This window comes from Thamnophis elegans, chromosome 11 (assembly GCF_009769535.1).
Source record: "Thamnophis elegans isolate rThaEle1 chromosome 11, rThaEle1.pri, whole genome shotgun sequence".
Classification (NCBI taxonomy): domain Eukaryota; kingdom Metazoa; phylum Chordata; class Lepidosauria; order Squamata; family Colubridae; genus Thamnophis; species Thamnophis elegans.
In genome coordinates, this window is record NC_045551.1 from 34,416,227 (window position 1) to 34,478,630 (window position 62,404).

The 62,404-nt window shown below is 38.7% G+C and overlaps 4 protein-coding genes, 1 long non-coding RNA gene and 1 other non-coding gene across 9 annotated transcripts; 2 read left to right on the forward strand and 4 right to left on the reverse strand.

The window, feature by feature from the left end:
* Nucleotides 1-287: 287 nt before the first annotated feature.
* Nucleotides 288-27,572, forward strand: CNOT11 (CCR4-NOT transcription complex subunit 11). Of its 3 annotated transcripts, XM_032226905.1 has the most exons (8): nucleotides 288-902; nucleotides 2,558-2,722; nucleotides 6,703-6,855; nucleotides 7,561-7,763; nucleotides 9,140-9,342; nucleotides 11,097-11,193; nucleotides 23,120-23,326; nucleotides 27,487-27,572. In XM_032226905.1, the coding sequence occupies exons 1-7, from the start codon at nucleotides 341-343 to the stop codon at nucleotides 23,324-23,326; spliced, it is 1,590 nt and encodes a 529-aa protein (XP_032082796.1). In that variant the 5' UTR covers nucleotides 288-340; the 3' UTR covers nucleotides 27,487-27,572. The 3 variants fall into 3 exon arrangements, with proteins under 3 accessions (XP_032082796.1, XP_032082798.1, XP_032082799.1); XM_032226907.1 differs by lacking the exons at nucleotides 23,120-23,326; nucleotides 27,487-27,572 and adding an exon at nucleotides 13,713-17,225; XM_032226908.1 differs by lacking the exons at nucleotides 23,120-23,326; nucleotides 27,487-27,572 and adding an exon at nucleotides 11,887-12,582.
* Nucleotides 16,525-16,631, reverse strand: LOC116515155. The gene has a single exon (XR_004256208.1). It is a non-coding gene; the product is annotated as a small nucleolar RNA SNORD89 (small nucleolar RNA).
* Nucleotides 17,963-30,458, reverse strand: RNF149 (ring finger protein 149). Of its 2 annotated transcripts, none has more exons than XM_032226909.1 (7): nucleotides 29,496-30,458; nucleotides 27,301-27,551; nucleotides 25,903-25,971; nucleotides 22,429-22,511; nucleotides 20,473-20,569; nucleotides 19,712-19,889; nucleotides 17,963-18,569 (listed from the first exon to the last, which is right to left on the reverse strand). In XM_032226909.1, exons 1-7 carry the CDS (start codon nucleotides 29,971-29,973, stop codon nucleotides 18,511-18,513), a joined length of 1,215 nt encoding a protein of 404 aa, XP_032082800.1. In that variant the 5' UTR covers nucleotides 29,974-30,458; the 3' UTR covers nucleotides 17,963-18,510. The 2 variants fall into 2 exon arrangements, with proteins under 2 accessions (XP_032082800.1, XP_032082801.1); XM_032226910.1 differs by having other exon boundaries at nucleotides 27,454-27,551; nucleotides 29,496-30,452.
* A 91-nt stretch (nucleotides 30,459-30,549) lies between these two features.
* On the forward strand, nucleotides 30,550-47,367 carry LOC116515028. Its single transcript, XR_004256178.1, has 3 exons — nucleotides 30,550-30,636; nucleotides 40,818-40,936; nucleotides 46,445-47,367. It is a non-coding gene; the product is annotated as an uncharacterized LOC116515028 (long non-coding RNA).
* On the reverse strand, nucleotides 35,056-48,903 carry CREG2 (cellular repressor of E1A stimulated genes 2). The gene is made up of 4 exons (XM_032226911.1): nucleotides 47,361-48,903; nucleotides 43,411-43,580; nucleotides 37,465-37,578; nucleotides 35,056-36,353 (listed from the first exon to the last, which is right to left on the reverse strand). Exons 1-4 carry the CDS (start codon nucleotides 47,799-47,801, stop codon nucleotides 36,206-36,208), a joined length of 873 nt encoding a protein of 290 aa, XP_032082802.1. The 5' UTR covers nucleotides 47,802-48,903; the 3' UTR covers nucleotides 35,056-36,205.
* Nucleotides 48,904-48,949: 46 nt separating this feature from the next.
* Nucleotides 48,950-53,130, reverse strand: LOC116514616 (the record flags this gene model as incomplete). Its single annotated transcript, XM_032226233.1, is given in 5 exon segments — nucleotides 48,950-49,968; nucleotides 49,971-50,528; nucleotides 50,531-50,624; nucleotides 50,627-51,166; nucleotides 52,189-53,130. Coding segments are annotated over 5 exon segments (3,153 nt in total), but the record flags the coding sequence as incomplete, so codon positions are not given.
* Nucleotides 53,131-62,404: the final 9,274 nt, after the last annotated feature.

The window sequence follows — 62,404 nt, forward strand, 5'->3', positions numbered from 1 at the left end:
GAGTTGAAGTCCATACATCTTAAATTTGCCAAGCTTGAGAAACACCGTTCTATCGATATCCCCCTCCTCCTCCTCCTCCCCTGACTTTCCGGCAGTACTGAAAAAGGGCGATCATTTCAAATGCCACAAGTCGCTTTACGGTAGCAGCGGCAGGGGGAAAAATCCGGAGGACGCGGAAGGAAGGGTGAAAAAAGAGAGAATCGGGTTGGTGGGGGAGAGTAGCGGCTCGTTAAGGCACACGCGCGGGGAAGGGAAAACAAAATGAGGGGAGGAGTCGCTAGGTAGGTCGACTGCACGGGCGCGCGCAGAAGGCCGCTGAGAGCGGGAAGGGTGGAGCTGGATGCTAGCGAGCGGGGTCCGCCTCAGTCCCGAGCCTGGCCGTGCTGTGGAAGCGGCGGCAGGTTCGATTCCCGGTGGTGGGGCCGTCGCTGCTTCCGTCGCCGGTTTTAGTACCAACAGCGGCAGCGGCGGCGGCAGCAGTAGCAGCAGCAACAACAACAGTGAGACCATCGCCTCGCTGCCGGGAAAGATGAGCCTTTCTCCGAAGGAGCTGACGAGCCTGCTGAGCATCGTGTCTGAGGAGGCCGGAGGCAGCACCTTCGAGGGCCTCTCCACCGCCTTCCACCACTACTTCGGAAAGGCCGAGCATTTCCGCGTAGGCTCTGTCTTGGTGTTGCTGCTGCAGCAGCCGGATCTGCTGCCCACGCCGCCGCAGCGCCTGACTGCCCTCTACCTACTCTGGGAGATGTACCGCACCGAGCCGCTCGCTGCCAACCCTTTCGCCGCCATTTTCGCCCACCTCTTGAATCCGGCGCCCCCTGAGCGCGCCCCCGCCGGCTCGGGCCCTGGAGCGGCAGGGAGCGGCGGCGTCGGGGACGACAACGAAAGGCCGCCGCTCTCAGGTAGCTCCTTCACCTGGCCTCCGGTTGGGCCTGGGCGAATAACCGGCGGCGGCCTTTTGCCATTTCGGTAAAAGCCTGGACCTCCCAGGGTGTACTTGAAAAAAGATGAAACTTATTTTGAATTTGGGTAGGTGGGGGGAGTAGGAGGCAACATGGATTCTTTGAAGGCTGACCCAAAGGTGCTTTTTCTGGAGGCAACTGAAACGTTCTTGTTTTTTTTCTTTGAGGAGTTTTCGCTTCTCATCCAAGAAGCTTCTTCAGCTCTGAGAAGCGAAATGTCTTCAAAGAAAAAAGCAAAGTTTCAGTTGCCTCCAGAAAAAGCACCTTTGGGACAACCATGAGTACCTGGATGATTGACAATCTCTATAGACTCTGAAGGCTGGGTTGTAATGTTTGAGCATTTTGCAACTGGGGGTTTCTTCCTCCCCTCTTTTAAACTGAGGGGGCAACCCTAGTTCAGTTGCTTCAACCAGATTGAGAGGAATAGTTTCAATATATCCCTCTTGCCTTTTGTTGTGTGATATAATCTTAAATCTAATTGCAATAACTGCTTCTCCTGTAATCCTTCATATCTTTTCAGATATCTCAGTTCCCAACCTTTGATTGTTGTTGAGACTGGTATCCCCAATTTAATGCTAAATGTTATCCTGATGAAAGATTGGAAAACATTCCTATTCTGTTCTAATTTAACCATCTATGCCTTAACATAGTTTATTAACCTGCAGGTTTTGGTATAAAAATGTCCACACAAAATGAAAGTAGATAGTTAATGAATAGATAGCATGTATTCTGTGTTTATCAGCATGCTCTTTGTTAACAAGTATTTGTGCAGCAACCTCAGTATATACATAAATATCAAACATGACTTTCAACTATGTAAGTCTCATACTGGAAGTAATGTTTCTTCTGTCCTTTCTATGTAATTGTTGACTAGAAAGTGATTAATAACAGCTAATGATTTGTTTAGATAAATAACAAACTGCCAGTATTTGATTTGGTTTTATCTATGGATAAGATCAATGAATTGTGGCAATAAATGAAGATAGTGTTTTGAATTTGTTTATATGGAAGTCTTAAACGTGGAATGTATGAAAATAGCCAATGATATATGCATTATTATGGTCATGTGAGCAGCATTCCCTTCAAATTGGGAAGGATGGTGGCGGACTTTTTCCTGCCTTATTTACATTTTGTCATCCATTATTTCTATTGCTTCTCTATGCTTCTGGTTCTCTTAGCTGAACAGAAGTTTTGTATTTCATTTTATTGTATGATTTAGCATACAAAAAAAGGAGATGTCACTTTGGGAAAAGCTAACTTAGTATTTTCTTAATGGGCACTTCTACTCTGCTTACTTGGTAGTCTTGAAGACAGAAGGAAAAATGTATTTTCACAATTCCCTCAGTCCAGAACCTCACTTTTAGCACTGCTAGAGTCTCTTCCCCCAAATTTTCCCGAATGGATTTTGGACAGCCTAGGAAGCCTGGACTATCAGATGGGTGGTTGCATGGTGAGAATCCCCTTCCCCTGCTTTTGCTTGCAAGAATACTAATTTCACTGAATTCATACATTTCTGGATTGAGCACATAATAATAGAAATGCTATAACTTCTTTGAAAATTGCTGGTACTATAAAATAACTTATTTTTTTTAAAGGCTTTTTGCCCGCAATTACTCCACCAGAAAGATTCTTTCTTTCCCAGCTGATGTTGGCCCCTCCCAGAGAACTCTTCAAAAAGACTCCAAGACAGATTGTATCGATGGATGTAGGAAATATGGGGCAATCTGTAGATATAAGCGGTCTTCAGTTAGCATTAGCAGGTAACAAACAAATCATTCCTACAGTCCTCTATTTTAATGAAATATAAAATGTGTTTAAACTTGCATGTGAATATTTTTCTTTTTCCTCATAACTCCATAGCACATTTTTAGTTTTGCCGGAAAATTTATAAAATGAGTTTCTGCAGTGTTAATTACCGGTATGTATAGTTTTGGAGAAATAATTTATGACATATTAGAAGGTAAAACAAAAATGTCAAATTTGCTGAGGAATCACTGCGTGTTTTTATTCAGAAATCAACAAAGCACATAAGCAATACTTCATTGTTTTGTCATTATTTGAAAATCAACATCCTACACTTAAAAAAAATCCCTATAAAATAAAATATCCTTTTATAGAAATATTGAATCTATGTATGACGTGACATTTGTGCATAATGAGAATTGCAAATCCAGTCAAAGTTCTAAGCCTTTGCTATGTTAATATCTATTACTGAAGAGATAAATACTCTGAAATGCAATGTGCTTCTATAAGAGCTATGATAGTAATTCAAAACATTGCCTTTTTGTACGGTTCATTGTGTGTGTGTGAACAAGCTTTTAAAGAAAATGAATATATATATGTGTGTGTGTGTGTGGTGTGTGTGTGTGTGTGTATGTATATGTATCTATCTAACTCTATCTAACTCTATATCTATCTATCCATCCATCCATCCATCCATCCATCCATCCATCCATCCATCCATCCATCCATCTTTTCGTAGATTTTCATGCGTGTAGGTATGCTGGCCTTGTTGTATTTGGGTCTTTTCCCGTGTAAGATTGAGATTGTCTTGGCAACGTTTCAGCGAGGTCTCACTCGCCATCTTCAGGCTGGGTTTTGGGCTTAAAGTGTGATCGAAGCTGCCGTCTTTCTATAAATCTTGGTGTGTGTGTGTGGAGTGCTGGCTTTGTTTCAGTAAGTGGAATAATTGATTGTGTGGTTGTATCATGATTGGTAGATAGGTGCTGATTGGTGCTGGCTGTGTGTCTTGTTGTTTCCGCCTGGGTGGTGGGTGGGACTCGTTTGTTGACTAGGGCAGGTTTCCAGATGTCTGGTAGGCGGGAGGTATTGTCACGTTTATTCATGTTGTAGAGATGTTTCTCTATTTCGATAGCTTCCATAATTATTCTCTTGTTGAAGTGTTCTGTTTTGGAGATTAAGCTGGTTCCTTCAAAATTAATTTCATGTTCTGTAGCTTTAAGGTGCTGGAAAAGGGAGGAAGTTTTTTCTTTTTTTCTTACTGCGTTCTTGTGTTCTGCGATGCGTTCATTTATTCTCCTGTTCGTTTGTCCTATGTATGTTGCAGGGCAGATTTTGCATGATATTTCATAGACTCCTTGGTTTTCTAACTGGATTTTGTCTTTGGGGTTTCTTAAGATGTTGGATGTTTTGATCATTGTTGAAGGCTGTCTTGATATTGTGTTTGTGGAGAATTTTGCTGATTTTATCTGTAGTGCCTTTGATGTGAGGGAGGAGGGCAATGCCGTTACCCTGTTCTGTGTCTTGGTTTTTGGGGGGTGTCTCCCTTTGGATTAGGTTGGCTATTGTTTTTCTTTACAATCCGTTGGAGATCAATACGTTTGTGAGAGTATGTAATTCAGTTTTCAGGTGGTCTTTGTCGGCTAGGCGTTTGGTTCTGGAGATGAGGATCTTGGCTACAGAGTTGATCTGTGCAGGGTGGTGATGGGATTGTGCGTTTGAATAGCGGTTGGTGTCTCCCCTCCCCCAGTAGATGGTGTGTCCTAGGGAGCCATTGGGTTTTTTGTAGATTAGGACATCCAGAAAGGGAAGTTGGTTGTTTGCTTCTATTTCCATGGTGAATTGTATTTTGGGGTGTAGGCTGTTGAGATGTGTGAGGAAGCTGTCCAGTTTTTCTTTCCCTTGTGGCCAAATCACAAAAGTATCAAGATGACACTTGTTCCCACTCCCCCAGAACTCATATATGGAATTTTATGCTAATATTGTTGACTATAGAGATATTTCATGGGTGCAAAGTGAGATTCACTTCATTTTCCCTGCTTAGAGAAGAATTATAATTGAGCTGGTTCTGAGGTTGCATCCTTAGATTAAAAAAAACAGAAATAGCTTTTGACCCTTGCTATCAACTTGAAATTTTCAAACTCTTCCTTGTAGCAAGCTGACTTGAAACTTATTTCAATCAATACTATGGGCATACTGCTGAGATTAGAATCTATTCTGATAATATTTTTATAAAGGTGAATGAAACTATGAACAACTTTAATTTTTAATCTGATTCTTATATTATTAGTTAGATATTTTAGTAGACCTGGTCATTTGAAAATCTGACACTTTATTTGTTCTATTTACCTTTTTGCTCTCAAAGAGCTGTAGAGAACTTGAAAATTTCCATGCTTCTTTTGTGGCTTTAAGGACCTAGTAAAATAAATTGCTCTGATGATTATTTTCCCTGAAGGCTAACTTGGTTACTTGCCTTTCACCTAAAGAAAATATAGTGTAAGTAATTGGGCTTAATTTTTTCTAATCTTTATCAGAAGTGTGAGAAAGGCATGGATAATAGTGTCACACTATTTATATCAATAAGCATAGCTCACACATTATAATAGTAAATTAGATTTGATGGACCATTCTATAAGCAGTTATTTGCAATATACATTATAGGATGCAGGCTAAATTCATTCTCTTTCTTTTGAGGTTTAAAAAAGTAACTGGTCACTGTATCTTGGGATGAGTAATCTAAGCTTAATATTTAGAACTTAATTCCATAGGAATTAACTTAAAAATAATATATTGAATGTTAGAATGAAACTGACACGATCAAAACCCTTCTTAAAAATTAACCCTGAACATGGACACTACAGAAATTACATGCTTGCATTTTATTTTTTATATTTAAGTCTGTCCTTTTAAAAGTAAATGTTGTTATAAACAGTAGTGGTATATAAGTCTGTCTCCAGACAGTAAAGATTAGATTTTTTTCTATATCTAGCTGTCAGCAAATTGGTTACCATTTAACTGCTACAGTGGTACCTCAGCACTCATAATTAATTGGTTCTCAGAGGTGCGATGATTACTAAAAACGATGAATACCAAACAATTTTTCCCCATAAGGAATAATGTAGAGAGTCACAAGACAACTTGACATTAAAGTTCTAGCTTGTGCACAGTACAAAGAGTACTGTGATAAATCTTTTGCATCAAAATGTCTTGAGTACCAAATTCAATTAATTTCAAAGGGTACCAAGGTACCGCTTTATTCAGAAACTTTGGCTCTGGGACTGACTGATTCTCAGATGCCAAGTTTACAGTTTAAAAAGTATAGTGGAATGATTTGATGTTTTATAAATATAATAGGTGGAGACAAAATGTTTCCTTTTCAGCTATGAAGAATGCTGTATGAAGGCTAAGAATAACATTGTTACTTAATAGGAACCACAGGGTTTTCAGGTCTTAAGAGGTATAAACAATAGAACAATAGAACCTGCAGAATACTAATAGTGATGTGATAATGAATCATCTTGTTAATCCAAGAAACTGAGTATTTATGGAATAATTTGTATAAACTATTTTGTCCACCAATAATTGCTTGTTGGAAACTCAGCTTTATCTTTAAAAATAATATAGTATGGCCAAAGAGCTGCTAGAGTTTAAGAGTTTTGTATTTTAAAAGAAGGAATAATTTGTTTATTTGTATTTGTAGTTATTTTACAAATATCTGAAGGTGGTAAACAGACTTGCCTCCTTCTAATTTCCCCACAACAACAATCCTGTGAGGTGATGTGGATTGAGAGTGACTGGCACAAGTCCCCCAGCTGGCTTTCTTGGCTAAGGTGGGACTAGAATTCATGGTCTCCTACTTTCTAGCCTGGTGTCTAATTTTTACAGATAATCCCAATTTCTCATTAACAGAAATAGTGTAGATTTGTCAACAAGTTTCTTCTTGTTCTTGTGATTCAAGATTTTGGATGCTGAAATTGAATTAATCTAATTTTTCTTTCAGAACGTCAGTCTGAGCTACCAACACAAAGTAAAGCTAGCTTTCCTAGCATTCTCAGTGATCCTGATCCAGATTCTTCAAATTCTGGTTTTGACAGCTCTGTTGCATCCCAGATTATTGAAGCCTTAGTGAGTGGACCAAAACCACCTATTGAAAGTATGCATGATTTTAGGTTATCCTTTACAGAGTTACAACATAAGAATTAAATAATCATATTATTTTCCATTCTTTATTTCTGTTCATTTCTATATTTGAAATTGGTATTTATAGTTAGTGTTGTTCATATGAATGTAATCCTTCAGTTTGAAAAGCAGGGTGTAAGAAAAAGATGGTTGCATGGTTTCCATTATGGCTTTTAAGGTTGAACGTGGAACAGTGTCTTAGCTACTATATTGACTTTGCATGAATCTTCACTATATTCTACCGTTCAAATTTTATATTGTATAATATTTTGTTTAGAATCATGTTGTTTTTTTAATGGTCTTAAATTCTGTTCCTTATGCTTTACTTTTCCAAAATATAGCTTTGTTAGACACAATGGCATGGTGACATATTACTATTTCATTACTATCCCAATTGGCATTGGAGAGTACTGTAAAACATACCTTTGCAAAAAATATGCCGTTTTATATAAAATTAGGTTCAATAGATATGCTGGTCTAGATGCTTGATATTGTCAATTTATAGAATAGATAAGTACGCTATACTATATATTACAATGTAAACTATAAAGAATAATATAATGTATTATATACAATATAACATAGAAACAGATAATATATTTGGGAATATTTTGATTGTTGGATAAATATTTTGACTTTTAAGAGATATTTTTTTAAAAGAATGTAATATATTTTTCAGGTCATTTTCGACCAGAATTTATCCGCCCACCACCACCTCTCCATATTTGTGAAGATGAGTTAGCTTGGTTAAATCCAATAGAGCCAGATCATACAATTCAGTGGGATAAGTCAATGTGTGTTAAAAATAGTGCCGGAGTGGAAATCAAACGAATCATGGCCAAAGCATTCAAAAGTCCTTTGTCATCACAGCAACAAACACAGGTATGAAGTCAACTGCTGACTTGTTTAATTCTATTATTAAAATAATATCTTAATTTTAACTAAATTAAAGCTAGCTCAAGTTTACTAGGACCCCAAAATTATGATATAAGATTAACAGTTCAGTAACCACATCAAAAAGTAAAAACATTTCCTACACAGATCCTCTCTGCAAGATCATTCATATATTTCATCACAGTGACTCATGACTTCTGCTCAAACAGCAGGTGGTACTTGAGTAAAGACCTTTACTCAAGTTTGTATTGGGTGCCAATTGTACCCATTCCTAGGTTGAGAGGTTCTACTCAGTCACTTAAGACAACCTAGTCACCATCTAGTTCAGGGGTGTCAAACCAGCTTGCATCGCGGGCCGTATCATGATGTATCACAATGTTTTTTGCCATTGCGGAGTTGGGGTGGGTATGGTCTCTGTGGGCCATATCTGGGCCCACAGTTGGGGGCTGCCAGTTTGACAGGCCAGATCTGGTTGGATTACTTTAATGCAATCTACATGCAGCTAAATTTGATGAATGAAAGAATAAACAATTGCAGAAAAGGCCATTTTCTTTGTATCCTGTAAACAGACTCTAAACACACGGGCATCTTCAAGAACAGCTTTTCTACAGTCCTTCATATCCAGATAGGTTTATAATTGAGAGGTTGTATCTCAGGTTACCAAGCTGTACTGGTTTATGGCTTAATGTCAACATAAAATGTGCCAAAAAAGAGATCCATAGTTGAGATCATGAATCCAGAGCAGCACTATCTTACACTAATTTCTAGTCTAGCAGCCACTTTGTGAAGCAATTGCAGTTTCCTAAACTTTTCACAGTGCTTCTTGCCATAGCTACAACCTGCAAAGCTAGGAGTATAATCTGGCTATAGTGAGCACAATCATCCAGATAAGACTAAAACCCAGTTAATAACTTGAAATGTTTTATTTATTGAAATAAAAAAATGTTTTTTATTTAATTTCATATTGACTGAGTTTAAATTCAAAATATCTATAGCACATCTCTAAAGCTTCATATGACTTTTATTGGCTTCAGATGGGGGATAGAGTCCCGAGAGACTCTATTTAAATTGCTGACTTGTAGATTTTTGTACTTGTTTAATGTTTGGACCTTGGGTTAATTTTATCAAATAGAATATGAATGCTTAAATTATTAGCTCAACAGAAATCACTTTTACAAGCAATAGAATTAAAAACCTTTACTGGCAATCTCCCTCATTTTCGTACATCATGCCATATTGGCTGTCAATAATTACTGTGATATTTCTATAATTTTATTTTAACTAGCAATTTAGATAAATAAACTAAGTTGAAAGTAATCTCTTAATTGTTAATAGTTAAACTGTTTTACATTTTTAAAATGCAGCTTCTTGGAGAATTGGAGAAAGATCCTAAGCTTGTTTACCATATTGGTCTCACTCCTGCCAAATTGCCTGATCTGGTGGAAAACAATCCTTTAGTAGCTATAGAAATGCTGCTTAAATTAATGCAATCAAGTCAGATAACTGAGTACTTTTCAGTATTAGTCAACATGGACATGTCTCTACATTCAATGGAAGTTGTAAATCGGTAAGTAAAATGCTTTTTTACTATATATATATTTAGTTAAACAAGCTTGATTTTTCCACATCTACATGAACATTTACAAAATTCCATCACAGTTTTCTTCCATTAAAAAATTATACTTTGAATGATTGTATTAATGGAGTACAGGTAGTCCTCAACTTACCACTGGAACCATAATTTCAGTTGCTAAGCAAGTCAGTTGGTAAGTTAATTTCACCCAATTTTATGACTGGTGATTCAGTTGTTAAGTGAATCACATGGTTGTTAAGTGAATATGTTGCTTATTGGAAGCTGGCTGGGAAAGTCGCAGATGTTGGTATGACCTTGAGACGCTGCAACTATCGTAAAAACATACTGGTTGCTAAGCATCTGAATTTTGATCATGTGACCATGGGGACGCTGCATAAGTGTAAGGACCAGTTAAAAGTCATATTTTTTAGTGTCAGTTTAACTTAAAACGGTCAGTAAATGAATGGTTTTAAGCCGAAGACTACCTATAATTTGATTTTCACAGGTTGTGTGGAAAAATAAGTTGCAGTTTAGAATATAATCTAAAATCCTAAGACCTTGACCCTTTGAGATATTAGGACAACTATAGTTTACTATCCACTCTAGTAATGTCATTGTTTTCCTATATTCATGGCTAATTCATGGCGATTATGGGAGGTACTTTATAATTAAGCTTACATTGGTGTTCTGATTTCAGTTTTAGATACTATAATATGATAGAGCAGATCTTGTATATATGCATGGGAGGAGGAATATTGGGGGAATGAGAATTTATAAGAAAGAGTCTTGCCTCAAAGTGATATCCTAATAAGGCACATGCAGTTATTTAATTGGACTCAGAGACAGTTAACTCAGTGTATTTTTTATAATATCAAGACAATTTGTATTGGTGATTCTTTGAGATAAATTTCAGGGATATTTACTCTTTTTGGTACCATGATTAACATAGTAACTATTCATATGTAATATTTGACTACATTCAGTTTATAAAATGCCAATACTCAAACATTCAGTTTATAAAATGCCAATACTCAAACATACTGCATTGTATGGTGTGTCTGAAAACAATTGTTCATTCTTTTAAAGATTGCAAAGTTTCCTTTCCCTTGATGAAGGGAAAGATAACATTCTAAATAGAATATTTTGATGTGAACTATATTCATATATCCATAATCTAACCAATAATTATTATTTAGTTGCATTCTGAGGAAGGATGGATGTATAGATATTATATTTACTCCATGTCCTCTAGCACAGCATATTATTTTGGTACATTTAACTATTTAACATTTTATGTATAGTAACATTTAATAATAATATTGCTAGTTATGCTAGATACTTTAACACAAAAGAGATATAGCAAGTATTTTGAAAGAAATATGACAACAGTCACATATAATCATTCAGAATTTCTTTTCTAGTTGAAAATGATTAGCTCTTCACTTGTTAGGACCTATAATCCTGTGAGTTGTTATGGGTAAAATAGGAGAAGGAATGAATATTAGAAATGTTCATCATCTTGTGTTATTTATAAAACTAATAAAGGCATGGTGAGGTGAGTTAGGTTGAGAGAGACTAAACTAGCTCTAAGTCACGTGAGGAACTAGAACTCATAGTCTTATGATTTCTAGGCTGATGCCTTAATCATTATGCAAACTGGTTATCTGTTATGATAGAACTGAAGTGACAGATGAGATATTAGCAAAGATGGCCAATTGGAAAATAATTAACTTTTAAATATTCAACAGGCTCACTACAGCAGTTGATCTTCCTCCAGAATTTATTCATCTTTATATATCCAATTGTATTTCTACTTGTGAACAAATTAAGGATAAGTATATGCAGGTAAGAGTCCAAAAAGAAACTATAGTCTTTTAGAATAAAGTAATTGAAAATTCAGTAAAATACTTGGAGAACCAAAACAATATTGTTGCAGAGTTTTAAGAATTGCAAAACCCTCTTGACTAAAAAAAGTTGGTTGCTTATGTTTTTAGTATATTTCACATACAGCATATTACGCATAACATACATACTGTTGCATACATAGAAGACCAAGGGCATAAACAAAAATCACAGAAATAGTCATCAGTTTTTTCAAAATGTAAACATGATAGCAAAATTCTGTTCATCACTATACTTTAAATACTTGTCTACAATGAATAGAACAGAGTATTTCATCATCTCTATATAAATTTGTTTATTTGTATGCTTGAATATGTTGTTTATTGACAGCTTAAATACAAAGTCATTGCTGCAAAGAACTTTCTGGTTGGATGGGAATGTTGCTTTGATGGATGAATGTAGCCCTGTAGTTTCTGAATATTTTTAACAACACAAGGGCCCATAACTGTTGGTTCTACATTTGAAGGAGGATTTTAACCTTTTGAAATATTTATATTTGTATTGATATTTATCTCTTCCCGTTTGAAGATTTCTCCACAGACTTTTTCCCTTTTAAAGGGTGAGCTGTTGAGCCTATGTTCCACTTGCATGTCAGATTTTATTAATATGCCATTTTCCTGACTTTGATGAATGCAGACATTCCTTAACTGAAGGGAAAAAGGAAGAGGACTTTGATGGAAATATGCAAAATCCATTGCCTACAGAAAACAGGGTGAAATATTTGTTAAAATCCACAATGAGACAACATTCAGAAGTAGTTCAGGCAGATGCCTCCCTATTTCAGAATTTGTTGCAAGATTTTATTATAACCTATCTCAATAAAACCAGCCTACCTGTGGAGTTGATTTCTACCTAGTGGACTGACATCAGGTGACCAACCAGTTGGTATCTATTACCATGACAGTGCTCTCAAGGTGAATCTAAATTGGAAATTCGATGAAAAAACAACTTAATCTATTCCTGCTTTTTCCCAATCTTAAAACTTCAGATAATGGTGCAATTGGTGCATTTCATTGTGGTGATAAATGAGTCATTTGCTGCTTTCACCATCCTTATAGGAGTCACTATGTAGATAATTAGTAGCTTTTTGAAATTTCACATAAGAAACTAGTAGTTCTATTAAGAGACTTCGCTATTAGCTACTCTGCTTATCATGGAAGAAACTTGTTTCTGATAATTCCTATATTACACTAATTCCCTGCTCCAGAGATAACATTTCTGACTAAAAGCACATATTCTTGTACAAATCTTCCATTTTGTTAAATAACTTCACTGGGATATAATTATGGGTCTAAGTACTCTGGAATGACTTCTTTGATTTGTAAACTCTTAGAAAAAAAATAGGGCAAATTTGGGAAAAGGCCATTAGAAAAAGCACCCTTTAGTCATACTTTGAGATCATTGGGTCCTAGAGGAGCCCTAATGGTGCAGTGGTTAGAATGCAGTAATGCAGGCTACTTCTGCTGACTGCCGGCTGCCAGCAGTTTGACAGTTTGATGCTGAATGGCTCAAGGTTGAATCAGCCTTCCAAGGTGGGTAAAATGAGGACCAAAATTATTGGGGGCAATATGCTGACCCTGTAAACCGCTTAGAGAGGGCTGTAAAGCACTGTGAAGTGGTATATAAATCTAAATGCGATGGCTATCTTATCAGTTTCTTTTTTCTTGTCACTTGAGGAAGAGAAGAAACAAAGTGGGAGATGTAATGCTTTGCTGTCGGAATCTAGGCAGGAGCACAATTTGTTTTCTTTTATAAAAATAGATTTATTAGCCTGTTTACCATAGTCTGGATTATTAAAGAGTAGAAAAAACAATCCACCATTAAATTGTGAGAAAGCTACTAATGTAGCATTTGCATATATTTAATTATAGTATTTTGTGGTTGTACATAGTAGATATAAAAAGGGAAATATAAAGGCTTATTTTCAGAACAGTACAACAAAAGAATTCTAATTCACTTTTACAATCCCAATTGAGACCAAAACTCTGTTACACAAGGTGATTGAGCCTTACCATTTATTTTTTTGCCATGGTTGTTAAGTGAATCATTGCTATTAAGTGAATCATGGTATCATTAAGCAAATATAGCTTTCCACATTGACTTGGCTTGTTGGAAGCCAGCTAGGAAGACTGCAAATGGTGACATATAGACTTCAAGATGCAGTTGTCCTAAAATACATGCTGTTTACCAAATGCCTAAATTTTAATCATGTGACTGTGGAGATGCCAAAATGATTGTAAATATGGGGACTGGCTATCACTTTTCAGTGGCATAACTTTGGAATAATGACGTTTCAGTAAATACTTATGTGCTATTAGGAGTTTCAGTTAATTGCAGAATTTAAAATTAGCAAATTTGGATAAATTATGAGATGACTTGGCTTCTTTAAAGATTTTTTTTGCCATAATATCAAGATTATTCAAACCTATTTCTTAAAAAAATCCATTATTTGTTTGCTTTAGAATCGGCTGGTACGTCTTGTTTGTGTATTCCTGCAATCCTTGATTCGAAACAAAATAATTAATGTACAGGACTTATTTATAGAGGTACAAGCCTTTTGTATTGAATTCAGCCGGATAAGAGAAGCAGCTGGACTTTTTCGATTGCTGAAGACACTCGACACTGGTGAAAATCCTTCAGAAACAAAGACATCCAAATAAGACTGATTTGGAACTTTTTTTTTTTTTACTTGATTAGTGTGAAAAAAAATTCTGTATAGTTTTTTTGTTGCTTGCAATTAAAATGTTTGTGCTTTATTAAATAATGCCTTTATGTTGAAGCTTTTGTTGATGATGGAACAATTTGAATTTCAAGTAAATTAACCTGATGTTAAACCTGGAACTAAATGGGTGCCAACCTACCTAGCAAAATATTTTTTTCTTATCTGCGCCCCAGATAATTTTTATTTTTAATCCATAGATTAAAAAAATTTTTTTTTTGAAAAACTTGGGAGCTTACATATTGCCAATTAATAGATCACCCACTAAAAATGATAAATTGTGGACCCAAGTCATTCTTGTAAAGGGCTGCTATTGAGTTTTAGAACTTGCCAATATCACCCTTTGAAGATGCTTCTTTTTCAAAGTGTTACTTAAATGCTCTGAGTGACCACTTTGCTTATTGGAAGTTTTGTAGAGGTATGTTTTATTTAATCAAGTGCTTGAACTAGGATTGTTTTAAGCAAGTTTAAGATCAATGGCATTAAACTCCAAGGAATTTCCAGTCAATATGAAATTTGCTGAGAATACTGGGAATTTAACTTTATGCATTAGGAAATAGTGGGTGTCAGTAATAGATCATGGCAGTGATCTTGCTAATGTGAAATACTGTATTTGCTTCTGATAATTAAGGACTGGCATTTTGAAAGTGATTTCTTAAGTCTTATTTCACTGTCTAAAATAATTAAACCTTTTAGTTTTTGAGGAATCTCCTGAATTACTATAGTCCATAATAAAGCTTCACAAAAAATAAAGGTATCTGTAAACATAATGGGAGAAATTAATGCTATTTGGGGGCAAAACATTTATTTTTAAGGCACTCCTTGGATAACTTAGAATAAAAGATTGTTTTAAAGCAGTAATAGGTTCTAATAGTATAAACCATCAGATTAATAATTAAGCTTTACATGTCACAGATTAGAATAAGATTAAATCAGTTTTGTATCACAAAAACAGATGTTTTGGTATCTAATAAATATTCAGTTTAAAATATTTTGACACTTCAAATCTTGTCAGAAAAAACAAATGTAATTTAGAATACTTCTGTTTCATCTCCCAGGTATTTTTGTAGCCAATTGTCTTCTGAAAATTCAATTCTATTTCCAGAAGACACTTTCAATGTGTCATCAAATGGTAATCATTTTGACTTAATTACTATGTTTTCCCCCAAATAAGACCATCTTTTTTTTTCCTTCAAGAGACTTTAGGTCTTATTTTCAGGCGAAGTCTTCTATTGTGTTTCTTCACGACAGTGGTATCACCAGCCCCACCCAGCAGGAGCCCGTGTGGCCTCTGTTGACCCACATCTGCGGGTGTTTGCTGTTGCCCACACACGGTACCCCTGCCCCGTTTCACCATCAGAGGCATTCAGGAAGAACCTCTGCAGCCAAGAAACTGAGCTCTGACAGCGCCTGATGGTGAAATGGAGGTCAGGGACACGGCGTGTCCCAACGTGGAACTTGTTTCTCTGCTGCAGAGACTTCCTGAAGGTGTGACAGCGAAATGAAGGCCTTTTTTTTTGGGGGGGGGGGGGGGTAGAATCTGTGTCAATTTCTCAACTGAAAAAGCCTTCAGGAAAGGCCTGTCAGTGAAACAGAGGTTGGGGCAATATGTGCAAGTGGCTGCAGAAGTGTGCTGGTGAAGCAGGTGGCAGGGTGTGCAAGGCCTGGCTGCAACTGTCCTAAGTTAAGTGGGTGCGGGGCAAATGGGGCAGCTCACCACCCCATCCCCACACTAGCTTTTTACCCATGGGCCTCATCCCACCTCATGCAACTGGGTGCAACGGAGTGGTGGGGGTCTTAACTAGGACTTATTTTTGGGGGGGTTGGGACTCAATGGGTATACGTGTAAAAATCAAGCTAGGTTTTGGGGGAACAGTCCCCTCCCCGGGTTGATCAATGCTGGGCCTGCATACAATAACGGTGCCTAAATTTGTGATTTACCTATAGTATTCTAGAACAGATTAAGGAACATCTTAATGAGAATCCCCTTCATGTAATATAAAATGTAGCAGAAATATAAGTTTTGAAAAAATAAGTTTTTTATAGAAAGGCAAAAATGGCATATTTCTACCAATATTCTCTCTAGATCCCTGAAAAACTAAGGGTGGTAAACAAGAGGTGGCTAATACACTGAAAAATCATAAAGTAGTTAAAATAATTTTCTTGGAAAAAAACAATCTTTAACATTTGATTCCTAATCCTTTATAGTACCTAGGAGTGCAATCAAAAGAATCTTAAAAATGGCCCAATGGTAAATATAGCAAAAAACCCGAGAAATTTGCAAATACCAGAATCTGCTCCTAGGGAGTTTATTCTAAAACTGTAAGTAGACAAAAGCATTTAGCAATATAGATAGAATTTATTTGAATAGTAGTATTAGTCCACTTATTAACAGTGATTCTATTGAGATCTCTCTATTCTGGGCAGTGGAGGGGGGGGGGGAGTATCAAGGCTTCATGGTTTATCTTGTGCCTAAATGCAACAGATGTTTACTTTGTAAACATTTAGAAAAGGACTAGCTGCAGAAAGCATAACTTTTGTCTTTTTATGGTGCTGCCAAGGTCAGATAAAAAGGTCGCTTCGGGAACTTTGTCATCATGCCTCGAGAGTAAACTGTTAAGAGGCACTGCAATTCGGCCTTTCATTGTCATCACTCCTCAACAGCACCCAGGGTATAATTTTTTATAGACAAAATTTTCAGTTTATCCAAGATAAATTTCAGTTCCAACTTGTAATCAAATATATTGTAAAAAAATATATTCTTAAAATTCTACCTAAATCCTCAATTAAGAACACAAGCTTTTATCTATTTTGCTGAAGCATATTTAGTTTAGTTTAGCAACTAAAAAACAACTTAACGTTTCATAGTTTTTCCCAGAACCTATTTTCCCAGAATACAATTTCACCATGTTTTCTTACGTTACTTTCAAAATTCTTAAAAGGATAAACCCAGATATAAATATGCAAAATAGTTGTTGCAGGACAAAATGGGTGATATTTAAGGCATTGCAAATGCTCCACTTTAAAACAGAATTTTAAGATTGGCTTAAGAATTTATGGCTTTGGTCCAGTTAAAAGAACTGACAAGTAACATACCATTTTGTGCATGGGCAATCTCAAACTACACACACTGAAGATGTGAGAAGTTGTTTCAACCCTGGCATCAACATTTCTTGGAAAACAGCTGCAGGCTTAGATATTAACATTGATAAGGTGGCATATATCTAGCTTGTTTTTACCCTAGGTGAAGTTTTCAGAACACATATTTTTCAGAATTCTTTACTAAATAAAACATCACTGGAGGCTTTTAAGAAGAGTCTAGACAGTCACTTATCTGAAATGGTGTAGGCTCTCCTGCTTGAGCAAGGGGTGGACTAGAAGACCTCCAAGGTCCTGTCCTATTCTATTTATAACTAATGCAATGGTCTGAATTTGATATACCATATTTTTCGGAGTGTACGACGCACCTTTTTCCCTCAAAAAAGAGGCTGAAAATCTGGGTGCATCTTATACACTGAATACAGCATTTTTTGCCTCCCGAAACCTCAGCCCCTTCACCAAAATGGCCATGCATAGCCTTTAGGAGGCTTTCAAAGTACTCCTGGGGGCTGGGGAGGGCAGAAATGAGCAAAAAACAGGCAGTTTTTTTGCTCAATTTTGCCTCCCCAGCCCCCAGGAGCACTCTATAAGCCTCCTAAAGGCTATGCATGCCCTTTTTTTTTATGCCCTCCCATTTTTGGAAGATCTACAGAGTGCAAAAACTTTTTAATTTGCCTCTTCAAAATCTTGGTGCGCCATATACTCCGGTGCGTCTTATACTTCAAAAAATACGGTATATAGTTTAGTTGATGTGCTTCTCAGTTTCTGTATAAAGGTACCCTGGTGCTTTCTAGCACATTAAACCAATTAAGCAATATTCCAAATATTGAAATAGAAATATAATTCTACAAGTACCCAATATAGAATTCTGACAAAGAAAAATCAAGAAACATCTAAAATAGAAGACAATTTATGTAGCATTACACACCCACATATATTCTTTCACTCAGATGTATATCAAAAGACTTTTAGAACAGCTTATATTTTACATGTTTAAGTTAAGCCATATTTTACAAGAAAATAATTCTTAATTATGCATATATTATATTATATATCCCATATAGTTTATTTGTGCTGTTTATACTTGTATTAGTCTTCCAAATGTATATATAACTTATTTTTCCTGATAAGATTTTATTTTGTTACAAACAAGAGGACAAAGGGATAGAAAGAGGTAGGAATGTCATTCTATGAAAGGCACCATTTGTTTCTGAGAATAAGTAACAATCGGTCACCGTCAGATAATCTTTTTAAAAAGCAGGTTTTTTTCTTCCTCTCTTCTTCTTGTAGATCAAAAACAGAACTAGTGTATTTTATCTTGAATGGAGAAAAGCTCTGTAACCAAGACTAACAGGAAGTATATATTTATTAAGCTAGATTCAAGTCTATAAAGATTTTTGAAATTTTTTTTTTTACTATCAGTTCAAGTTTCTCAAATTTCATTAAATTTGTAGTGATCCAGAAGACAAATGATCATGTTGATTATCTCCACTCTCCAGTTCTATAAAAAGAAATATGAAATTGATATTGAACTACACTCTAAATGTAAGAATTATAACAAGTAATATTTGCTTATAATATGCATTGCATCAGAACTTAATCAAAAATATTAAGTTTAGTGTTGTGGCCCAGCAGGATCCAGTTGAGCTGCTGATGGACTCAGATAGCGAGGAACCATATGAGTCTGCCAGGGAAGATGTGGAGGACCCTGGGCAGGGTTCAGACTCAGAGCAGGGACCAGAGAGGCTGGTTGGCTACCAGGAGGCGCCTGAGGCATGGTGCAGTGGGGAGGATTCAAGGCAATTTGTTCCTGACGTCAGACAGAAGGGCAGAGAAACGGAAGCAACAGTTGCGGAGGCAGACTCAGAGACATAATTAAGCCCAGGTGGTTGTGGCTTGGCCCCTCCCAAGAGAATATATAAGTAAAGAAGTGGGAAGGAGTCATTTGCAAGACACAACCGTTTGAAACTGTATTGGAATATTGTGTCTGTTGTGTATCTGTGCCTGTTGGATTTTCAACTAGTCTTGCACGTGAATCGTGTCTGGGCCTTCAGCCAAAGGAGTTGATAAAGCCGTGATTAAAGAGTGGCAAACAGCCAAGCCTGGGTTTGGGTGATTTGCAGGTCGGAGGAGGGGTCAGAACAGTTTAGCATACTTTGAACAATAAAAAACATCCCAACGTGGCCTATAATCAGTATTAAGGACAAATGAAATAAATCTCTAAATACATTAAATTTGAATTTTCAGAACAGTTAAGGGTTTCCTAGAACAAAATATAATTTGTATTCATGTTTTTTTCCAATCTTTTCTCTAGCCCATTTTTAGCAGACTCATATTGCCTTCCATGTATCATATTTATTTCTTATGGAACTATTTGTAATTATTGTTCTGATAAAAGAAAATAGTACAAAATAGTACTGTACTGAATTCTAATGATAATTATGTCACAAATTATTTTCTAATCTAGAAAAGACTCAAATTATGTAATTTTGAGATCAATGTTCTATGCAAACAGGAATGATATAAGAGCTTATGTAAATTACACAGATATTTAAATGATATAAAGGTAAAGGTAAAACGTGTTAAGTCTAGAGTTAGTAATATTTTGTTCCTAGAAAAAGAAAAATCTCCAAAATTACCTACCAAGTAAAATTGTTGTTTCACACAGATTTTCTTTTAAAACATTATTTAATGCAATTGAGCTAGTATTGGATGCTGATAAGCCACTTGTTTCATTATTATCTTCTTCCATAGAAATATTCCCATTTTCAGTTGGTATGTTACTCATTGATTCAGGCACTGCAACTTTTTTAGATCTTTCCTTTAAAGTTAGAGAAAAACTCATTAATTACTATGGAAGGGATAGAACTAGAGCAGTGTTTCTCAACCTTGGCAACTTGAAGATGTCTGGACTTCAACTCCCAGAATTTTGCTGGCTGGGGAATTCTGGGAGTTGAAGTCCAGACATCTTCAAGTTGCCAAGGTTGAGAAACACTGAACTAGAGGAAAAGAAGTTTAATTGATAAATTCCAAGAATTAAAAAAAATTAAATTTGATTGAATTAGACTTTGTAGTATTTGAAACCAGCTAAATAAAAGATCATCTCTGAAGAAAATTAAGTATTTTAGCAACAAGCATGGTTCAGAGAACCACATACAGTATTACAGAAGCACAGTATTACATACCAGGGAAGAACAACACTTGAACTTTAGCTCACATGCAGCTCCCGAACTGTTTTTCTATACCCCCACCTATACCCAAACCTCAATGGCAAACTTGAAAATCTGAGATCTCTTACCCATTGATGGGCTAATAATACAAGTTATTTTCTACTTTGTATTTTCTACACACAAGTTGTAGAAAACTAAAATAAATATATTTTATTACATATGTTTGCAACATACCCAATATTCTAGTGCTTTCATGATATCTAATTTACACATTGGACATGTTCTCTGTTCCAGCAACCAGGGATCAATGCACAGCTTATGGAAGATATGTCTAAAGATAGAGACACTACCATCAAAATCAAGTATAAGGACATTCTAATTTATATTTATAGAATTAGTATTATAAATACAAAATCATATTCATAGAAAATCAGATAGTCAAAAAGTGATAATAAAACTTAATATAGGAAGTATATTTTTATCTTAGGTTTGACAAACTCTGAATAAAGAAATATATAAATATATTTATTGTCAAGTATATATAGGCTCATAATTCATTTACAACATGCTACATACAATAACAGCAAAATTATAAACTAACACAAAAATGTAACATGCAATGAAAGCAATAAGTGGCATTCAGAGAGCTGTTGCAGAATACATATCAATTTTCATTCCTTGTTTGTGCAAGGCAAAATCTACAGGTGTGTTGAATTTCTCTTTTAATTCAGAAGATTTCAAATACCATGATAGTTTCTGCCTATCCCAGAAGACCAGACAAAAATTATACGCCCCATCACTTAAGCTACATTGGTGAGTGGCTCCTCAGAAATGTCTTTTCTATCATGGTGCCCATCTTATAGAATTAACCTCCTCCCTGAAATACACAGTCAACCTAGCTGGTTTCTGCAAATCCATAAAGACTTGGCTATACTGAGGGGCTCATGGTGGCCTCTAAGCTCGTTACCAGTGATGTTATCTAGTATGGTAATGAAATGCCTGCAAGAAAACAACCAAACTCAGAGAACACCAAGGACACCAGAGTTCAATGCATTATTATCTTCTATTGGGACTTGGTTATACCTCCAGGCATTGGGGCCAAGGTACTACTCGAGCTCTTATTTATTTAGCACTAGACGATAACCCAGCATTGCCCGAGTATTTATTTATAGGGGGAAAATGTCCGGACCAAACATAATCTCTAATGTTGGATTTTCCCCCTTACCAGAGGGAGCCCTTGTGGAGTACTGTGAAGCAGTGAAGAAATACAATAGAAGCCATTTTAAGGCACAACAGGACACACACCTCAAGGGGTATCTTATCCCCAGAGTATTTTGTTTTCCAGTCATCTGTGTACCAAGTTGGTTGAAATTGCTTGAGGCATTCCAGAGTTATCCTGGGGTGTGTAGGCACACACACACACACACATTTCACAACTGGAGCTCTGATGAGGGTACTATTATTTTTATGAGACTATTGCTATTCATTTTAAGCCATTTTTAACCGATATGGACGGTGATTGTTTTTTGTTGGTTCACTGCCCAAAGTCTTTAGGTAAATTTGTGGCCAAATGTTAAATACAAAAAAAAAGTAAGTTACATGTGTGAAAATAAGCTGTGCTGTCCTGATAAATTTCTTAAACAAGAAAACCAAGATAGAGTGATATCTCTTGTAATATGAATTATTGTTGAAATATTTTGTGCCCTGAAGACACACTTAGTTAATGATCATTTGCTTAAGAATAATAGATTATCAAATGTGAGACCAATATGGAAAATGAACCACCTCTTTTAAATATATTCCAGCAGAAATAGGTTTGGTAATGTTAATTTTATAATGTTTGCCTTTAGATACATTTCTAGTTCATAAAATAATTATACAAATGATAATACTTGAGAGTTGTAAAAACTTAAAAAGGAGAACTTGTCTTAATATCAATCAAAACACGTTCTCTTAAATCTATTAGATTTACTGCACATCCGTTTTTCTCAGCATGACATACAACATACTCCTTTTTCCCCGTAACAGTCACATTGTGAGCTAGATTTAGTGACTCCAATCTTGTACTTGAATGAACTACACATTGGATAATAGCTTTAATGTGTGTACCCCCCTTTAAACATTCTTTTTTCATTGAATATTTTTAATCAAGACCCACTGAAACAAAGTTAAGAAGTTTAATAATCTTACTTGCAAGGCAGAAGTCGAATAGTATCTTTGGCTTTATAGTTTTCGATGCATATAGCACAATTTTCTGTATCAATAGCAGAACACTTTAAAAAAATAAATAAAGCCACATTTAAATATATTGTATATTGAATATATTGGCAAAACAAAGTAGTTTATAGAGTGTATATATATATATATATATATGTATGTATGTATGTATGTATGTATGTATGTATGTATGTATGTATATACATACAGTATATATACAGTTTGAAGTATATATTATACTCAGGGCCAACTCTGAGAAGATGCAATCAATGTATTCAGTCAGGCAATAGAACTAGAACTTCTGGAAAAATGAAAGACAAAGATAATTGTGTGCAATGCTGCCATTTTCTACTGTTTTTATTAAAACTCTGAATTCCATTAGTTGGAAATTTGTACAAAGGAAATAGGATTTGAAATTAAATTCTAAGATCCAGAAATAAATAATAGTTAATTGCTTCAATTCGGTAGTCAATTGGAGGAGCACCGAGTTGATGGTATTTAAAACCAAGATGGCTAACTCCTTGCCATACAAAGATCTACCAGACTTTGTAACTCTGGTACATAGTCTAATAGGACTAGGATATGGCAGATATATTAGTATTGAAGTAAGTTTTTTTCTTTCTTTTTGAAAATACATTTAAATCAAATTATTTTGACATTACAGAAACGTGTTAACTCTAAGCCAAGAAGTTTTGATGCAACTCCCTTGACTGTCTTGCTTAGCAACAGAAATTTGGGGCTCATTAAGTTCCTAAGTCAAGAACTATCTGGAGGGAGCTGTCTCCGGGGATCAAATCTGCAATTCATCCAAGATGCAGCGTCAAATACACTGGCAAAGCAGGATCATTACATTCATATAACAGCCATATAGGTACTTGTCAACTTACAACTGCACAAAACTATGCCGGACCTACTAAAAGATACTTACAGCCCAAATTCAAAGTTATAACAGTTGCACCACTATTCCCACCCACAGTCATGTGATCAGATTTAGGAAACTTGGCAACTGCCTTACTTTTATGGCTGTTTGCAGCCTCCCATAGTCATGTGACCATGATTTTTGACTTTTGCTGGTTCCTTGCGTTTATTACTGGTTTCTGGCAAAAAAATGCCTATTAGGTAAAATTGAATTGCTTAATGACTGCAGCAAAAAAGTTGTAAAAAGATTACAAAATCAGGTCTGGCCATATGGTGACCTGCTTAATGACTTAAAAACCATAATTCCTTAAAACCATAATAGAGAGTTGAAAGGGAGTCAAGTCAAATCCCTTGCGCAAGCAAGAAACCCTATAACATTTCAGACAAATGCTCAATTACAGTCAAAAGTTGAGGTCTATCAGCATTGGTTGCCAATGGGAATCGGGGTACAATTCAAAAATTGTTTTTAATCTATAAATCCCTATATGTGTTGTTGATACAAATAGGATCACCTCTTCTGCCCAGAAATAATCAGTCTGCATTGTCTGGTATGTTCACTGCACCTAAATTTTCTAGCATTTGCTTGGGATGAAAGGGACATGGCCTGCAAATAAGAGTTTTTTATTAGTGGCACTTATACTTTGGAACAGCACCGTCCCAGATTAGGGAAACACCTATATTTTTGGAGTTCCAAAAACTAATTAAAACTTGATTAGTCTGGAAGGCATTTGGATACAAGGATGCTGGCACTGAGTAAAATGTATTTAGTATATTTTTTATTATACCGTGTCTTATTTTCTTTTTACAAAATATGGCTTGACCTTACTATGAGGGGAGGGTTTATTGTTTTGGGGTTGCTGGGCGGCTGCTCTCTTGCAAGCGGACTCCCAAAGAGCCGGGCACAGCCTCATAGGCGAAAGGCTGTGTTGTGCTGTCGCAGCAGCGCAACACAGCAGCCATGAAGCGACCACACTCATGCGCAGCCACCTGGCAAACCCCCTTTCCAGCCAGGCACAGCGCCATTCACTGACCTAGGCGTATTGCCAAGCCGCGTGAGCGCCTGCTCGCCGCCGCCCAGCTCCCGCGGCTTGGCACCTTTGCAATGGCAGTAAATGGCGCTCTGCATGGATGGAGGGGGGAGGGTTGCGCAAGCTGCTGTTCCACTCTCGCTCACACACCTGCCACTGCCGCATGGCTTTTTTTGCAGCTTTCAAACCGAGTTTGAGAGCCGAGGTGGTGCAGTGGTTAAATGCAGCACTGCAGGCTACTTCAGCTGACTACAGTTCTGCAGTTCAGCTGTTCAAATCTCACCGGCTCAGGGTTGACTCAGCCTTCCATCCTTCTGAGGTGGGTAAAATGAGGACCCGGATTGTTGTTGAGGGCGATAGGCTGACTCTGTAAACCGCTTAGAGAGGGCTGAAAGCCCTATGAAGCGGTATATAAGTCTAACTGCTATTGCTATTTTCCGGCAGTGGCCGCTCTGGGCGTATGCTCTGCTGGCAGCTGGCCCACAACCATAGAGCATATGCCCAGAGCAGCCACTGCTGGAAGACTCGGTTTGGAAGCTGCAAAAAAAGCCACATGGCGGCGGCGCCCTGGCTCTGCGTAGAGCTGGGCCATGCATCATGAGGCTGACAGGCGCATGAGCAAGAGCAGAACAGCCGCTTGTGCAACCCCCCCTCCAGCCATGCAGAGCACCATTTACTGCCATTTCGAAGGCGCCAAGCCGTGGGAGCCGGCGAACAGGCGCTCACGTGGCTTGGCGATACCCCTATGTCAGTGAATGGTGCGTTGCCGGCTGGAAAGGGTGTTTGCCGGTGGTTGTGCATGAGTGTGGTTGCTTCATGGCTGCTGTGCTGCGATAGCGCAACACAGCCATTCGCTCACGAGGATGTTCCCGGCTATTTGGGAGCACACTCGCAAGAGAGCAGCCACCCAACCCCCCTCTTCAGCTGGGCACAGAGCTGCTCACCAACCTAACGGTACCCCCGCGGCTTGGCACTTTTTGGATACCACTAAGTTGGTGAGCAGTGCTCTGTCTGGCCGGAAGTGGGGGGGTTGTCCAGGGGGCTTGTTTGCAGGGGAGGGCTTATATTTTTGCGCACCAGAAAAATGTGGCATGACCTTATTATCAGGACATGTCGTAATTTCGGGGAAACACGGTACTAGGATTATTTCTTTTATTAGTTTACGGTTTAGCTACATTGAATGATTTTAACGATGCAAATCATGAGAAATCTACTTAGATTACAGTATATTGAAAAACAATATAAAAGCTCAAATTTCATACAAAGATATGAAGGAATTTGTCTGTGAAATATGTGAGATGCAACTGTCAGTTTAATTAGTTAGCTGATTAATCTCAAATTGAAAAAAAATATAGTAAGTTAAGATGAAGAGATCTATTAATCCTACTAAACTTTCACTGATATTTGTATGGTGTAGAAAATGCATTCACCTTGAAAGGAATTGCAAATATTAAAAAAAATTAGAAAAGTAAAGTTTATTATTCCCAATTTATGTAATTACCTTATCTTCATCTTTCAGAGTATACAGTGGCAGCTGGGCAATTGCACCAATAATTTCTTCTCTTTGACCCTTAAAAAAATAAGATATATAAATATGTGTGTTACAAAGACACATCTTTCTGAGTAACAAACACTTATCTAAGATCTGTCATAGCACAAGTAAGTCTGTACTATGAGAGATCCTTGGTGCTCCCTGAGCTTGGTAGTTTTCTTACAAATGTTGCAATACCAAAATAGGTAACAGCATCAGTATTTGAAGGGAGTTAGGTTTGTATTCTTGGTGGTTCTTTGAGTAGGCTGTTGTTTACTATTAGTATGCTTCTCTGTGTTTGTGATATGATATATCTGCCAAAAAACCCCAAACAAAAAACAAAAGGTATCCTGGATATTTACAGGCAGTCCAGAACACTGAAAGTAATTGTCTCATTTGACACAGGCATGTCCAACCCCCAGGCTGCACGCACCCTGGACAGCTAGTAACGCAGCCCCACAAGATTGTTAATAAAAATGTAAAAAATAAAGTAAGTTTGTTATATATCAACTATATATTTTAATGTGGTCCAAGACAACTCCTCTTCACTCAATATGGCCCAAAAAGCCAAAGGTTTGGACACTCATGCGCTAGTGTATTCTACCTAGATGAGGGCTGAGTAAGGTGACTTTGAAGGGCTCTGCAACTATGATTTTTTGAGTTATACTAGTATAGATAGACAAATAGACTAAAATAGACAAACAGACAAAGAAAGGGAAAGAACAAGTAGCAAAAGACAAATATGAGAAAAAAGATAATTAAAACAATCACATTAAGCTTTTCCATATCTGGATTTATGCCTAATTTATGTAAATTTGTACTAGAGAAACTGAAGTTGCAAGGACTAAAATCATGAGCTTATTTGTGTTTGCTCAGCAGAGCCATGCAAAGCTTTTGAAATATAATGCATAAAAACATGGACAAAACATTATTTTAAAAATTTGTTAAAGCAGTTGTGCTGGAAGTAGCTCAGGAGCAGCTGTTTCAACAATTGGAATACTGTTAAGTGTTTGTACAACACCTGCTTGTTGAAAAACTTTTGACAGTTCTGTACAGCCTCACCTTGCAAGTATATTGTTAAATTAATTAAAGAGGCAGTTCAACTTGGTTACACCTCCACAGATAATAGAAAAATAAGGATAAGTATAACAATTAGTTTCATCAACTGAAAATTACTACCTAATTCTAGCTTAAAGTACTAATCTAAACTATAATTTTCCGGTACATCTAGTTCTGGAAACAAGTTATAACAGATAGAAACAGGTAGCACATTAAGAGAACTTTTCAGGTTAAACAGCATTCAAAGATTGGGCAGACAAATGCACTTACATTACACAAGGTGAAAAGATAATCAGCACCAGTAATTACCTGGCTTCTAAATTGTGATCCAGTATAGAGAAAACGTTGCACATAAAAAAATATAAGCCATGCTAAAGATATAATCATCATTGTGATAAATGCAATTGCTACAAACACAACTGACTGTCCATTGATATATTCTTGTACATGTTGTTTACCAACACTAATAGTCATTTTCACTGGAATTCCTCTTAGGACTGGCTCCAGGATCTCCATTCCTTTTGGATACCCAACCATAATTACAACTGTATCAGCAGTACCTATTGAAAAAAAGACAAACAGGAATCAGATGCATTCTTCTACAACTCTTATTTGTTGAAGGAAATTCAAGCCATCTTGCTGATAGTTATAAGTAAATTAAAATTGTTCTTGCCATAGTTTTACTTCCAAGATTTCTTGGTCCCAAGAACATGACTAGGAACTAAAGGAGAGTAGGCAAGGATATTTACCACTCAAGATTCATGTTAAAATTAATGGATTTTTGCAGCATTTTTTCTGCCACATTTGTTCAAAATATTTAAGCTGTTGGCCCATGATCCATTCTTAGTATTAAAGGCAACAATGGGACAGATTTAAAGAAAAAATCCACTAAGGCCTGAAAGAAACAGGGCAGTGATATAATTTCTACTAAATGGACATTAGGAATTTTTACAGCCCAGTTTATTTGGGTTTCACACTACTGGAATAAAATAATTGCATTTAAATGGATCTGTAGTTTTAAAAACATAAAACTATAAACATAAAGGCATTTTAATGAGAAAATCCAGTTACATATTTTAATATTTAACAGCATTTTATCAAGAATGAATTCCAAATGTGGGAAATGTGACACATGGTTTAACCTTATTTTTCTCAATTTTTCCCATGATCTCTGCCTCCCACCAATTTCCACATGTATTACACCTTCTCTGGCTTCAGAACTAACAACTGGAAGCTCATATATTTTGCTTTTCTGATGGAACAGATATGTTTATCATTAAATAAGCAACATGCAATTTTTCTATTATCATAGCTGCATGTCCTTAACACTGTATATATAGCAAGTACTGAAAAATCCACAGTAAAGCTACCTGGTGTTTCAACACTTTCACTGTAGCCCAGTGGTATTTTGTATTCCTCTGCCTCCAGCATACCCCTCCAGAATACATGTAGCCATTCTGAGATAGATTAGGAATCTCAACAATAAAACAAACAAAACTAAATGAAAAGAAAAGTTATAGAAAAAAACATAAAAACATAAAGCCTTTGCAAGTTTTAAAGGAATCTTACTTGCTTCGGCAATGAGACCACTGGAAGCAGTTAAGACACTAATTTTCTCATAAACTAATTAGACAAACCAGAAATTAAAAACTTTAATAAAATTAAAAAAAATGGCCTAAGATAGAGAGGACCCTCCAGATGTTACTGAACTATAACTCCCAGCAGTCCAGACAAACCTAGACAATGAGCATTCAGCAACATCTGCAAGGCCAAAATCCAATTTCATTCATAAACAGCTTTAGTTTCTTTCTCAGCAAGAATATCCAAAGTTGACTTCATATCATATAAATACAATATGCAAACCTAGAATTTACACAAAATATTGATCACAACTTTTACAGTTCTTAGACAATCTGCAGCAAACAATATTAATCTACCTAAAATTGAAAGAAGTAATAATCATCAAAACAGAATATGGCATAACGAATTCTTCATATAAAATTCGTTAAATAGCATTAATCTAATTAGCCTAATTTTCTTTGATACTTGAAACAGTATAACACTATATTAATACTATAACAAAGCAGCAGAATTTTGCTACCTCCCATCCAGTTTCTTGACTCAACCAATAGCTCCTTGTTGCATTACAGAAGAAGCCCTGTAATTACATCTAATTTGCAACCTACTTCTGAATCAGTGTCTTTAAAATGAATTTGCTTCATTTTAAAGAGAAGACTAGGTTCTTGATTTTGCACTCCAGAAATAAAATATTTCCTAGTTTGGGCTGAAACTAGTTTCATCCTAGTTTGGATGAAATATGATACCTTCCACGTGGGCTTTTGAGATATTTGGCAAATGATGGGAAAAGAAGTTTGAATCCACTTTTTGAAAAAATCCTTCCCAACCCATTACCATCGCTGGGCACCCACCCACCCAACTACCTTCGCAACAAAAATAAGGTAGTTTTCAAATTACTTTCCTTTTTCTCCCCTCACTACACTGACCGAGGTACGACACAGAGGTAAGAGTGGAGTTGCCGAACCGAGGCTCGTTATAGATGACCACGGCGGCGGCTTTCTTCCTTGCTGCGTTGGCGACTTTGTCCTTCAAGTGGCAACCTCCGTGGGCCACTAAGGCGATCCAGGTCTGAGGCGGCGAGAAGGGCGCTCCAGCCTCTTCGTCTCCCGAGGAGCTTCGGGGCGCCATGGGGATCTGGTATTCCACCTTGGGGTCGCAGCCCTCCATGTGGCGCCCAGTCCCGCCAAAAGGGATGCCGACTAGGCCCTGCGCGCTCTCCTTGGGCGAGCTGTTCCCGTAACGCCCGCTTTCCGCGCTGTCCCGCACCGTGCGGTTGGTGGCCGGCTCGGTATACACCGTGCTCACCCAGGCTGTGTACCAGACCAGCGACCAGGAGACCCGCGGCCATCCCCCCGCCGCCAGGAAAAGCAGCGGCAGCGTCACGCGGTGCGACAGCAGCCTCATCGCTTCCCGGATGCACAAGGCGAACGCTCCAGCCGGCGTCTGAGGGCGGAATAGTCACGGCCGCTCACCTGGGTCGCGAGTTTCGGCAGCTTAAGCAAGCGCTTCTGGATTCCTGCCTCTGCCCAAGAGGCTGCCCACCTGGCGGGCAGACCGGCGCCTGAGCCTAGGAGAAAGAGGCGGTGACTGAGCTCGTTCGGGTTGTCCTTGTTCTCCTCCTTCTCCGAGACAGGTTTCCGCGCGCTTCAGCCGCGCGCCTTTACGCGCGACCATTTCTAGCCAGGTTTCCAAAGAGGATCAGAAGGCTCGGGGTTCCTCAAGCGCAACTGAGCGAAGTCGGGTGACTCAGGACTCCGACCCCGAACGCTAATTACACATCTTGCTTCCAACTCGAGACTCTAGTCGTGCTTTTCCATCTTGGCCTACGATTCAAGCCTCTTAAGTCTTTCCCCATAGAGCAGGGGTGGAGAACTACCCTTTACGGTCTGTGAACTTCAACTCCCAGAATTCCTGAACCAGCCATGCCATTCAATTCAATTCTGGGAGTTGAAGTGCACAGATCGTAAAAGGTCCGTAGCAGTTCCCACCCCTGCCGTAGAGCAAGCCGGCTAGAAAAAAAAGGCCTCTTTCTGGAGAAAAAGCGTGGGACGAAGCCTGCCTCTGTGTGTGCGTGAGAGAGAGAGATGCTTTATTCCTGTTTTAGAGTCCAGAGTTACATTTCGATGCGTGAAAGAGCCTCTATTAAAGCGAGCCTTTAAGAAGGCCAGGTTCCTCGTGAAAGCTTTTTTATTCGTTAGCAGGGCTTTATTTAGCATTTCGGCAGCACTTTCAAGAATTACGCTGGTGTTTCTCAACCTAGGCAAATTTAAATGTAACTAAACTGATGAATTCTAGCAGTTGAAGTCCATACATATAAACTTGCCGAGGATAATAATTACTGAATTACACTAAGATCCCTATTCGTTCCACCCTTTCAGTTTTTGATTGAAAGCTAGATTTTGTAGAAAAGTTGATTTGGGGCTTAATTGCAGACATAATTAAATCATTTGAAAATCTTGGTACACACGTGACAACATTTTTCATCAAGCATAAATTTGTTCCCCTCTCCCAACCCTTTTTGAATCTTCACATTCTTAAAGCTATGATAGATCTATTTTTTTAAAACTCTGAGGACAGGCTTTGCACTTTGTTTTGAAACTGACTTGCTCTTGTCACATTGAAAGTTTGTAGTTAAGTTACATTAAAAGGAAGCAAGTATAAATGATTACATATGTAAAGAAAATACAAGTATGTTCAAGGCTGCATGCTTTTTTTTTTTTTGCTTTTATGAAAAAAATACCATATAAGATTATGATACTATACCCTCATTTATTGTTTTCTTGTTTTTACATTGCATGCCTGCTTTTGGCACTTAATCACGTTAACTTTTATTTTTCAATGATCTTGAATTGTGATTACAATTATCAGATTTCCAAGTCAAAGTATATACAGTACTACTGGAAAAAATAGTTGGACTTAAAAGATAAATGGCTGAGTTCATTCATTACACCAGGCAATAATTATTATAATTGCCATTTCCATTAGTACTTTATTTTATTAATATTTGATTTTATTAACATATAATGTTTGATAAGTGTGTTACAATGATAAGTCATTCATAAGTGCAAATGCACAAGTAGGGCAAAAAAAGAAAATATTTTTATCCAGTTGAGGAAAATATTTTGACATTCTTTGGTAAAGTTGCACATAAAACAATGCTTAGTTCTTCCACAAGTACTATATTACTCATTGTGTAATTGTATAGAGTTGAAATTATATTTTTAAATTCTTTTTCACCAAAGATATAGCAGATATAAAATACGGTTATTATGGAGCTGTTTTGTTAAAAAGAGATCTTAATGCCTGTTAGACTTTGAAATATTAATATCAGAGAAAATATAAGTATATTAAAATACTGTACAAGTGAAGTCTCTGATTCTGAATACCCTTTTTATGATTGAATACATAATAATTTTACTTTGCCAGTCAAAATCAACAAGATTAAGATCTCCATAGGAAATTTTATAAAAATCACTAAATCACAACTAGGGAAATGTTTAGCTGAAGAAAATCTCACTGAGGAGTTTAGCAAACATTTATTCTGACTTCTTATTTTAATAGATATTATAAAAACAAAATGGGAATCTCCTTAAGGTGGAAAGCTTTATGAGGATGGATGCAACCTTCAATTGAAGTGGGGGAAATGCCTCCACCACTGGTCCAAAAAGAATGGCTCTGAGAGATGGACAGTCGCTAAATCTCTAAAATTGATAAATTAAGTAAACAAATGAATAAATAAACAAATCATTCATTAGCAGGTGGCATGGTGGCTCAGAGATTAAGACACTGAGCTTCTCAGCTGGAAAGGTAGTAGCTAGGTTCCAGACCTGAGCTCCACATGACAGGATGAGCTCTTGTCCTCACCTTAGCTTCTGCCAGCCTAACAGTTCAAAAGCATACAAATGCAAGTAGATCAATAGGCACCATTTCAATGGGAAGGTAACAGTGCTCCAATGATCCATGATGTCATTCTGGCCACATGACCACAGAAATGTCTTTGGACAGTGCTGGTCCAATGACCTTGAAACAGATGAGCACTGCCCCCTAGACTTGACAATGATTAGTGGAGTCGGACTCCTACCTTTAGTAGTTCTTTTATATTTCCTAATGCTTGCAAAGTATAAAGGACCCAAACTTTGCATATGGGAAGGTGAGGAAGCAAAATATATTCTTTGCACATTACAGATGTTTAAGGCCCCTATTTCTCTTTCAAAACTATTGAAACACCTCCCAAAATATTTCTGGGCCAAACTCACTTTGCTGTTAACAAACCACATAAATCCTGTGTTGCCCATATGCAAATAGAATGTACCTCCAACAGGTAATTGAAGGCATATGTGTTGCTCTTATCTTGGCACTATGAAAGCCATATTTGTGTGAGTTACCATGACATTTTTACAAAATATAAAGACAACTCAGAATAGTTAAATCACATCAAATTTGGGGTATAAATTAATATTGTGCTATTTACAGTAATTATACCATTGCTAAAGATCTGTTGTATAATGCTGTATATAAAATAATTGACAAACACAATCTTCTATGCCATGTTAAAAGATTTATCTTGCTCTTCCAAAAGTATTCTTGTTTTGTGATTGAAAATCATTTGTTTAATGCATGATCATGCTGGATTGTTTTTGATTGATCTAGTATTTGGTATGATAGATCTGAATGGAATTCTTAAGAGCAACTTGATGATGTCCTTTGTTTATCACTATAAAAATACATGATATCACACACAAAAATGCATCACTTTCAATATACAGTACTAGTGAAGCACAATCAAACCAACACATGTCATTCTGTTTTACTCTGAACAATGAGTGCATGCACATTACAATATTTTACTATTCTTCATAAATAAGAATAAAATCTATTGATCCATCTTTTGCTTGCCATATGGCATCTTAAAATAATAATTCCAGTACAGAAAAGCCATCTGAAATTTACTAAGGGGCATAATGAATTTACAAATTTCCATTGACCTCTTGGATATAAGCAAAATAAAATAGCTAAATATATATAATTTAGAGCATTTCTAGATGTAACAACCCATTGTCAGTTCTGATCATCATGAACATAATGTTGCAGTATGAAAAGATGTTATAAATGTAATAAATCACACTTGGGAGGTGTAGGAGAAACATGTACACTTGAAACTGGTCTGGCTCTACAACCAATCCCACATATCAGGTGATGCAGGAATTATAAATTATATTACAGAGGTTCTTTAAGAATGTCTAGTCTGTTCTATATCCGTGATGGCAAACTTATGGCACGCGTGCTGGAAGTGGCACGCAGAGCCATCTCTCTGAGCACATGTGCTGTTGCTCATTGCTCTTCCGTGTTCTGGCGTGCCGGTCAACTGGTCTTCACGCACGCAGAAGCACCAGAAACCGGAAGAGCAGCCACCAGAAAGATGATCTGGTTTCTTCTGCATACATGCGCACCAGCCAGTTAGTCTTCATGCAAGCATGTGCACCAGAAACCGGAAAACCAGGTGGCCGGGTTACATGCATGTGCCGGAAATCTGAACATCATTTCCCCAGTGCATGCATGCGCACCGGATGGCTGCTCCCTGGTTTCTGACACACATGCGCGCACCCCCATTTCAGCACCCAGTGCCAAAAAGGCTCGATACTGTTCTATATTAACTGGTCCCAAAATAAAACAAATTATCCCTTAATTTTTAAAAAGGGCTTGTTTTTTGACATTTTAAAACATCAGCATAAAAAAGAGGAATGCCTTATTGTGGGCTAGTAATATCTTCAACTTGGCTGTGTTGAAGGTTTAATTTATATGAGAGTTTTAGACTCACCTGGTACGATACCTCTTCTCTATTCAGGTCTCTGGGAATTCAATGACAAAGCTTAGACTTCTATTTTTAATTATGTGTATTATCTCATTGTGTCCAAATGACAGGGCTACACTTCTCCAAGAGACTAAATTTGTAATGTGGGAGGATTTGCTCAGTTTTAGCTGTCTTAAGTTTGTAGGCATTTGATTTAAAACCTGCTACAGTGAGGAATGCTTTTTCACAATGAAACACCTGCTATGCCAGCCATAACAATTCATGAGCCACTAGGATTGGAGTTGAAATTTTGTGCCTTGATTGTGTCCCATCTCAACTAGTACAGTACATAATAGTGGGCAATTCTTGAAAAAATAGAACTGCAAATTAAAAAGAGAACTAGTACTGCACTGATACAAATATGGTTGCTAGAATGTTGTCAAGATACCAGAATCACACAACGCCTTTAGTGAAAGATCTACATTGGTTGCCAGTGCTTTAAAGTGTTGAAATTGTCCTATAAATCCTAAACAGCTCAGGGCCTTCCTCTGTAATGTAACACTTGCCCTGTTATGTATAATTGTGCATAAGCGCACCGGCATGCCTAATGTCCCTGTACTACTGTCCCCATTTATTTGTACCCATTTCCTAGTGTTGTTATTCATGTTTATTCTTATTCCTGTTATTTTGTACATGAGTGACAAACTAAATAAATAAAATAAAAATATTACCATGCATATTAAAAAGGGACCAGCAGGAATAGCCTTCTTGAAGATATTCCCGCTGGTTTATCTTTCTGTCATGCAGGAAATGGCCTTTTGTTTATTTCCCACAATTCCTCATAAATTGTGCTTGGCCTCTACTCCTGGAATTAATATTTCTAATGATTCATATTGTATCAAAAATTTAGTTGATTACGGCTTAAATTTTAGTGCTGGTTTTAAATGATCAGCTAGCTAATGTTTTCATTTATAATTTTTCTTGGTCACCTTCCGAACTCACAAATGTAAAATGGACGGGTACAAGTCAATAAATCGATTGATCAATCAATCACTCAATTAAATAAATAAATAAACATAAACCATTATTTAAAATTCACAGTTAACACTGAGTATTGTTAACACACTCTGTAGCTTATTCAGACTTAAACAATAGCAAAAATATAATATTGGAAATGAAGTAATAACTTCAGATCTCTTTTTCCTGAAGCAAGGAAGTTCTGAGAAGTAAGGGTTTTGTACAATAGCTTAATATTTACATGCAGAACAATAACTGCCAGCTGTATTTGTTAGTCTGAGATAATGAAGTGAAGTAAATTATCTAATCATTTCTGGAAAGTTTCAGATCTTAGCTTTTTTTCTATTTTTTTTCATAAAGCTCTTTCTAAATCATTTAAAAGATAAACCTGTAGCTATGGAAAAATTAAATCTGTAATATACATTTAATTAAAATGCAACATATATAAAATATATTATTAGATATTTGATTACAAGCAGTTAGGGACATTAATATATCAATCATTATACCACTCATTACATATAGGTTTGGAATTTCTGCCTAGTTTTAGATTGTATTATTTCAATAGATCTTGTGAGATTCGTATTTATAAAAATCCAAAAGTATTGAAAACATCTTAAACAATAACTTAGTATGATCTGTCTCCAGACTGTTTAACATCTGCAGGTTTTTTTCTAATGTTCAAAAGTAATTTTGCTTCAGTTAACATGGAGCCACATTCAAAACTTTGCACAAAAATATTAAATAAATACCCGATAACCTAGTATATAAAACTCTTTGTTCTGAATTAAATATGAAAATGCTGAATTCTCATACTTAAAAATTCAATTATGTTTCACTAGGAACTGCTTTGAAATATTCCTCCAAAGTAATAATTGTAATTCCTCCATACCAGTCCTGTAGCCATATATGTTCAATATTCATTTTCATAAAGAACCATTCATAATTGCGAGGCCATTTTCTCATTATGGGGTGCCTGGAAGAACAACCAAACAGCTAGAAATGATTGGCTGACATTATTTTATAGATTTGTCTATGACTTAGTAGCAGTTAAATTTTATATTTAGAATATTTAGAATAATATATTTAGAAAATACAACAGTGAACCTTTAAACAGTGATTGTTTGAACGGCAAGATTCGTCAAATTCTATTGGCTAATCATTGCACAATGCCTCTTGAAAATGGATCCTTTTTGCTTTTCATTTTATTCAACTACATATCCATACTTATATCATGTCATGGCTTGAAAAGAATGGAGAGAAGGAACTAAAAACAGTTATTCTACTTCTATTATAATATGGGATGCATGCAAAGAAAAACTGAAGAATAAATAGAAATAATGTATCTCACAGGGTCTAGCAAATTCAATCTTTGGACAGTTTAATTTTGATAATCTTAAAACAGAGCTATCTCAGAGTAAGAAAAAATATTTAGTTTGGTCACTTACTTTGTTATTTATTATTTCCTCATGCTGAACTTGTGATATCATTAGGAGAACTGAATTTTTGGCCAAAGGAGTTTAAAAGAGCTTAATAATGGCTGGAATGAATTTTTGCTTTCAATTACAGGTAGACTTTTACTTGTAACCATTCGTTTAGTGACTATTCAAAGTTACAATGAGGCTGAATCATGCGATCCTTGCACTTACTAACTTTTGCAGCATTTCCATGGTCACATGATTAAAATTCAGGCACTTGACAATTGGCATGCGTTTACAACAGTTTTGGGGTCACATAATTGCCACTTGAGCTTCAAACAAGCAAAGTCAATGGGAGAAGCCAGAGTCACTTAAGATTTGGGTGATTAATTTAACAACTGCAATGATTTTCTTAACAACTGTGGCAAAAAAGGTGAAATTCACTTAACGATTGCCTTGCTTAGCAACAAAAATTCTGGGCTCAATTCTGATCATAGGTTAAGGACTACCTATACAATCTGATTAGTAAGAAATTTCTTCCCAAGATTTTTTGGTATTAAGGAACACAGTGCTTATATTTTCCAATAATATTCCAAATGCTTATTTTATATTCTCTCCCCCTCTTCCCACCAGACACACTTCAGAGGATAACAATAGATTCATACAGACCTAGAAAACAGAGCTTGCTTGGCAGATTCCAGTTCTTCTGGAGGCACTGTAACCATCTTTCCAATAAAAGTTAGCCTGGTACACCTTGGGTCATCAGGGTCAACAATTGATTTTCTATAAACATAGACATGTATAAGAACTAATATCTTAATAAATCCAAAACAGAATCATTATTTAGTTAGTAAAGTCCTTTCCATAAGAAAGACATATTTGCTTACCAATGCATTTTATTTGCTTAACTGTAGGTGCTCACCTTTAATTGAGAAAAAACAATCATAAATATTTTTATTTCAAATTCTGAATAATATTATGGATTCTTTTTGTCCCAGACTATGTATGAAGATAGTTTCAAAGAATCAGATCAAGCTCAAATGAATTTTTCAAGTATTGTTTCAGAATCCTTTGATGAGTCCTGATGCAACCAGAAACTAGACATTTCCAGGCAGAAATTGATGCTTCTCCCAAGTTTTATTTTTGACTCAACTGTGGTTCTTTCGTTGGGGGTCTTACTTGGAACCCTGACAATGGACATTTTCCAGGATTTTCTTTACAATTTTTTTTGAGATGTTATTGCTTGCTTGCAGATAGTTTCCCCTTGACAGAAACTTTTATCTTGCTTGTGAATACCAAACCCGGATAGTCTGTAGTGCTTCAAAGTGAACCACTGTTTTGTATAACTAGGTAAGATTTATATGCAAATAATACATTCTCCAGGGATGGAATGGGAAAGGAAGTTGTGCGTGTAGAGCATTCCTAAGGAAGAAAAAAAACTCATGTGCTTTGTGATATGATCCACTTTTTCAGTTTCTTAGGCAGGTTGCTTGTATTGCTGCCACCACTTTACTAGTTTATGAAATGGGTGCCTTGTGACCAACCACATTCATTATAGTAGTCATTCAGTGAATGGGCACCTGTTTGGGACCATACTCTTCTTAGTCAATAAAAATCCCAGATATTCTCCTTAATGGAAGAGATGGAAATTCCTATAAAATGGCTCCCAGAGGAAAGATGCATCTGAAAGCTTATAGATTTTTCCTTTCCTCCCAGTCCCTTTCTATACCATTCCACAGAACAATTGACTAAAATTAGCAGATAGATTTACAGATAAGCAGGAGATTTATACAGAAAAAAGACCAGTGTTTTTATCATTAATACCACAATATTTTCGGTAAGGACTGAGGACAGGTTACATTGGTAAGGAAGGGAAAACAAAAGAATGTAATGTAGTTTTGTAGGAAAGGGTTATTGTAATAATTTTTCTAATGTGCTTACCACACAGAGAGGTTTGGTTCAATAAAACCTGAACTGTCACTACATAATGTTATTAAGAGAAATTATCTATATTCTACATGGTAAATTAATAGAAATAAACTAATAGAAATAAACTGATATGCTGATACTTGAAAATATATTTATTATATGCCCATTATAGTCAGTCATCTCAAAACAAAATGCTTGTATACAATAAATGGATTGTAGATTATGAGGACACAAAGTCTTATGTAATTCCAAGTGAATCATATGCTGATAATTTTTTCATCCAACCTACTTCCTGTTTTTTTTTTCACTCAACAGAAATTCCCAGTTCAAAATGGCTGAGAGACTAGCAACCCGCTTATTAAAATATATGTCTCTGTAACAATACTGCCAGCTTAAAATTTGGATTAACAATTTTATCTGCCCTGTATCTTCTCATCCACAGTCATCAAGAAAATAAAAATAATTACATTGATACACTACAGCAAACTTCAAGAGTGTAGCTTATCTAACAAGTAGTTTCATGATAAGCTTCACCTGGTGTATACCTTTAAAAAAACTAGCTGTATGTTTCAGCCAATGAAGTACTATCTCCTAATTGTGGCAGATAAACATCTAATAAATACTTTCATACAGAAACAAACACAAACAAACTCAACTCTGTGCAGTTGAATGCTGAGCACAAGCTTCTTGTTACACCATGAATGTAATATCTCAGGTTTATTTGGCAGAAACCATAACTGCTCAATTTAAATATTTCTACCATATAGAGTAGACATTAGATTAAGATTAAACAAGGCAAGCAGAATTATGATCAGTAACAAGATTGGTAGTAATGAAAAAATAAAATGTGATGGTGTTTGTCTTTCAGTAAATAGCAATAGCAATAGCACCTAGACTTATATACTGCTTTACAGTGCTTTACAGCCCTCTCTAAGTGGTTTACAGAGTCAGCATATTGCTCCCAACAATTTGGGTTCTCATTTTACCCACCTCGAAGGATGGAAGGCTGAGTCAACCTTGAGCCTGGTGAAATTTGAAGTGCCAAATTGTAGGCAGCTGGCAGCCAGCAGAAGTAGCCTGCAATACTGCATGCTAATCACTGCGCCATAGATTGGCTATGAAAAAAGGGAATTAAACAATTTTGTAGGACTGGAGACATTTGATACCAATGCCCATCCCCTCACAATAATAAAAGAAGCTTAAAAAATCTCTTTCCCCAAAAGATTCTAAATTATCCTGAAAATGGGCTACAAAAGCTAATGTGTATTTTAACATATATAATTGACTTAATATTAAGAATCTGGCCCAGTAGGAACTTTTAATTCATGATTCTACTGTATAATTACCAATAGGTGATCATATGTGGAATAGAGCTTGAATTTATTATTATTTTTTAATAGCAACTACTAGTTTCAAAGATGGCCATGATTATCTCTTGTTCTCTGTATCATTTGTTTTTTAGATAGGCATTGTGGCAATGATCCAGGAAATCTACTTGCTCCTGCTTTTTGGGGGGATATTGTCAAGTAGGTAGCTATCTGATTAAATATATAATAACAATACACTTTTCAGAGAGGATGGTTAGAAGCAGAAAATTAATGAGAAAGTTAATGTATAATTGTCACTTTTGTTGGTCATTACCTCATTTGATATCCTCCCTCTTTGTGTTTTTAACATCCCTGCCTTCAGGTTCTAGGTATCCATCTATTATAGGAAAATTGAAATTCAATTTGGTAAGAATAAAGCAATTTAAGAAGGTAGTATATGGAATAGAAAACTTGTTGGTAGAGAAAGGGCCGAGCATCTCTTGTGCTATTTAGGGCCACATATTTTTTGAAATTCCTCCAAGAAACAGCTGTTCAATCTTTAGTCTACACCAGTGTTCTCAAACATGGAGACTGGGGAATTCTGTGAGTTGAAATCCACACATTATAAAGTTGCTAATGTTGAGAAAACTGGTCAATATATCGGCATGTAATTTTGTGCCTAGATAAGAGACTCCAGGTTGAGTTCAATCTCCTGCTGACTGCATCTGTGAAAACTTGTTTGATAATTTTATGTAGTAAAACAGGTTTGATGTTATTTTATTCCAGAAAATGTTTTCTGACTTCTCAGTCTTGCTTTCTACCCTGAAATGCTCCCTCATCCAACCATTAACCAGATGTGATGCTGCTTAGTTTCCAAGGAAAGCTAAGTGCTGCCACCTGCTGAGGTAAATATGTTAATAGAACTACAAACTGTTTTCCTATTACATTCCCCAACCTTTTAGGCACTGTGGACTGGTGGTGGTGGGAGGGGATGGTTTCGTGTCCATACCTGCCACCTGCAGAAATGGAGCTTTGTGTGCTGGCCTGCTTGCTTGCCATTTCTGTGGTCCAGTTCTCAATGGATACGGGGACCCAGGTTTATGTATCCTCACCTTAGAGTACAAATACAATAAAATTAAAAGTTCAGGATTTTGTCATAACTCCAAACATCCACCTTTTGGGTGGCAAAATGTTTTTGCAGCTTTCTGAACACTCTGTACTATTGTATTAGCTATAGAACTGTGCATCATTGGTAATAAAGATCAGTCTAAGGCAGTATTTTGAACTTTAAGCTCAGCAACTGTCAGCCGTTGAAATGGGTCAAATGGAGCCCATCAGTTCTCTAAATTAGACTATCATCTTTTTGCCCAGATCACAATTCTTGTACCCTGCTTGGTATAATTTGCTTAAAATTTGCAAATTCATCTGCTACTTCTTCATATCAGAAACTCAAGAAAAAGTATATGACTTCATTTAAGAAGTCAACTTTGTACTTGGCAAATATGTAGTTTTCTGTGTTAGTAAATATATGAGTCTGCAAAACTAATTATGTAGCAAAGTTATTGCTAAAGCTACTCAATTGGGAAAAATGTATTGCTATTTGCTTCTCTTTTGGAAAATATAGCTATGACTTGCTATTCTACATACATAATTGAAATGAGATTTTCTGATCTTATTTCTTTCACATTTTTGGATTAAATTTTGGAGTTGATGGAGTTCAAACAACCACTTTCAACAGTGCCATAAGATTATGAATGCAACTCACAAAGCAAATGAAGAGTAACAACACATTTATTGTGATGAATTGCTAGCTAGAAAGAGTTAACTATTGAAGTTTTGAAAAAGAGTCACTTTCATTTAGTGATTAAGGCACCAGTTTAGAAAGCATGTGACTCTGAGTTCTAGTCCCACTTTCGCCATGAAAGTCAGTTGGATGACTTTGGGCCAGTCTCTTAGCCCAATTCACCTCACAGGGTTTGTTGTGTGGGGAAAATGGGAGGAGGAAAGTGTGTTAGATATATTCACTGCCTTTAGTTACCGTATGTTTCAGAGTATAAGATGCACCTTTTTTCCTTAAAAAAAAAAAGGCTGAAAATCTGTGCGCGAATACAGCATTTTTTGCCTCCCAAAGCCCCGCCCCTTCACCAAAATGGCCATGCCTTATGGAGGCTTTCAGAGAGATCCTGGGGACTGGGGAGGACAGAAATGAGCAAAAACCAGGCCATTTTTGTCCCCCCAGGCCCCTATAAGCCTCCATAAGGCTATGCATGGGGTTTTTTTGACAAAAAGGGGCCTGTTTTTTGCAAAAAATGAACCGTTTTTTCCCCATGAAAATTGGCCCCCCATCCTCCCAGGAGCACTCTGCAAGCGTCCCCCCACAGGCTGTTCAGGCCTTTTTTGAAAACAAACAAACAAACAGGCCCATTTTTGTGAAAAATGAGCCGTTTTAGGGAGGTTTGCAAAGTGCTTTTCCATCCCACCTTTGGAAAGCTCTTTAACTGATTGATGAGAATTACATTGATCAAGTGCTGTGCCAGCAGAAACACCTACCTATCTACTGTATTTCTCTCTCTCTCTATTTCTCTTTCTCTATCCCTCTATATACCTACCTACCTACCTACCTACCTACCTACCTACCTACCTAACTACTCTCTGTTTCTCCCTACCTATCAACTGTATTTCTCTCTCTCTCTCTCTCTCTCTCCCCCCTTTATCTACCTACCTACCTAACTACTCTCTGCCTCTCCCTACCTATCAACTGTATTTCTCTCTATATATATTTCTCTCTCTATCCCTCTATCTACCTATCTACTCTCTCTCTCCCTACCTACCTACTGTATTTATCTATCTCTTTCTATTTCTCTCTCTCTCTATCCTTTTCTCCACCTACCTACCTAACTACTCTCTCTCTCTCTCCGTACCTATCTACTGTATTTCCATCTCTCTCTATTTCTCTCTATCCCTCTACTTACCAACCTACCTACTCTCTCTCTCTCCTTACCTATCTACTGTTTTTTTCTCTCTCTTTTTATTTCACTCTGTATCCCTCTACCTACCTACCTACCTACCTACCTACCTACCTACCTACCTACCCACCCACCCTCTATTTCTCTCTCTCTATATATATATATCCCTTTATCTACCTACCTAACTACTCTCTCTCTCTCTCCCTACCTATCTACTGTATTTCTCTCTCTTTCTCTCCCTCTCTATCCCTCTATCTACCTACCTACTTTAAAAAAAAAGCCTCTTCAAAACTTCGGTGCGTCTTATACTTCGGTGCGTCTTATACTCTGAAAAATATGGTATTTATAAAAATAATAAAGGTGAGATACAAAGAAATATCATTATGCAGTAAAAGTTACCAAAATTATTGTACCTGCAAAAATCTCCTTCTGCTTCAGGTAATGTCAATGAAGCAATTGAATTTTTCACCAGATCAGCTACAGTTTTATCCTTTGGAGTCATGTAAAAGTAAGGAATCCCAGTGCTGTTGTCTGTGGGGCCATCACTGATAGATAAACAAGTCCCAAATGGTGCCCCCTTGATCTGAAAAATTTCAAATGATTAGCTCTTATAAAGCATTCATGGTGCAAATATTTTTGAAGTAAGTTTAAATAACGGTATTATTCTAAACTTTACTGGATATCAGAAGTGATTTGTAATTCATCATATTTAATCTGAAATACTAAGAAGAAAAAAGAAAAAGTTTCTACTGAAGAGAATGGGAGTTTTATTCTGTTACTCATAGGTTTTTTTTAACGTTTTGTTCAATGTTTCAGATTAAAATGAGTCTTTTTATCACACACTGTTTAGAAACTAATAAAAAGGAATAGTTGTAGTGCAGAAGCAAATATATTACTGCACACCTTCCTAGTATTTGTGATAATTTTATAAAGTCATATTGTTTTGGGAGCAATAATTCTATACTGAGAGCTAAATATTTCTAACAGAATTCTGAGCAATTTAAGGAAGCTATATTTTTATTTATTCACAAAAGCTAATTACTTTTATTTATAAGTATTATACCCCATTTATTCACTGCAAATTGAAGAAAACAGAATGGCACAAACATAATTAAAATCAAATAACAATGTTTTAAATAACAGTATAAGGGCAGGTATAGATACAAATACCTTATGGGTATGTTGTATATGAAGAGCTACTTATAACAAGATCTGAAGGTAATATTTTACCTTGATCTTTAAGCATGAATGGCAAAATATTTAATGCAAGAATTTTTTAAATGTAACTTTTCAAGATGAAACATTCTCTTGAATTGATCTTGATCTTTGGTGTATGTATGCATATCTTTCTAAGTACAGTTAGTCCCCTTTGGTGGTAGTCCCCAATAGAGTAGTAGCGGATTGTATTATTTTTTGGACTTTCCACATTAGCCTACATCCCTGAGATTTATTGGTGATCCACCAAACAAATATTAATTATTATAGATTCAGTCTTACTTCACTTTCTGAGTTAGTATTCTGCTGTGACTTCAAGGTTACACTTGCTAGAAAGAAAATCAAATTAGGATTTATTTTGGCATGTATAATAGTGTATGGTAAGAATGTTAATAGTCAGCTATAATAGCCTCCAGTTCTGCAAGAATTTTAAGAATATTGTTGTAAATAACAAAGATATTAATTAGGGTAGAACAGTATGGGGTGACTTTGAAGCAGTGTACAGCCCTAATGTTAATTAATGAATTTAAATTTTGAGGGCAAAGTAAATTGCTTATGAATCACACAAACAAAATGCTGACTTGAGCTGTGCCCTGGAGAAATCCTAACTTTTTCTTTTCCTCTTTGAAGCATAATCCCTATTTTTCCTTGAGCTGTATCCAAAAATGCTGTTATACTTCTCTTACTTTCAAAGAGAGTTTGCTCTGGGACAAAAGAAAACAGCATTTAAAATAAACATTGGACTTGTTTGGTCCATGGGACTAATTGTGAATTACAGTATGTTCTTTGGTTCTTGACCTACAGTCTGGTAATGAACGCTTCTGACCATGACCAAGACCAAATCGGGTTCCAACCAAAAAAATTCACAATTTTTCCCCCGTGGCCAATTTCCCCTTCCGCATCATTGTTTTTTGTATGCGCCAAATTTTCGAAATTAGATTTGGGTCACAACCAAATTGGTTTGTGACCAAAGATATGGAATGAATTATGGTTGTGACCAGAGGTTTTACTGTATATATTATAAAAGGCATACAACAGGCATGTTCATAACATAGGACTATTAAAAAATATTGCAAGGATAGAAGCAACAATCAAAACTTTATAATTCAAGCATGAAATTTATAGGGCTGAATTATAAGCTTCCCAAAGTAACAAAAGTTACTTTTGTTAGCAAGCAAGGCTCCCCAATCCAACATTCCTCACTACCCTAGACTACAATTTCTATCATTCAGAGCCAGAATACTATCAAGGAATTGAAAGGCTATCCTGCCTAGCTTTTCATGATCAGGTCAGGTGAACTGATTGGTGACACATGCTCAGATACCTACATGAAATAAGTTAGATTACAGATTGTTGTGGCTGTTGTCCCTTCAATCTCTGTAGCATATTATACTTTGCTTAATTTCTTTAGCTCCTCTCCTCAAAACATGTAATCTCTTATTTTCTTTTTAAGTTAAAATTCATCCAGGTCATCTCATTCTTAGCATTAATTTATGTGAGCCAACCTATGAATCATATACTGTATATTGCATTATTAAAAGAGTTAAATATGAGCTCGATGGCACAACTGATGACTTCATAACCAGTTGATTGACCCTATCCAGAGAATACTCATAAATGATTCTGTCAATTTGCAGAACAGAATCAAATACAGAGCCCGATGCTATTCAACATTTTGATTAATGACCTGTGTGAAACAATTGAGGGGACAATTATCTGATATGCAGATGTCCCCAAACTAAGAGGTTTAATACTTGGAAGAGATGGAGAAGATTCTAAGTGATCTAGGCAGCCTTGATATTTGTTGTGGAAAGCCAGTATACAGTATGAAAAGGCATACTTATAAATTTAAAAGTAGGATAAGATAAAGATTAGAATTATATGCATAAGAGTAAATTTCTTTTATGTCCAATCATACTTGGCCAGTAAAGATTTCTATTCTATATGAATTTCAGGTATGCCCAAAGTCTATGTAAAAATGAAGTTCATATTTTAAAAATGACATACTGTATACAGGAAACTGAAGTCACAATGGACTCTTCTTTCACAATTCAATTACAGGAAGCATCTTGAACATTGGGGACATGTAATATTTGATCTCAGAATTAAATGTGTACCTTTATTGAAATCCTATAATTATATCAATGGATTTTGTGAATTGCAGTCAAGTTTTGACTCCTGCAGGTTTCTTAACAAGATTTCAGGAGTGGTTTACCATTGGTTTCTTTCTAGGTCTGAGAAAAAGAGCGACTGGTCCAACATCACTCAGATGCCTTTACGCCTGAGCTGGGACAAGAACACCTAGTCTTTGGGTCTTTAACCTGGTGCCTTATAACCACTACACAAAATGAATCTCATTGTTGAAATAATCATGGATAAAAGACTCTTCTGGAAAGTTTCTACATATGCCTAATCTCCAAGTTATAAGAAGCGTAAACATGCAAACAGACATTTCATTTTTGGAGCAGCAAGTCTTAAAAGTGCATTTTAAATTATTTCAAACTTGGATTTTCTTTTCCCATTTATCACAGACAGTTTGAAATTAGTACATTACAAGCATCTTCTGGCACCATTGTTGGTGAACTGGAATTATCAGGACTCTTTAAATAATGAGGGGAAAATACATTTCAATGTTAGTGTTGTACTAGTGAATTTTAAGTAAAGTACAATAGATAAATGAAATCTTTATGCAACTGTTAATAATTTGGTCCCCATATTTAAATCGTAAAGAAACAAAGACCAAATTTGAATCTGTCTATTATAATTGCAAACAATTATCCGATATTATTGGAGATTGGACACCTCCTTCCTCTGATTGATTGGTTTCGGATTTTTTTCTTCTTTGTAGCCACGTTGCAGGTGTCACTAAAGAGTCAAAATCGTCCTCCTGTTTTTCAGGACTGGGGAAGGAAGCCCATTAAACCATCTCATTCAAGCCACTATTCAATTGTGGTGGATTTGTCCCCAAATGACAACCGCATGGCTCAGTAGAGCCAGTGCGCGGCCGGACGGAGCCGAATGGCAGCAACAAGGCTCGAAGAGAGGGAAACACGGCAGCGCTGTTGCAGAGCCGCGCTCGGAGGGAGAAAACGCAAACGCCTCCTTTCCCGGCTGCTACAAGAGAGGCGGCTCACGGAGGTGGTGGTACCTTTTCTTGGGTTGATATCGTGGCCAAGAAGCCCCAGCCGTGGCGATGCATCAGGAACCGGGCCGTTCTGGCTGCTTGCTCCAGAGGAAGCGCTGGGCTGTCTGGTCCTTTGGAGCCCTCCCTCCGGTAAGAAAACATCCGCGACGGCGAAGAGATTTGCTTCGACCTCCCCGTTTCCGGCCGGGTTCGCATCTCCTCTTCTTTGTACACCGAGGCCGGGTAGCTCTGCTTCCAAATACTGCTGGTGTCTTCAAGGAGGGCGGGGAGAGCCTCTTCGTTGGAGGAGCTGTCCAGCTCTTCTTCCACCTCGTTTGGCACCGACCAGGAGACCGAATTCACGATCACGTACCCGCAAGCCGGAGCCAGAGCCAAGCTGCCCCAGAGGGCCCAGGACAGCCAGGATCTTCCCCGCAGCTTGATCTCCGAGCAGGACCCGGGCATTTTGGGCCAAGACGCTGAGCTTGGCAATTGAGATGCCGGAAGATTTTGGCTGTGGGAGCGGCGCCCCCGTGTGGCCAGCAGTTGCGGAACTCCGAGCCCGTGACGACGGTTTCTTTTCGTCTGCCTGCCTCCGCTGCGTTTTCGTTCCCTTGATTCAACGTTACCCTTTGGTTAAGGAGCCTTGTGGCGTAATCAGGAATATTTCAGCACATGATAGATTTTTAAAAGGTTTACCACGAAAAATAAAATTTAAAAACACACGAGCGTACCTAATATAGGTATTTTTAAATTGATTATGTGCAATCAAGACAGCATCCGGGCTTACCAATCACATAATTCCACCCCCTCAGAATAGTATATGGAGTTAGCATATATAAATAGTAGGTGGTGCAAGATCGGATTTTATCTTGACTCTTTTTTTGAGGAGCAGCATGCTGGTTCCTCTATGCCAGGTTTTTAAAAAAAATATGAGATGTACCCCCCTTGTGGTGGTGCAGAGTTGAAAGGAGGTGTAAAGAACCTTCTATGGATAGTCTTTGGTTAATGACCATTTGTTCAGTGATGGTTTAAAATTATGACAGCTCTGAATAGGAAACGTATGGCCGGTCCTCAAAATTGTGAATGTTGCAGCATTCAGTGATCACGCAACCATCATTTACACCTTTGCTAACTGCCTACAAACAATGTCAATGGAGTTGCACATGGCACTCACGTGATGTCGTTTTTGAAGATTGGGAAATGAAGGATGCGAGAGCCAGGGTTAACCAACAAGAACAAGGTTTATTCAAACGGAAGAACGAAGTGACAGCGATTCGAACAGGCGCTGCACGCGCCAAGGTATTTATACAACGTGAACGAAATATAACAGCCAATAGGAGACCGGGGACTGGGCAGCAACAGCTGTCAAGTCCCCTGTCCAATCAAATGTAACTCTCGGCCGGCAACAGCTCCTGCTGCGTCCTGGCCAATCAGGAGGCAGCAGGCTGTTGCTGGCCTTTTGTAAAAGTGCTGAACTGAATGAGCTATATTTGCATAGCTCATGAATATACAACACCCCTTCCCCCCAGATCCGCGCATGCTCCCCTGGTGGAGCATGCGTAGTCCTGTAAATAGGCGGGGCGGCGCCGGACCCGCCCAGATCTTCGCAGTTCTACAGGAGTCGTCGGCGGAGGTGGACCTGCTTGTAGTAGCTCCTCCCTGAAGGGGGTGCAGCTCCAAGGGACGCCATCTTGGAAAGGCCCAGAAGGCGGGCTCAACGACATAGGTAGGCTGGGCTGTGTTGGCGCGTCCCTAGCTACAGTGTATGGAATGGGAGGAGAGTCACTGGGGGTAGGAGCGATAGGTGGGGCCTCTGCTGCGGCGGTTTGAGCAGTCTGTCGGGCTCCCCGGAAGGGGGCGCTCGGGTAGGCCGGGCCTGGTGTTGCGAAGGCCCGATGACGTATTTTCTCGGTTTGAGCATCTTCACCGTCTGGCAATGGAAAGGCGAGGCCTGGTTCAGCGAAGGCCTCATTCGGCAACCCCGGGTGTGCGGTGTTGTCTTGAGAGTGGCCCGGGTTGCCGGCCTGTGGCGGGAGGCGCCTCCTCAGTTGATCCAGGTGGCGCCTCCATTGGGATCCGTCAGCCAGTCCGACCCTAAAAGAACAGGGGCCTGTCAGGGCGGTTACAGTGGCAGGAACCCATTGGGGGTCCCCGGAGAAGGAGCGGGCCCAGACCAGATCCCCTAGTTTAAAGGAACGGGCGGGGAGGACCCCCAGGTTGCTCGGCTGATCCCCTGAATAGAGCGGATGGAGCCTATCCAGGGAAGTCCGCAGGCGCCGGCCCATCAAGAGCTCCGCGGGGCTTTTGTTGGTTGTTGGGCAGGGGGTGGAATGCTGGCTTAGCAGGTAAGCCGCCACTCTCGCCTGCCAGTCGCCCCGGTCCATGCGGCCCAGGGCCTCCTTTTCTGAGTGGACCGCCCGCTCCGCCCGGCCATTGCTGGCCGGGTGGTACGGTGCTGTGGGCGCATGCCGGATCCCTTGCTCAGCCAGGAACCCTTGAAAGGTGGTGGACGTAAATTGGGGCCCGTTGTCTGAAACAATTATGTCCGGCAACCCATGGGTTGCAAATAACCTCCTTAAGGCCCGGACCGTACTCTCGGCCGTGGTGGAGCCCATCAGGACCAGCTCCACCACCGGGAGTAGGCATCCACCACAATTAAGAAGTTCTGGCCGTGGAAGGGACCAGCGAAGTCAATGTGCAGGCGTGACCATGGGCCTCTCGGAGCCTCCCACTTGCGAGCAGGCCCGGCGGGGGGGTTGGGCCTGGACTGTTGGCATGTAGTGCAGCGGCCTACATAGGCCGCTATCTCTGAATCCAACAAGGACCACCAGACATAGCTACGGGCCAAAGCCTTCACCCGCACTATGCCTGGGTGATCCTTGTGGAGCAGAGGCAGAACTTGTGGCCGAAGTGCAGCAGGGATCACTACCCGATCCCCCCAAACGAGACACCCCCCGTGGAGGGAGAGCTCCGCTTGCCTAGTTTTGAAGGGCCGAAAGCCCTCTGCCACTTTGTCTGTAGGCCATCCCCTCAAGACCCAGGAAGAGACCTGGGAGAGGATTGGATCGGCCTTTGTGTAGGCCGCGACATCCGCGGCAGAGATGGGGAGGCCGGAAGACGCAATTGTAAGGACAGAGAGGCCTGGCACAGGGGCGGTGTCAGTCTCCGGCAAGGGGCAGCGGCTCAGGGATCAGCGTGCCCTAGCTGCTTGCCAGGACGGTACTGCAGCATATAAGAGTACGCTGCAAGGAATTCCGTCCAACATGTCATGCGGGGGGAGAGGATGGGGAGGGGGTCGGCTTGTCACCTGCCAAAAGCCCAAGGAGCGGCTTATGGTCAGTGACAAGAGTGAAAGTCCGACCGTAGAGGTAATCGTGAAACCTCTTAATCCCGGACACTGCAGCCAGAGCCTCCTTGTCGATCTGGCTGTAATTGCGCTCCGCCGAGGAGAGTGTCCGGGAATAAAAGGCCACCGGGGCCTCCGAGCCATTCGGGAGGACATGGCTCAGGACCGCCCCAACACCGTAGGGGGAGGCGTCACACACTAGCGTCAGAGGCATCCTGTCATTGTATTGAATCAGGACTGCCGATGACGTCAGCGTCTCTTTGACAGCCGCGAACGCATGCACTTCGCGGCTCCCCCAGCGCCAGGCCGCGGATCGGTCGAGCAACCGATGCAGCGGCTCGGCTAGTGACGCCTTGTGAGGAATGAAGGGGGCGTAGAAGTTAAGAAGCCCCAGGAACGCCTGCAGCTCCGCCTTGGAGGTGGGTGCAGGGGCGTTCCTAATGGCTGCAACCTTGGAAGGTGTGGGGTGGATGCCTTGGGCGTCAATCAAGAAGCCCAAGAATTCCACCTTAGGAACAGCAAACGAGCATTTGCTGCGCTTGAGTTTTAGGCCCGCGCCCCTGAAACGACTGAGGACCTTCCTGAGTATCTCGATGAGCTCTGAGCGGCTGGAAGCAGCGATCAGAACATCATCGAAATATGGTACAACGCCCGGAAGCCCATGGAGCAACCGCTCCATGAGGCTCTGGAAGATCCCCGGGGCCACGGAAACGCCGAATTGAAGGCGGCGACAACGAAAAGCCCCACGATGGGTGACAATGGTCTGGGCAGCCGCCGCATCGTCATCCACCGGGAGCTGTTGGTAGGCCTGCGCCATATCCAGTTTGGCGAATGTGCAACCCTGCCCCAAGGAATGGAGCAGGTGTTGCACTACAGGGACTGGATAGGGGTTTGCCTGAAGGGCCAAGTTGATCGTCGACTTGTAGTCAGCGCAGATCCTCACCGACCCGTCAGGCTTGACTGGGAGGACGATGGGTGTCTCCCAGTGGGCATGGTCAACGGGTTCGATGACTCCCTGCGCCAGGAGCTTATCAAGCTCGGCGTCAACCTTGGCCCTTAAGGCAAAAGGCACCCTGCGGGCTTTCAGCCTAATGGGAGCAACCTGGGGATCGAGGCTCAGAGAGATGGGGGTGCCCTTATAGCAGCCGAGTTGGCCGTCGAAGACGTCAGCAAATTCATTTAAAACGTCTTCCAAGGAAGAGGGAACTACCCGGTGCACCCCCCCAATGGACAACCCCAGGGCAGGGAACCAATCAAGGCCCAGGAGGGCCGGCAGGGCTTTTTTAACTACCAAGATTGGCAGCTTCCCTTGGAAGGCGCCGTATTTAACTGCAATAGGGAAGGACCCCAGGGTGGGAATTAGATTTCCCTGGTAGTCCCTTAGGATCGTCTGGGCCGGTGACAGCTGAGTTTGGGCAACTTTTGGGCAGAGGCGGGAGAACGCAACCCAGGACAGCAGAGAGCGGGAGGAGCCGGAGTCCACCTCCATCTGGCACGGCTGACCTTCCAGCTGGATGGTGGCTGCGATCTTCCGGGCTCCGGCGGAGGCCTGGCTGACCGAGCCCTCAGCAGCTTGCGGCAAGGACACGTTGTGGCAGTCATCTCCCCGGCGGGTTGGCCGCGGTGGCTGGCGGCGCGGCTGCGGTTTAGATTGCGCTTGGCCTGGAAGAAGGCGGGGGCAGGCAAGGATGCCCGGCAGACTTGGGCAATGTGCCCCGGCTTCTGGCAACGGTGGCAGATAGTGTTCCGGAATTGGCAGACTGAGTGGTCGTGGCGGCCACCACAGCTGAGACAGGCGGACCTGGTGGCAGGAGGTGCTGCTGTTGGTGTAGGCTGTCTTCGCCGCGGTTGCGCCCGCAACTGCCCCACAGTTTCGGAGGACGGATCATCGGGAGGTGGCAGTTCGTCAACCTCATAGATCTGGGATGCTGGTGGAGCGTGCGGAATGGTCCCTGGTGCCTGAGAGGCCAGCTGCAACCGTTCTAGGTCAGCGGTGGACTGCTCCGAGAGTTCAGCCACTCTGGCAGTCTCCACCGCTTGCAGCAGCGTGATGTCGTGGTTTCGGAACATTCGGCTTCTCAGGTGGACGTCCCGCACTCCACACACAAATTGCTCCACCAGGTTTTCCTCCAAGTTTGAAAAGTCACACTGGGCGGCAGTGGTGCGTAGGGATTCCAAAAATTGACTTATGGATTCGCCCGGCTTTTGTACCCGGCGGCGGAATGCGAACCGGCGGGCGATTTTTGAAGGAGTCGGGGCATAATGTCCCTTCAGCCTGGCCATTAAGTTGTCCCAGCCAAGTGTGTACGCTGGCCTGGGAGTGGCCAAAGCCCTGGCAGAGGTGAACATGGAAGGTTTGCAGCAGGAGAGGAAAAAACTACATTTTTCTTCATCTGTTTGTGCCTGGTTTTTTGATGCGATGAGGTACGTCTCAAAACGCTCCATGAATCCCTCCCAGGATTCTCCGGCCGAGCCGTACGGAGCGAATGGAGGCAAGGCTGAATTCATTTTGGTGGAGAGTTAGGAGGAAGGCACGCAGTGGAGAGTGAGGCAAGAGGGAAGAAAATTTTTCCTCTGTCAGCGTTCGTTGCCGGCGCGGATCGCGGCTTGTGGCAGCTGGCTGATTCTTCACTCTCTCTTCCCCTAGGCTACTCGGGAATCGCTGAATCCCACCTTCGTCGCCAGTTTTGAAGATTGGGAAATGAAGGATGCGAGAGCCAGGGTTAACCAACAAGAACAAGGTTTATTCAAACGGAAGAACGAAGTGACAGCGATTCGAACAGGCGCTGCACGCGCCAAGGTATTTATACAACGTGAACGAAATATAACAGCCAATAGGAGACCGGGGACTGGGCAGCAACAGCTGTCAAGTCCCCTGTCCAATCAAATGTAACTCTCGGCCGGCAACAGCTCCTGCTGCGTCCTGGCCAATCAGGAGGCAGCAGGCTGTTGCTGGCCTTTTGTAAAAGTGCTGAACTGAATGAGCTATATTTGCATAGCTCAAGAATATACAACAGTCATGCCTAAGGACTGCATAGGATTTGCCCAACAATGGCAACTGGGCTGCTCCCCATTGGGAGATCGAGTGCGTTCAGAGAAGCGTTGTGAGAGTTGTGTTGGAGAACACACAAACCAGCATACAGAAACACTGCAGTTTAAATAGGCTTTTACTTTCGTGGAAATAGAAGTATCAGAATCCATCAAACAGTCCAAGTCATACACGGATAAGACAGTCAGTCATCAATGTCTTTCAGTTATGGAATAATCCAAATAACATAGTCCATAATCATACAAACAGTCTGGTACTCAAAGTTTGCTAGCAGTTGCAAAACTTACAATAGCTCACGGCACTTTCTAACAGCCAGCTTCCAAAACACTCAGATCAGATCAGCCCAGCATCTAACAGAGAGCTAACAGTCATTCTGGCTCCCTCTTATGGCCGATTGAGGAAGACAGCAATCAATCACATTTTACAGTATGATTTAAAGAAACAGGTATAGCATTGTTACATGATTTATATATTGCCAACCCAACCGTTAGATTATATTCCTAACAGAGAGTCACACACTGCAAGATGCTTGAAGTCCAGTATGAAGTTTCCAGTCTGTGTAGATTTGGGGAACTATGTCATCTGCTGGTGTTGGTCCACTGTGCTTCATTAAGTCCAAGGTCAACGCAGGCGTCTACCAGGAGATTTTGGAGCACTTCATGCTTTCTTCTGCAGACAAGCTTTATGGGGATGCTGACTTTATTTTCCAGGAGGACTTGGCACCTGCCCACACTGCCAAAAACACCAAAACCTGGTTCAATGACCGTGAGATTACTGTGCTTGATTGGCCAGCAACTCATCTGACTTGAACCCCATAGAGAATCTATGGGGCATTGCCAAGAGAAAGATGAAAGACATGAGACGGAATAATGCAGAAGAGCTGAAGACTGCTATTGAAGCATCCTGGTCTTCCATAACACCTTAGCAGTGCCACAGGCTGATAGCTTCCATGCCACACCGCATTGAGGCAGTAATTGCTGCAAAAGGGGCCCAAATCAAGTACTGAGTACATATGCATACTTATACTTTTCAGAGGTCCAATATTGTTCTATGCCCAATCCTTGTTTTATTGATTGCATGTAATATTCTAATTTTCTGAGATTATGGATTTGGGGTTTTAATGAACTGTAGGCCATAATCATCACAATTATGACAAATCACGGCTTAAACTATCTTGCTTTGCATGTAATGAGTCTATCTCATATATTAGTTTCACCTTTTAAGTTGCATTACTGAAATAAATGAACTTTTGCACAATATTCTAATTTTTCGAGTTTCACCTATATGTAGAAAAAGAGAAATACAACTGACTATGTGAATAAAGCCAGATATTAATTGTAGCTATTGACCAAAACACTCAGCTGAAGCCAAATTGTGCAATATTATCTCATATATCTAATATCAGATGATAAATAAATCCTGTTGTCTAACATGTCATTCATGTGCGATATAAGATTGTGGTGGTTTCTTTTGCAGAAAGAAAGAGTTTTGCAACTCTTGTCTTTGTAAGAGTTCCCAATGGCATAATACATTGAGATGTCCTGTAGAAACATGTTAAATATATTAATATCACACATATCTTTGGCAAGAGAAGACAAGTTGAAGACAGTCTAGGGGATGAAGCATAGAACACAAACACATTTCATGTTTCCGCTTTGTAAACTGCACTGCAATCAATAAGGCTGTGCAACAATCTAGTTTATATATATAAAAAGAGATTATTCAAATCACCTGTGGACATTCAGGTGTGTCTGTTGAGAAATTTTAGAACATTCTGTACTTTCTGTTCCCAGGGAATGATCACAGGAAAATTTTTTTAATTGTGGGTGCCAGAAGATGCTCAAAATATTTTTTCCCCTACTGAATCTGGATTGCTTCATCACTGTCTGGCGAACATCAAAGGACCTTCTCTGATTGGATGGATAAAAGGGCAGGAGTTTTCAAAGCTGATAAGAACTTTATGAAATGCCTTCTAGATTAAAACCTCCTCCCTTGATCCTAATTTAATTGAACAACTCAATAATTCTTTTCATGCCAAGAGACTAGGAAAAATCCTGGGGAAAACTACTCGAACAATAAAATTAAAAGTGAGAAAAAGGATTCAGAAGAAAAGATACAATAATTATAAAAAGAAAAAGAAAAAAACTAAGAGAATGGGATAAAAGAAGAAAATTAATAAGAAGTGGAATCTTTGAGAGACCAAGAGAAAATGGTTAAAGAGGAGGAGGAAGGGAAATAAGGTACATATGAGTAGATTAAAGGGAATTGTATTAATATTATTAATAGTGGGTAGTTAATTAAGATGTAAGGGTAGTATACCAACATTATTAATTATATATAATTAATTAAGTTAAATGTTCTTTATGTAAAAAATTAATTTTGATGATGTATGTTGCTTACAGCAAAACAGGCTAACAATGTAGAAATGACAATTTGGTTTAACTTTGAAGATAATTTAAATTAAGAGGCGAAGATAAAATGTTAAAGAGTGGGATGGGGAATTTGAGAAACATATTTAGCGACGGAGTTGATTTTATTGTAAGAGATTAGAAATTAAGGGCGATTGGTGATATTGTTTATGAACTAAGAAGAAAATAAGTTTAAGATAGTAAATATGGAAAGAGAATAATAAGGCTGAAACTGGAAAGAGAGATATGATGTAAAGTGGATTATGTATATGAAAGGATGTAAAAGAAATGATCCGGACAACACTTTGTTAATAAAATATGTAAAAAATCTGCAATAAAAAATAAAAACCTCAGAAAAAAAGAGAATCTTTTCTTGCCCTCCTTTTAATTTTTTAATGTTACATTAATCCAAGAGCTGTTTTAGACTGGAGTAGATAGAAAAATAAACAAATCTATAAAATTGAGATGGAAGTAGATTTGTTTCAAGAATGAATATTTTATCAGAAATAGGCTATATTTAATGATGTACTAACACCATTTTTATTTATCTGATATCAGATTTAAAATGCCTGATACTTGAGTTGCTGTTTCTATTTCAGCTCAGTCTATTTGAATCTTTTTCATCTTATGAACTTCCCAACAAATTATATACTTTACTGAATTTCTTTTGGGAGAGGCTATTAACGGTGTTAAAAGCAGTTTTTCCTTTGATGACCTCCCCCCCTCCCCCGTCCTTTCTAGGGCTTATTTATTACCATTATTAGTTACATAGTGAGATAGTCCTCCACTTTAGAGTGGATCTATTTATTGAGTCCTTTCTAGGAGAGGCAGATGTTTGATGGTATTAAAGATATCATCTCAGAATGTAAGTAAAGCTGCCTCGGCAATTGATATTTTGTTCAATGCCATTGTTGCTTAAATGATGCCCCAGATGTTTTGGAATTGAACCTGATGCTATTGCCATTGGCACCTTTGCTTTTTTTTTTTTTTAAACCACAGCCATTTTACTTCTATTTGCAAGTCTTTGCATTCTATGGGGATACAGTGGTTAGAATTCAGTGTTGCAGGTAAACTTTGCCTATAGCCTGGAATTTGATCCTGATGGGACTCAAGTTTTATTCAGCCTTCCCTCCTTCCAAGGTTGGTAAAATGAGGACCCAAATTGCTGGGGGGCGTATGCTGACATTGTAAACTACTCAGAGAATACTTTAAAGCACTATGGAGCAGTATATAAGTCTAAGGGCTATTGCTATTGTGTTTTCTAACCACATTTCCTAGTTCTTTTACTTCTGATGTCTCCAGGTGCTACAATGTCCACTATTCAGAGTTTTTTTGTCCTTCCTATCAACAATTGTTACTATTATTATTTACAAATAAAGCTATAGTGTGAGTCCTATCTATTTTACGCGCCAGTTTGAGGAGAAGAACACCAGGTAGCAAAGTTTCCAATAGAAGATGAGAAGTGACAGCTATAAATACCAAGCAGCCACATCAAGGCCAGAAAGCAGACCAGGAGGGTGTAGATCAAGAATCTCTTCCTAGGAGAAGAGATATATTTGACATCTCCAATCTTATATTCTCTGAGCTCAGCCCTGTCACATCACTGATCTAGTGTGCTTTGTACAAATACTGAACACATAGATCCTATTTAGATGGCTTTTGCTTCATGTATTTATTTCCTGTTCTCTGAAAATCTCTAACCTTTTGTTTCATATTTAAGAATGCTTTCTTAAAAGCTTATTAGCATTCCACAGCTACCACTCTTTAGAATTAATCTTAAAAAAATGTTCTCAATTACATGAACTACAGCTGTTCATATATTCCATGCAACTTTACATGCTTGCATAATTGTTGGAGTAACTCTTGATTTTTATTGTTGATTCCTGTGCTCCTCAGTATAGTTCATCCAGGTGACAATTCCATCTTTGTTCCTCTATTGTGGAGGAAGAAGTGGTAGTGCAGCAGGTAATGAAGTATTGCAGGCTAACTCTGCCCACAATCAGGAGTTTGATCCTGACTAGTCATGGTTGACTCATGTTGACCTCCATTCTTCTGAGATTGGTAAAATGGGACCCAGATTGTTGGGGGCAGTATTCTGACATTGTAAACCACTCAGTTCTTTAAAGCACTGTGGAAAAGTATATAAGCCTAAGTGCTATTGCTATTGCATTTCTGACCACATCTTCTATAATCCATTAAAATCATACATCTGCATATTACAAGGTTGATTGTCATAGGACTGTTATCATAAGAAGAATCCCTCATCAAAGTTACTCAGGATTGATAATTTTTGAACAGTCATGAGCATATATGAGAATAATGTAGTTGAAAACATTATGCTGCAGGGTCACAGCACAATATGTGCAGAATACCCAAATAAGCAAATAAATAACATGTAGTTCAGTAAAATAAAAGAAACTATAGTTTGAACATCTTCTGAAAAGTGTTGTGGGTGATTCTTTCACAAATATAAGGCCTTTTTCTACATATGGAATAATTTCATCCAGAATGTATTTTCCTGTTCTTTGCTCCTTACATGAAGATATCGTCTGAGTTGCACCTCCACAAAATAACAATAGCAATTAAGCACTTAAACTTATATACAGTTTCATAGTGCTTTACAGCACTCTCTAAGTGGTTTACCGAGTCAGCATATTGCCCCAACAATCTGGGTCCTCATTTTATTGACTTTGGTAGGATGGAAGGCTGAGTCAACCTTGAGCTGGTCAAAATTGAACTGCTGGCAGTCAACAGAGTCAGCCTGCAGTACTGCATTCTAACCTCTGCTCCAGTTCGGCTCATGAAGATGGGGCAAGAGGGCCAGGAAACAAGTTTTTCAATAACTGCTCCATCTCTGTAAAATTTAACACCTCCCCCAAACTTTATGGTTCCCCACATATTATCTTCATGTATAGTTAGTAATTTAAGAGACTATTTAGAAATTTAAAAAACCACAAAGTGAATTGCTTTTAATTCATATCTGTGTTTAGTCACAACTTGTAATAATGATTATTGTTAGTTTCAGTTTTATTAGCCACCTAAATTCTCGTCTATATTCAAAATATCCAAAGGAGAGGTCCTGTTACTTAATAGCACCCATGATTTAGGGACTGAATATATTATATCAGTCCAAACTATAACATCTGGAGGAATTTAAAATAAAATAGTACAGATCACTTCTACAGCAGGAATCTCCATAAAGAATGTAAATATAGCAAAGTGGAAATATCAAGAACTTTCTTAGAGGCTCCAAAGAGTCATTGTATTAGTGAGATGGTCAGCATAGAAAACAAACAAACAAGCCAATGTTAATCACCCAAAGAAATGTGGTGCTGTAAATTGATTAAGTATCTGAACACAAGATGAAGCCCATCCTCACTCATGGAAACTCTCTCCATCCAACTTATCTCATATGGAGGATGGAGTATCAGGTGTATTCAGCTTTAATTCCAAGAGGACAGGGATGACATAAATAGGATACTAGAGAACAGAATACAAAGCATTATATTGTGATGGAAAGTACAACTGGAGAAGGAGGGGGAATTCTCAGCAAGAATACCAAAGTCTCCCAGGGAGGAAACAGTATATTCCAGAGACAGGGCCAATATAATAGACTATGCAATTCTGAACTGAATGGGGGAGAGAAGAAAAGGTTGAGGGTAGCCATACCCTAGAACAATGGTGGGATTTAAAAATGTTTACTGCTGGTTCTGTGGGTGTGGCTTGGTGGGCATGGCCGGGGAAGGATACTGTGAAATCTCCATTCCCACCCCATTTCAGGGGAAGGTTACTGCAAAATCCGCATTTGCTCCTGATCAGCTGGGACTCGGGAGGCAAAGAATTGATGGGGGTGGGGCCAGTCAGAGGTGGTATTTACTAGTTCTCTGAACTACTCAAAATTTCTACTACTGGTTCTCCAGAACTAGTCAGAACCTGCTGAATACCACCTCTGCTGTAGAAATCTACAAGCTAAAATTGAAAACTTTGGATTAAAAACTTGATAAACTTATCAGGGTTTCATATCAACATAAAGCGGATACCCAAATGCAAATGATTGCAGCCAAGCCGGACTTACAATTAGATCAATTGGAATCCATGTCATTGTTGGAGAGCTGAAGAAGAAATTGGCTGGAAAACAGAAAACTGAAACATGGATTTTATAGACTTAAAATTGACAAGTTGGGGGGGTGATGAACTGAGCTGTCTTAAGAAGATTGATGGGAATTGGAGAATGTATGTATTATATATGACTTGACTTTCCTGGGGCAATAGATCAATTTTGGAAAATGGATTTGTTGCCTGGCAGTATCTAATTAGTCAAAAACTGACAAAAGATTCTGTATTTTGGTTTGCAGAGACTTTCTGAACAATGGATGCAATGGGGATATCTAACAAAGAAAAGAACTAGTGGTGACATGATATTAGTCTTCCAATATCTGAGGGGCTCTGACACAGAAGAGGGTGGCCAACCTATTCTCAAAAGCACCTGAGGGTAGAACAAAAAGTAATGGTTGGAAACTTATCAAGGAGACATCCAATCTAGAATTAAGAAGAAATTTCCCAACAGTGAAAACAATTAACCAATTGAGTGGCTTGCCTCAGAGGTTGTGGGTGCTTAATCACTGGAGGTTCTTAAGAAGAGATTGGACAGCCATTTGTCTGGAATGATATAGGATCTCCTGCTAGAGCATGGGGTTGGACTAGAAGATCTCTAAGATCCTTCCAACTCTGTTATTATGCATTCCCTGGAATGAACTGGTCTGCTCCTCCCCAACCAAATGCAAACAGCCTTGAGGTACTGGGTTAGTGGGTTAACAACTTCATCTGCCCAGCATGGGGTTGAAAAGTGGAGTTGGGCATCATCTGCATACTGCTAACAGAAAATCTGGCTGATTTTTCAAACTGCTACAAGGTTAGAACATAGTTGATAAGATAATATCAGAAGAAGAAAAAGCGTCCAGTTATGTAAGTTTGCAGCTCTGCCTCAGTGTGTTACATGCCACTATCTAGTGATCTTAAATCTCTAAATAATCAACCAACAAACTCTTGAACTAATTATTTCAGGTACCCAATGGGGAGAAAATGCTTTGAAAGCATTTTCAAAGATCAAAGGCACATTTTTTACCCACTTGCCTATTAGAACAAGATATACCATAGTTAGCAAACAAAGAGTTAGTACTCCCTTAGTACTAACAGCTTGCTATTGCACAATTTGAATTGCAACAAATTAGTCAAAGTGCATGTGAATATATATGCATTACTGTGCACGTTTATGAGGAAAGCCCTTAAACGTCTCCACATGAATTATGGAAAGACCTTCACTTTTGAACTCATATTTCTAACAAAGGATCAACAGGGTTAAGTACATTGAGGGACAGACCCTTCCCACAAAAATATTTTAAAAATGCACACCAGCCTCTTCTGAAAATGTGGAGTTTGGAGTCCAAAGGACAAGTAAAAAGAGGATGGTGACCATGCAAGAAAATGGCAGTGTCTCCCTTGGATGATGGAAAGAAATGAAAAGGAGCTGAGGAAGGCTGAGGAAGTGTTTACAGTTGAACACATAATAATATGACTGAGGAGGCTCAGGTTCATGAGGTTGTGGGAAGAGCCAGAGAGAGAAAGTGCTATCTATGCAGCCTTGAGGGGAAATGGAATAGAAAGCTAACAATATGAACAAACAGATATATAGCTGTTAAACCTTTAAGGAACAGCAATTGCACAGGACTTTATCAAGAAGACACGGATGTCCATGGAGTCAGAAGTAACCAAACAACCCGTGTCTTTTTTATTTAACAAAATGCACAAGAATCTGAAGAAAACAATAATTACGCAGTGTTTCTCAACCTTGACAACTTGAAGATGTCTGGACTTCAACTCCCAGAATTTTCCAGCCAGCGGATGCTGGCTGGGGAATTCTGGGAGTTGAAGTCCAGACATCTTCAAGTTGCCAAGGTTGAGAAACACTGAATTAGAGCATTCACTCTGACTTCTTTCTAGTTAATAATTTTATTAGTGCTCCCCCCCTTTTCATCTGCTTATATTAATCATTGCAGTCTAGAGGAAGCAGAAAGGCAACAACTGGTCTTGTGAGCTGGAGACATTTGATTTAATATGAAAAGGACTATTGTAAAACTTCCTGCGGTCACAATGGGTTCACCGGAAGAAAGTATTATTAAAATGTTATTTCATCACCAGCATTCATTTTTAATTCCAAAGTTAAGACATGTAATACTTACATATATCAAGTAGGTGAAACTTA

Coding starts and splice junctions, on each gene's coding strand:
- CNOT11 (XM_032226905.1), top strand. CDS start 341: ATGCTAGCGAGCGGGGTCCGCCTCAGTCCCGAGCCTGGCCGTGCTGTG. Junction 2,723..6,702: donor TCTTCAGTTAGCATTAGCAG/GTAACAAACAAA, acceptor TTTTTCTTTCAG/AACGTCAGTCTGAGCTACCA. Junction 11,194..23,119: donor TTAAGGATAAGTATATGCAG/GTAAGAGTCCAA, acceptor TTGACATTACAG/AAACGTGTTAACTCTAAGCC.
- RNF149 (XM_032226909.1), bottom strand. CDS start 29,973: ATGAGGCTGCTGTCGCACCGCGTGACGCTGCCGCTGCTTTTCCTGGCG. Junction 25,972..27,300: donor GATCACAATTTAGAAGCCAG/GTAATTACTGGT, acceptor TATTTTTTTAAG/GGTCAAAGAGAAGAAATTAT. Junction 18,570..19,711: donor TGAAACAACAATTTTACTTG/GTAGGTAATTTT, acceptor TTCTTTTTATAG/AACTGGAGAGTGGAGATAAT.
- CREG2 (XM_032226911.1), bottom strand. CDS start 47,801: ATGCCCGGGTCCTGCTCGGAGATCAAGCTGCGGGGAAGATCCTGGCTG. Junction 43,581..47,360: donor CGATATCAACCCAAGAAAAG/GTACCACCACCT, acceptor GAAATTTTTCAG/ATCAAGGGGGCACCATTTGG. Junction 37,579..43,410: donor GCAGAAGGAGATTTTTGCAG/GTACAATAATTT, acceptor CTATGTTTATAG/AAAATCAATTGTTGACCCTG.